The 60,948-nt window shown below is 44.9% G+C and overlaps 3 protein-coding genes across 4 annotated transcripts in view; 2 read left to right on the top strand and 1 right to left on the bottom strand.

Annotated features, from left to right (window-relative positions):
* Nucleotides 1–1,674: 1,674 nt before the first annotated feature.
* Nucleotides 1,675–17,444, top strand: LOC115457835 (gamma-secretase subunit APH-1A-like). The gene is made up of 7 exons (XM_030187482.1): nucleotides 1,675–1,831; nucleotides 11,250–11,420; nucleotides 11,800–11,873; nucleotides 12,542–12,664; nucleotides 14,451–14,578; nucleotides 15,786–15,912; nucleotides 16,575–17,444. The coding sequence occupies exons 1-7, from the start codon at nucleotides 1,719–1,721 to the stop codon at nucleotides 16,637–16,639; spliced, it is 801 nt and encodes a 266-aa protein (XP_030043342.1). The 5' UTR covers nucleotides 1,675–1,718; the 3' UTR covers nucleotides 16,640–17,444.
* A 7-nt stretch (nucleotides 17,445–17,451) lies between these two features.
* LOC115457834 (carbonic anhydrase 14-like) lies at nucleotides 17,452–46,603 on the bottom strand. Of its 2 annotated transcripts, none has more exons than XM_030187481.1 (11): nucleotides 46,415–46,603; nucleotides 43,672–43,692; nucleotides 39,163–39,342; nucleotides 35,210–35,322; nucleotides 32,355–32,450; nucleotides 31,004–31,070; nucleotides 24,681–24,838; nucleotides 22,850–22,973; nucleotides 21,198–21,221; nucleotides 20,383–20,467; nucleotides 17,452–19,973 (listed from the first exon to the last, which is right to left on the bottom strand). In XM_030187481.1, the coding sequence occupies exons 1-11, from the start codon at nucleotides 46,476–46,478 to the stop codon at nucleotides 19,883–19,885; spliced, it is 1,023 nt and encodes a 340-aa protein (XP_030043341.1). In that variant the 5' UTR covers nucleotides 46,479–46,603; the 3' UTR covers nucleotides 17,452–19,882. The 2 variants fall into 2 exon arrangements, with proteins under 2 accessions (XP_030043341.1, XP_030043339.1); XM_030187479.1 differs by having other exon boundaries at nucleotides 35,183–35,322; nucleotides 46,415–46,602.
* A 6,580-nt stretch (nucleotides 46,604–53,183) lies between these two features.
* Nucleotides 53,184–60,948, top strand: part of LOC115457465 (gamma-secretase subunit APH-1A-like) — a 40,646-nt gene continuing 32,881 nt past the window's right edge. Inside the window, exon 1 of the mRNA XM_030186880.1 lies at nucleotides 53,184–53,329. Coding sequence (XP_030042740.1) covers nucleotides 53,184–53,329 — 146 coding nt within the window. The remainder of the gene's footprint in view (nucleotides 53,330–60,948) is intronic.

Genomic DNA, 60,948 nt, shown 5'->3' with positions numbered 1-60,948 from the left:
ATTTTAAGCAGGCAACACAGGAAAGCCTCTCACATAAAGTTACACCTGCTCTGAGACATATACAAATGTTTGGTGTACTTTTTGTCTGTATTCAAGTATTTTATGAAATATCCACATCAGTGGTGTACCTAGGGTAGTTGACACCCGGGGCTGGTCATTTTTTAACACCCCCCTCCAAAATCCAGTACTAGGCATACTGAAAATACAAAACACTCAGGACCTATAGAGCAATTCTACTATACCATAAGCAGTAATTTCTACGAGTCACACAAGGAAAAGGAAAGCATCTTAAACACTACAGTGAGCACTAGAACATCAATTCACCTATTGTAAAACGAAAACAGACAGATTAGTACAGATCATCGATCCTGCACAGTCAATGCCAACTGAAAGTCATGTCTTTTTCACAAACACAGATACACCCTAATCCACTATAGAATAAGTAATCATAAACTCTCTATTTAGACAAAAATTAAACTGAACCCCCGATGCCAGACTCTGCATACAATGCAACACCACAGAAACAGAAAATGTCCCCTAGTACTGTGCAAAATATAAAGACAGCAGATTTAAATTTGAAAAAACTAACAAATACCAATCACCACTTTACAAATTAACAAATAGAAATAAAACAAATATAGAAAATAAAATAATACCATTTTATTGGACTAATACATTTAGCTTCCAGAGGCCAAAATCTCCTTCCTCAGGTCAATACAGTATAGTACAGTATCCTATCCTGACCTGAGGAAGGGGGTTTTGTTCTCTGAAAGTTAAGTCAAAATGTATTAAAATTAGTCCAATAAAAAGATTACCTTATTTACATGTTCTACTTATAAACATTTATTAACACAGCTACAGTACTACTTTATCCTAAAGCAAAAAAATAAAAATATATATTTTACTTACAGTTTGTTGTCTCTGCTTTCTTTATCTTCTTTTCGCTGTCTTCCTTCCATCCAGCATCTGTCTTAGCTCTCTCTCTCTCTCTCCCATCCACTGTCTGCCCTCTCTGCTGTTCCCTCCATCCACTGTCTGCCCTCTCTCTCTCTCATACATCCCAACTCAGCTAGCACCAGCATCCATGCACCTGCTTTTGACGTATGCAGTTTTATAAGAACCTTTTCCATTTATAAAAACATGCTGTGCACTTGGAGGACGTTTGTAAAATGACACCCCCTCCCGTGTTAATAAGTAGAATTTGTAGATGTACAAAACAGTTATCTGTATATAAGGGATGCTTATGCTTAAAAAAAATATATTCACAAGCCTTAACAGGAACACAAACAGCAAGTAAAATTCATTCGATGCAGTGAACGCTGACAACATTTCTTGAGCTACCTCGGGGACCTTACATTCTCCTTGTTCGGGTCAAAAAAAGAATCAGCTGCTGTGTTTTTTAAACAGTAATTTGTGTTTGTAAACTTGCAGTAGCCCTAAGAGACTCTGATACACTTGTTGTAAAAACTACAATTCCTCCCAGCACGCAAAGCGCGGAAGCGTCACTCCGATTGGCTGCGTCTGCGGGACTACTCCAACTCCCGGCAAGCACCGGTAAGAGCGTGCTACGGCGTCCCGCTGATCTAGGCCGGGGTGGGAATGGGAGGGGGGAGAAAGAAGCATCCCTCGGATTGGCTGCACGGGCCACCTGTGGGCGCGCGGGCTGTGGCTGCGTCGGCGACGTCGATGTAGGGTGACGGGGCGGGGCCCGGGCGGTCATGGGCGCCGCCGTCTTCTTTGGCTGCACGTTCGTCGCCTTCGGGCCCGCGCTCGCGCTCTTTCTGTTCACCGTTGCCCGAGATCCGTTGCGGGTCATCATTCTGGTGGCAGGGTGAGTGAGCGCGCGCGCGCGAGGGGCGGGGTCCCCTGTGTTATTCTTCTATAGTGCATTCATTTTCCTGTATTTACAGGTGTAATATGTTTATTATTATTTGTAGGGGGATTTTTTTATTATCCTTCTGTTAATGTTTTGCGCCATACTCTTATTATCCTGCTGTTATTGATTTAGTATTTTGTGTGTGTGCTAATATTCCAGTATTACAAGTGTAATATGTTTATTATTATTATCTATTGTTTGTGTATTATGATCCTGATGTAAGTGTTTTGTGCTTTAATCTTTTGGAATCCAGGCTTGCTCATAGTAACGTAGTAAATGACGGCAGATAAAAAGACCTGAACGGTCCATCTAGTCTGCCCAACAAGATAAACTCATTTTACATGGTATGTGATAGTTTATACCAGAGTTTGATTTGTCCTTGCCATTCTCAGGGCACAGACCGTAGAAGTCTGCCTAGCACTGTTCTTACCTAAAAGTTCTGAAGCTAACGATGAAGCCTCTTAAAATTTACACTCTAGCCCCTCCCTATCTATTCAGTCACGATCAGTGGGCAGACTGTAGAAGTCTGCCCAGCATTGGTTTTATTCTCCAATTACTGGCGTCGCCACCCAATCTCCACTAAGATTCCGTAGATCCATTTCTTCTACACAGGATTCCTTTGTGTTTATTCCATGCACATTTGAATTCCATTACTGTTTTCATCTCCACCACCTCCCACGGGAGGGCATTCCAAGTATCTACCACTCTCTCCGTGAAAAAATACTTCCTGACATTTTTCTTGAGTGTGCCCCCCTTCAATCTCATATCATGTCCTCTCGTTGTACCGCCCTCCCATCTCCGGAAACGGTTTATTTGCGGATTAATACCTTTCAAATATTTGAACGTCTGTATCATATCACCCCTGTTTTTCCTTTCCTCCAGGGTATACATGTTCAGGTCAGCAAGTCTCTCCTCATACATCTTGTAATGCAAATCCCATACCATCCTCGTAGCTTTTCTTTGTACCGCTTCCATTTTTTTTACATCCTTAGCAAGGTACGGCCTCCAGAACTGAACACAATACTCCAGGTGGGGCCTCACCAATGACTTATACAGAGGCATCAACACCTCTTTTCTTCTGCTGGTCACACCTCTCTCTATACAGCCTAGCAACCTTCTGGCTACGGCCACCGCCTTGTCACACTGTTTCGTCGCCTTCAGATCCTCAGTTACTATCACCCCACGATCCCTCTCCCAATCCGTAACTTTCAGACTTTCCCCTCCTAACACATACTTCTCCCGTGGATTTCTACTCCCTAAGTGCATCACTTTGCATTTCTTTGCATTGAATTTTAATTGCCAAACCTTAGACCATTCTTCTAGTTTCCGCAGATCCTTTTTCATGTTTTCCACTCCCTCCCCGGTGTCCACTCCGTTACAAATCTTAGTATCGTCCGCAAAAAGGCAAACTTTACCTTCTAACCCTTCGGCAATGTCACTCACAAATATATTGAACAGAATCTGTCCCAGCACCGATCCCTGAGGCACTCCACTACTCACCTTCTCCGAGAGAATTCCATTCACCACCACCCTCTGGTTTCTGTCCGTCAACGAGTTCTTAATCCAGCTCACCACTTCAGGTTCTATCTTCAGCCTGTCCAGTTTATTCAAGAGCCTCCTGTGAGGAACCGTGTCAAAAGCTTTGCTGAAATCTAAGTAGATTACGTCCATAGCACTTCCTTGATTCAATTCTCCAGTTCTGAAACTAATGTTGAAGTCCCTTAAAGTTTACACTCAAGCCTATCCATATCTATTCAGTCGTGATCAGGGCGTAGACCGTAGAAGTCTGCCCAGCACTGTTCCAGTACTAAAAGTTTTGAAGATTCTGGAATCCTAAAGAGTTACAAGATTCTGGAATCCCAGTTAGTAGCAACATTCCATGTAGAACCCCAAAGAGTAACATAGTAAATGATGGCAGATAAAGACCTGAACGGTCCATCCAGTCTGCCCAACAAGATAAACTCATTGTACAACTTTTATGTTGTTGTATGCTGATGATATCTTTGTGCTGGTTCCTATCAGTTGTGATGTAGGTCTTATCTCTTCTGTTATTAGTAATTGTATTAGGAGGATAGGCTGCATATCTTAAACTAAATGCTGACAAGACTAGAATTTTATGGATCACTCTTAATTTGTCGAACTAGTCAAACTAGTGATGGAATTCGGCTTACTACTGAAAAGGTGTCAAAAGTTTTGGGGATGCTGTTGGATTTCTCTTTGACTGTGGAGCCTCAGATTAATAGTCTAGTTAGGAGAGCTTATTTTAAGATGAAGCAGTTGCGTCTATTGTGTTCATATTTTTTGAGGGGCCATTTTAGAATTATTGTGCAATTTTCAATTTTTGCTTTGCTTGATTATTGCAACTCCTAATATTTAGGTATAACTTCTAAGCTGACTCATAAAATTTGACGAATATTCAGCTGTAAGACTGATTTTTATTTTTGCAAATCCTGTGGCAACCATGTGGCTCCTTTTGGTGAAGGAGTACTACTATTACTACTACTACTTAACATTTCTAGAGCGCTACTAGGGTTATGCAGCACTGTACAGTTTAACAAAGAAGGACAGTCCCTGCTCAAAGGAGCTTACAATCTAAAGGACGAAATGTCAAGTTGGGGCAGTCACGATTTCCTGAATAGAGGTGTAGTGGTTAGGTGCCGAAGGCGACATTGAAGAGGTGGGCTTTGAGCAAGGCTTTGAAGATGGGCAGGGAGGGGGCCTGGCGTATGGGCTCAGAGAGTTTATTCCAAGCATGGGGTGAGGCGAGGCAGAAAGGGCGGAGGTTGCAAGTAAGCCCAGATCATTTTAAGGAGCTATGCATAATATTTGAAATTTTGGAAGGCAATTGCTTGGTGGATTTGGTTAGACCAGTAGTCCATCTAGCCCAGTATCCTGTTTTCCAAACAGTGGCCAAACCAGGTCACAATTACCTGGCAGAAACCCAAATTGTAGCAACACTCCATGCTACAATCCCAGGGCAAGCAGTTGCTTCTCATGTCTGTCTCAATAGCAGACTATGGACTTTTCCTCCATGAATTAAACTCAGATACGCTAACTTCTGTTACCACCTCCTCCAGCAAAAAGTTCCAGAGCTTAACAATTCATTTAGTGAAAAAATATTTCCTCCTCTTTGTTTTAAAAGTATTTCCATGTAACTTCCTTGAACAAGTAAAAAAAATCGATTTACTTCTACTCTTGCTACACCACTCAGGATTTTGTAGACCTCAATCATATCTCCCCTCATCTGTCTCTTTTCCAAGCTGGAGAGCCCTAACCTCTTCAGCCTTTCCTCATACGAGAGGAGTTCCATCCCGTTTATCATTTTAGTACACTGTTCTTTGAACCTTTTCTAATTTTGCTATATCTTTTTTGAGATACGGTGACCAGAACTGAATGCAATACTCAAGGTGCAGATGCACCATGGAGTGATACAAAGGCATTATAGTATTTTTGGTCTTATTCACCATCCCTTTCCAAATAATTCCTAGCATCCTGTGACCTCTAGAAGCTTCAACCAACTGCTTCAGTTTTTTACCAAATGAAATCTATGAAATGTATTTTCCCATTCCTTTTTGTTGGATTTCATTTGTGGAATAATTTTCCTTCGGAATTATGTTTGACAACGTTATTACTCTTTTCGTAAAGTTCTTTAAATTTATCTGTCCTCCCTGTTTATTAAGCTGCGTGCTAATGCATTTCTGCACAGCTTAGTAAACACGGGGGTAAGATATGATGTTAGTTTATGTTTAAACAATTTTATTAATGAGCAAAGTAACAAAGGCAAGGGTAACAGCACAAAAACATTTCTAACATTTTCAAGTATAATTCTATACAACAACAAGATAACTCCCCTGACTTCTCCCCAACCCCTCCTCCATCCCAAAGTATACAACCCTTGAATCACCTAAAATTTTCTCTATGAGCCCTGCTCCCCCACCACCCCCTGAAATAAAGATCACATAGTCCCCCCTCCTCCCCAGAATGGAAAACTCCCAATCTCAATAGAGAAGGGTAGATAGTGGGGTTACCCAGGGGTGTGTACTGGGGCCACTGCTTTTTAACATATTTATAAATGATCTAAAGATGGGAATAATTAATGAGGTAATTAAATTTGCTGATGACACAAAGTTATTCAAAGTTGTTAAACCACGAGGATTGTGAAAAATTACAAGAGGACCTTATGAGACTGGGTGTCTAAATGGCAGATGACGTTTAATGTGAGCAAGTGCAAAGTGATGCATGTGGGAAAGAGGAACTCAAACTATAGTTACGTGATGCAAGGTTCCACATTAGGAGTCACCGCCCTGGAAAAGGATCTAGGTGTCATTGTTGATGATACGTTGAAACCTACTGCTGAATGTACAGCTGCAACCATGAAAGCAAATAGAATGTTAGGAATTATTAGGGAAGGAATGGAAAACAAAATTGACAATGTTATAATGCCTTTGTATAGCTCCATGGAGTGACCACACCTCAAATACTGTGTGCAGTTCTGGTCACCACATCTCAAAAAAGATATAGTGGAATTAAAAAAGGTACAGAGAAGGGCGACGAAAATGATAAAGGGGATGGGATAACTTCACTATGAGGAAAGGCTAAAGCGTCTAGGGCTCTTCATGTTGGAGAAAAGATGGCTGATGGGAGATATGAGTTTTATAAAATACTGTGTAGAGTGAAACAAGTAGATGTGAATTGCTTGTTTACTTAAGTCTTTTATAACATGGCATAACATTATCCTGCTGCTACTGATTTAGTATTTTGTGTATATTAATATTCTAATATTACAGGTGTAATATGTTATCTGTACGGGAATTGTTTGTGTATTATGATCCTGCTGTTTTTGGCCTTACTGTTATTATTTTGCTGTTATTGATTTAGTACGTTGTGTGTGTGTGTTAATATTCCAGTATTATAGGTGTAATATGTTTGTTATTATTATCTGTTTAGGGATTGTTATTATCTGTTTGGGGATTGTTTGTTATGATCCTGATGTTAGTAGTTGTGTGCCTTATTTGTAATATCCAGCTATTGATTTAGTCCTCCTTTTACAAATGCAAAGAAGCCCATGGGAATTGAATGGATTTCTTTGTATTCATTGCACACTAATCCTTCATAAAAGGAGCCCTTTGTATTTTGTGTTTATTAGTATTCCAGTATTACATGTCTAATATATTATTATCTGTTCGGGGATTGTTTGTATATTATGTCATGTCGTGTTATAACGGTTGATCCTGATGTTGGTGTTTTGTGCCTTAACTCTTATTATCCAGCTATTAATTTAGTATTTTGTGTGTTTTAATATAATTATTTTATTGTTAGTTTCTACAGCCTCATGAGATCTGCTTTTCTATGTGTTGTTTTAATTTCTGAAAGTTTGTGAAATCATATTTATTTCTTAAATGTTGCTCTTAATTTTATTGATGATTAGATTAGATTGTTGTTGTTGCTGTTATTCCACTTTGAACCTTATTAAGGGATTAGGTAAGTAATAAGTTCCCCAAGGTAAGATGTTATCTTTTTGTTGTTAGTGTATATACAGGTAAAATTTTATGTACATTTTTTGTTTTCCTACTATTATGAATGTTTTATTATCAGCACACAGTTGGAAGGGGCCAGATTCAGCGGCATGTTAAGCTAATTTGGCAGGACGTTCCCTGGCTCCAGATGAAGAGTGACCTAAAATTGAAAAACTCTTTGTTTTGTCATGCATCTGAGTATCTTCCCCAATTGCTGTTCTTACAGTTTGGTGGAAAGTAGTCTGATAGAGCAGCAGTCTCAGAACCAGTGAAGTCAATGTTTAAATCTCACTTTGGTTCTTTGTGAGCTTCGGCAAGACACTTAATCCTCCATTGTCTTGGGTACAAGGTCAGGGGCCCATGCAGAAAACTTCTCATAGAGCCAACATTCTACTGCAAAAAAACCCCCAAAAATCCCCAGGTCATGCTATAATCAATGAGCATGCAAATTAATCCACAGCTCATTGATAAATGTCATCTTGAGCATTGATTGGCTCAGGCACTGACAGGAAGGTTGACATTGTTTTTTTTTTTTTCTTCAAACACTGATGACACCTTGAACTAGCTTTCTGCAGGGCCTGTCTAATGCCCCTCCTCCCTCTCCCTGACCTGACACAACCCCACATCGATGTTACCCAACAGTAAAAAAAATAAAATACCTTTCTGGTGGTCTAGTGGTTTCCCCCGACCCCAATCTCAACAGAAATATCCTGGTAGTCTAATGGAGGCTTTCCCTCTCGACAAAACCCAAGTACCCCCCAATCCTTCCTGAAGCTCCCCGGACCTGTACATCAAAAGAGGCAGGAGCGAGTGGTCATCACATGGTGCATCTCCCTTATATGGCAAATTGACCCCACAAGGTGCCGCCATTTTGAAGACTGCAGCGCTGGAGGCAGGAGTGAGTGGGCATCGCTCCTTCCTCTTTTGAGATATGGGTCTGGGGGGCTCAAGGAAGGGTTGAGGGGTGCCATGGGCTCTGGGGGGCACTAGACCATCAGGGACTTTTGTGTAATTTTTGGGGATGGTGACAGGGCATTGGATCGAATGGGTAGGAGGCTCACTAGACTACTTTGAGAATTCATTTTTTACTGTTGGAGGATAGGGGGCTTATGGGTTGGGGAGAGGGAGGGAGCGAGGTCGTTAGGGACCCTGCAGAAAGCAGGGTTGGGAGGACCTGCAGTTTTGTTTTGTTTTGTTTTTTTCTTCAGTGCCATCATTCCTGTCAGGGCCTGAGCTAGTCACTGAGAGGAAAGGTGACATTAAACAGTGAGCTGCAGATTGCTGCTGCAATTTTAACCTGGCAATAATTTGCATAAATGAGAGCATGCTGGGGTGTTTTTTCTGCAGTAATTTTGCAGTACAGGGTCTGCTCTACTGCAAAGCTTTCTGCATGGGCCCCATAGTTTACAGAATGTGGTCTTTCTCTTGCTAATTTTCAAAGAGAAAGCCTTTTTTCTTTTGGAAATTTTTCTAGCATATTTAAAGTACCCTTGCATTTTTGCAACTATAAGTGGATTATCCACTGCTTGAAGGAGAAGACAAGGCAATGTAACATAGTAGATGATGATGGCAGAGAAAGACCTGTACGGTCCATCCAGTCTGCCCAACAAGATAAACTCATATGTGCTACTTTATGTGTATACCTGACCTTGATTTGTATCTGCCATTTTCAGGGCACAGACAGACCAGTGGTGTGCTGGTAAATATTCAAGAACAGGCTCTCTCCCCCGTCCCCCTCTGCGCCCCCCCCCCCCCAAATTGCAGAGCTGGCTGTAGCCGGGGAGAGAGCCTGGGGGGGGGGGGGGGGTAATGCATTACTCCAGGGAAAAAAAATTAAATGATCCCAGGTTCCAATCTAATTCATGTTTAATGTGCGATAAAATGCCATAAATAAGTATATAAATATAAACTTTTAATGTTGAGCACCTGATTCTCAAAGTGAACATATTCCAAACACTATAATGAAAATAAAATGATTTTTTTCTACCTTTGTTGTCTGGTGACTGTTTTTCTGATCATGCTGGCCCAGTATCCGATTCTGCTGCTTTCTGTCCTCTTAACTCCGTTTCCAGGGCTTCCTTTCCATTTATTTCTTTCCTTTCCTCCTTTCTTCTTCATTTCTGGTCCTCAGCTTCTGCCTATTTTCTTCATCCATGTGCAGTTTTTCTCCTCTCTTCCTTTTCCCTCATCTCATCTCCTTCCTCACTCTTTCCTCCCCTCCATCCATCCAGCATTTATTCTCTCTCCCCTTCTCTCCCCCTGCCCTCCATCCACCCATGTCCAGCGACCCTTCTCTCCCCCTGCCCTCCATCCACCCATGTCCAGCGACCCTTCTCTCCCCCTGCCCTGCATGCACCCATACCCAGCGACCCTCCTCTCCCCCTGCCCTGCATGCACCCATGTCCAGTGACCCTCCTTTCCCCTGCCCTCCATCCACCCATGTCCAGTGACGCTCCTTTCCCCTGCCCTCCATCCTCCCTCCCTCCGGATCCGGTCCCTCACTGACCTGACTCTGAGTCACCCTGCCTTGTCCTTCGAATTCTTCGGGGCAGGCAGTCTTACCTGCTCGCTGCCAGCGCTGACTCTCCCCCGCTGCCGGATCGCGCTTAAAAATGGCCGCCGAGACAAGGGCGGCCTGCAAGACTTCAGCAGAAGTCTTGCGAGGCCATCTCTGGAAGTCTCGGCGGCCATTTTTAAAGTGCAAACCGACAGCGGGGGAGAGTCAGCGCTGGCAGCGGGCAGGTAAGATTGCAATGGGCAGGGCTGGGCGCCGCCATTTTGCAGCGGCGTTGACTGGAAGAGGAGGGAGGCAGGCTGCGTCCCTCCTCCAACAAAAGGTAGGGGGGCCGGGAGGGGGGTTGTCACACACCACGGACCACCAGGGATTGAAAGAACGCTTGGGGGGGAGGAGTTGGGGTGGGCTGGAGGTCCACTGGACCTCCAGCACCCCCCCCCCCCCCCCACCGTCCCTGGGTGGGAGGGTGAGAGAGCATTTGGCCGGCGATGGCAACAACATTTTCTGGGGGTTTGGGGGGGGGGGGGCTGGAGACCCACTGGACCTCCAGCCCCTGTTTGCGTTTGCTTTGGGGGGGAACAGGGGCCTGCCAGCATGCAACTGCATGCTGGACAGGGCTCACCATTCCTCCCCAATGATCCGCAAAGTCTAACGCCAGCTCGGAGCTGGCGTTGATTTTGCCGTGACCAGCGACCCAGTCTTTGGCGTGCTGGACGCTGATCATTGGGAATGAATGCGTTAAGCGCTGATTAGCATGCATTTGCAAGCTAATTGCGCTAAGAGTCCTGTTTAGCATGTATTTGCATGCTACTTGCGCTAAGAGCCCTCGAGTGCGTTGTTTCAGGCGCTCGAGGGCTCTGATCATGGGTCGGCTTCAAACTCCGGCGCTAGTATGGTGTTAACAGCCTCTAGCGCCGGAGTTTGCTTTTGATCATGAGGGCCTGTGAAAATGTGTTAAACATTGTTGCAAACCATTGGTATAATCTACATAGGTATCATTAATGGAAATGTGCATGAGGCCCTTTCACACAAAGTGGTGGAAAATAGGTCTGGAAATGTCTTTACTATAATCTGTGATTACAGGTGAAAAAGGTTTTTAACCATAGGCAGTTAGCCAAGTAGTTAATGGCTTGAGTGAATGCAAATGCTGTGTCAGCCCTGAACTCAACCCACCCACACAACAGCTTCCTGCCATCATTCAGAACTGCATTTCAATGGGTGATCTGCCTTCTGTTGTGGGGGAGTTCCTTGGAAAAGTCCTCTGAGCAGAAATGATATATGTATTGTGTAGCTAAAAAGCACTTGCAGCTGATAGCACAATCCTCTTTCTCTCCTCCCACAGATCCTTTTTCTGGCTTGTGTCTGTGCTGCTGTCCTCCCTGGTCTGGTTCATTTCTGTCCATCTCAGTAACCGTGATGACGCCGCACTTCAGTATGGATTGCTGATCTTTGGGGCTGCCGTATCAGTCCTGCTGCAGGAAGCTTTTCGATTTGCTTACTATAAACTTCTTAAGTAAGTCATCAATCCCCAGAGCCTGGTCAGTAGAGTAATGGTTTGCCAACAGCTACCAGCAGGAGCATCCTTTTCTTCCCGTTTTTGCAGTGTCTGCATATTAAAATTACAGGGATATGAGTTCTGATCCTAAATGTGTGATCTCTTGTGTCACCTTGGCCAAGTCTTTTAATCTCTTTGTGCTGTAATTAGCTGCTAATTAATAGAAAAGAGGAAAAAGTACCGATGACATGGTTGCATTTTCTTTTCTGGAAGCTCAGATTTAATTGAAAAATGCTTCAGAATTCTAACAAAGCAGACGGCAGATAATTTGACTGAAGAGCAGAGAATAGTTGTCAGGTAACTTAACGTCTGCCTTTCTGTTGTTTTTGATATTCAGAAAAGCTAAAGAAGGGTTGGCAATGATTAGTGAGGATGGAAGATTTCCCATCTCTATTCAGCAGATGGCTTATGGTGAGTAGGCTGCAGTTTGATGTCCAGTGTCCACTGCATTTCAGTGACAGCACCCTCTGCTTTCTCTGATCTGAAAGGCTGTCAAATCCCATGGAAACGATGGATCTTAACGCTGAACGAGTCTGTGTTCTTGATATGTATTAAACGGAAAGGCGTGCCTCTTTCCTATCCTGAAATGTCCCCTCTCTGTCTTTTCCTGATTGCTCCTTCACTTTCACCCTTACTGTGGGCAGTGCTGAATTCAAACCCCTTGCCAAAACTACCTGATGCCTTCTTTCCCCTCCCAGTCTCCTTGATCGACAGCTACTGGAACAATACATGTTGCCAGTTCCTCCCCAGCACTTCAGATGGCACCTCACATTGTACCTGCTGATGTCTTCTAGAGTTGGACCCACCCTTTTGGGAATGTGTGAGAGACAGGAGTTGATAAGGGAAAGGGGGGGACCCCCACCATCTTCCTATGGTGTTGTATTAGAAGCACATCGCCCTGATTCCTTTCCTTGGCCTCCTGTTTACTCCAGCGCAATCTCTGAATGACTGAACTACCCAGAAGACCAGCCTCACCCTCTCCTCCCCCCCTCCCATACAGCTATCATGCCATGCTGCTCACCCTCGATTATATTTATATTGATCCTTCTGCTCTGCTGATACCTGTGTTTATATTCCAGTCTCTGGCCTCTCTTTTGGGATTATCAGCGGTGTCTTCTCTGTCATTAATATCTTGGCTGACTCGATAGGCCCCGGGATTGTGGGGATTCATGGAGATTCGCCGCATTACTTTATCACGTCAGGTGAGCATAGAGTTCACCCGCCTCCTGTGTCATATAGTGATTAACCAACCTTTTTGATTGACCAGGTCAGCTCTGTTTGGAATTTATTCTTCTGACATTTATTTTTATTTGTTGCATCTGTACCCTACATTTTCCCACTTATTTGCAGGCTCAATGTGGCTTACATAGTACCGTCAAAGGCGTTTGCCCAGTCGGTTGATAACAAATACAGGTTGTATAGTGATCGAATGAGGTATATGTGGAGGATAGGGAGGGATGAAGATTGCGTGAGATACAGTACGATCATTAGTCATGCTATGTTCCTGGGTGAAGAGATTTACGTGGGGTCGTTGGGGTAGGCCTTTTTGAAGAGGTTGGTTCTTAGTGATTTCCTAAAGTTCAGGTGGTCATGGATTGTTTTCACCGATTTTGGGAGGCCATTCCATAGTTGTGCGCTTATGTAGGAGAAGCCGGATGCGCGAGTTGTTTTGTATTTCAGTCCTTTGCAATTTGGGTAGTGTAGGTTTAGGTATGATCTTGACGATCCGACTCTGTTTCTTATTGGTAGATCTATAAGGTCTATCATGTATCCTGGGACTACGCCGTATATAATTTTATGGACTAAGCTGCAGATTTTGAAGATGATCCATTCTTTGATTGGGAGCCAATGCAACTTTTCTTGAAGGGGTTTTTCACTTTTGAATCGTGTTTTGCTGAATATCAATCTGGCTGCTGTATTTTGGGTGGTCCGGTGTTTTTTTTGTGAGTTCTTTGCATCCCACGTAGATTCCGTTGCAATAATCTGCATGATTTAGGACCATTGATTGTATTAGGTTTTGAAGGGTTTCTCTTGGGAAGAAAGGTTTTAGTCGTTTGAGCTTCCACATTGAATAGAACATTTTCTTTATTACAGAGTTTACTTGGCTCTCGAGAGTAAGCTTGTGGTCGAGTGTGACGCCGAGTATTTTCAAGCTGTCTGAGGTAGGGAGGGTGTGTCCTGGGGTATTTATGGTTGTGGGTTTGTACTTGTTGTGTTGAGAGGAGAGGATGAGGCAGTGTGTGTTTTCAGTGTTCAGTTTCAGTTGGAATGAGTTTGCCCACGAGTCCATGATGTTTAGGCCATCGTTGATTTTAATGGTTATTTCTGTCAAATCATGTCTGAAGGGGATGTAGATTGTAACATCATCTGCGTAAATGAACGGGTTAAAGCCTCGATTGGATAAGGACAGTTGCCAGTGGAATCATCGTAATGTTGAAGAGTATTGGTGATAGTGGTGATCCTTGTGGTACTCCACAAACAGCTTTCCACGGTGATGATATGTTTGAGTTTGATATTGCTTGATAATGTTCTGGTGGTTAGAAAGCCTTTGATCCAGTTAAGTACATTTCCTTCAATCCCAAAGTGGCCAAGTAGTCTTACTAGTATGTTTTGGTTTACCATGTCGAATGCACTCGACATGCCGAACTGGAGGAGTGTGCTTTTACCTGTGGCTATCTCCTGTTTGAATTTGGCCAGGAGGGTGACTAGGACAGTTTCAGTACTATGGTGGGATCGGAATCCTGATTGTGAATTATGTAGTTCATATCAGACTTGTATTGCATGTGTTTCCGTTTCATGCTGCTTTTGTGTCATGACAGACAATGGCGTGGTCTTCAAGTAGTGTCACTGGGCATGTCATCACCTGACAGTCCCTTCCACCTTGCTCCTGGGTAGAATTTGTTTGCTGTGGCCTGCCAGGGTGTTAAGCAATGGAGCGTGTCCTGCTGCTCTCTTTTACATGTGTCTTTTTTTTTCTGTTCTCTCCAGCGTTCCTAACCATGGCAATAGTTTTCCTGCACACATTCTGGGGTGTGATTTTCTTCGATGCCTGTGAAAAACGTCGACTTTGGCCCCTTGGGCTAATTGTTGGCAGCCACCTGGTCACATCGGGACTGGTGAGTGACAAACAAAAGGAAGTTTAAATGCAGATTTCAAATTTATTTCTACTTTTATATTTGAAGAATAGTTTTTTTGTTTGTTTTTGTTAGAAAGGCATTGACACTTCTGAAATATGTAGCTGATTATTAGGAATAGGACTGTCATCCTGTTCAAGAATAAGTATCTCCCTCACAGAATCACATATGAAATTCCTACTACTTATTTCTATAGCGCTACTAGATGTACACTGACCATGTAAGAGGCAGCTCGACAGAGCTTACAATCTAAGACAGACAAACAGGACAAATAAGGGAATTACTTAAGGTGGGAATGATAAAACAGACATGGGTACTGAACAAGTGAATAGGAGTTATAAGCAGCCTCAAAAAGGTGGGCTTTTAGCCTAGATTTGAAGATGGCCAGAGCTGGAGCTTGATGTACCTATTCAGGAAGTTTATTCCAGGCGTAAGGTGCAGCAAGATAAAAGCAACGGAGTCTGGAGGAGAAGGGTTCAGATAAGAAAGATTTACCTGATGAACAGAGTTCCCAGAGAGGAATGTAGGGGGTGGAGAGGTACTGAGGAGCTGCAGAGTGAATTTTATTTATTTATTTATTGTTACATTTGTACCCCGCGCTTTCCCACTCATGGCAGGCTCAATGCAGTAGGCAATGGAGGGTTAAGTGACTTGCCCAGAGTCACAAGGAGCTGCCTGTGCCGGGAATCGAACTCAGTTCCTCAGTTCCCCAGGACCAAAGTCCACCACCCTAACTACTAGGCCACTTGTAAGTCAGTAAGAGGAGTTTGAACTGTATGCAGAAACGGATAGGGAGCCAATGAAGTGACTTGAGGAAAGGGCTAATCTGAGCATAGCGACACTGGTGGAATATAAGTCATGCAGCAGAATTTTGAAAGGGAGAGAGATGGCTTAGTAGAAGACCTGTGAGAAGCAAGAGGTGATGAGCATGGATAAGGGTTTTGGAAGTGTGCTCGAAAGGGACAAATTTTGGTGATGTTATAGAGAAAGAAACAACAGGTTTTAGCAATCTTTTGGATATGTGCAGAGAAAGAGAGAGGAGTCAAAGATGACGCCAAGGTTACGAGCTGATGAGAGTATTATCCACAGAGAATGGGGGAAGAGGAGAGGTGGGTTTAGCCCTGGAGGTTTGCAGGGAGAGTGATCAGACCATGTCTTAACTGCAGTGTTGCCATTTCTTCTCTTTCAGACGTTTCTGAACCCCTGGTATGAAGGCAGCCTAGTTCCCATCTATGGCATCACTCTTTCTATGGGTGTCTGGGCCTTTGTGACAGCTGGTGGCTCTCTCCGTAACATTCAGAAGTGCCTCGCGTGTTGTAAGTCTGGACTGCTTTAGTTTAATGTCCAAATGCAGACAAAGCCTTGCTGGATTGGGAGGTTGCCTCTCTTCTTGTCAGACCATAGTTAGCTCACTTTATCTTCCAGTGCTTCGGGTTGAGGGGTACGGTCTCTACCTTAAGATCACCTGGATTGTCTGTTGTAATCTTTTATTGTTCTTTCCTTCTTCTATAGCTTATGATATTTTGCTTATTGATTTTATACCAAATTGCAATCTAGGCCTCCCGTTGTACCATCCCTTTTCTTGTCCCCTTTCATTCTTTTTGTTTATTATATTCACGTTATTGTAAACTGCCCAGATACCCAATGACTGGTGGTAGATCTGATAAAGATGAACTATGATCTGTAATTTTTTAAAAATCCCTGGTTCTCTCGCTGACCCTCTCTGCACATAATCTCAGACTGAGTCACTTATCTCTGTTATATCTGAGATTTATGGATAAATTGTTCTTCCTCTCCTGTCCCCCCCCCCCCCCCCCCCCCCCCCCGTTCAGGCATTGGGCGTGTGCTGCCAGGCTTTGTATCCCAGAAGCGGCTGCATGCATGTCTCAGGCACAGGGACCCTGTTTGGATGAAAAGTGTTTATATAAAGTGTCTGCTGGGGATTTGACCCAGGGTAACCTGTCTTTGTTTCTCCCAGGCAAGCGACAGGATAGCGACCAGGTGATGGTGTATTCCACCCTGCAGGTGCCCACAGAGGAGTGACTCGGACCCCACCTACACAGATGCCTCTAAACAGAGACTGGACCATGGGAGCCAGTGAGCGTGGGCCCTTCCCTCAGGTTTTCCTACCTCCACAGCAGGGAGAACTTTTTTTTTTGTTTGGCTTTCTTTTTATATATGTATAAATTTCAGATTGGAGCATCCCACTGCCTGCACTGAGCAACTCTGGTGGCATGTGCCAAGGATTCAAAGGAACTGTGGATTTTGTTACTCAAGGTGTGATCTATGAACCTACTTTATTTTCAGATGGTAAGGCGACCGAAAAACACTGGAAGTTGACAGGAAACCTGATGTGTAACTTCATAGTGCCAGAGCACCTTTCCGCTGTGGGCAGGACGGCTGGTATTGAGCCGGCAGAAGAACAAAAGTTCATGATACACATTACCTCGGCGCTTACATGCTAAGGAAAGCCAGGCTGTGAATTATGTCTGCATGTCTGAACACATTTTGTATTGCCTTGGTCACTGATTCTCATGAAATAATGATCAAAGTGTATGTGTTGGGTCGGGGGGGGGGGGGGTGACTGGTTTACAGTATTTATATACAATCATGTGCTCCAGCAGTGCAGCCTCATTCTCTGCTGCACTATCTGACTTGCTCCTGGCTTCGAAGCTCCCATGCTGTGCCAGTGACCAGATTAATGGATACAAGTCTCAGAGTGGGGGGAGAAGTGCTGTTCAGTGAGAAGCGCAAGGAGAACCAGGTCAAAATTTACAGCAGACGACCCAAGATGCACTCAAAATACAATAAAAGATCACTTCAATTAAAAAAAGCAACATAATTTTGATTCCACTTGTGATCAGAGTATTTTTACTTGTTTAAATGTTGACATTTTCTTAACTTTATTATTTAGATAATTGAAAAATCTGCTGTATGTTCTAGAAATCATTAAATATATCTTTCCTTACAGAGAATTAACCGTAGTAATTTATTGGTGCTTAAGTATGGAACTGATCCTTTCCTCCAGTTGCTTTCTTCCTTTAGAATATAACATCATTGTTAGCCAAAGTTTAACAACAAAAAAAAAAAAGGTGGACTAGAAACTTTGGGCTGTGTTTTTCGGTACCTAGAGGAGGAACACATCCTGCAGTTCATATGCAATTTTCATTCTGCAATGGTCTTCCAGAAATGATCTGGGTAAAATCTTTGGGCATGCATGTAGGAAGTGGCAGTGTTTGTATGTGGTACAGGGTTCTGTGTGAGAGGCCCAGGGTGAGTAGGGAGAAATCACTGCTACTGAGGAAAACATGTTTTGGGTATCTGTACTGCTAAAAGTCCCCCTGAAGAGAAGGGAGGGGTGCAGGTGCTGTCTTTGTTTCTATCCTGTCTTCCAGCTTGTTTTTGCTTGAAATCACGTCTTTTACCCTTGGCGAATCTATCTTGTGAATGCTAGGCTGTGTGCTTCCTGCTTGTAACAGCATCAGAGCTGTGACTTTGATGTACAGAGGAGGGATGTACATCTGGCTTCTGGTGGTTTAGCTGAAACAGGAGTTGATGCTGATGCTCCAGGTCTCTGTGAGGAGCCAGCCTGGATCTGAATTCTACTTCAGTCAGCCCACATTTGTTCAACAAAATAAACTCTTTGTCCTGTCCGTTTGCTTAGTGGTTACAAGACAACATACAAAAATATACGGATTCTATTTTTCAGGTTGGGTGAACGCTGAAATGTTACTTAAAGATACATTTTTTTTTTATTGCTGGAGCACAAATCATTTTACTTTCATCATGTGCTAGGGGTCGATATTCAATGCACTAGAACAAATAGTTAACCCGCCAGCTCTGTCCGGGAACTAAGTATGGCTGAATTGCTGATTCCATCTAACCTTGTGAGGCCTGTGTTTTGTGGTTTAAAATGGACTATGATGTGATGAACTCTTTTAAATAGCTATTGCTTTTACACTGGATCTCTCCTGTGGAAAAACGGCTCCTGGCCAGTTAAATATCACTTAACCTGCTAGCTGCGAATATTCAAAACACTGGCCAGCTAAGTTTTGCGGCCAAATGGAGCTGCATAAATAGTAGGCCTGTCTTTGGCCGCTATGAACTTAGCCGGCCAGCACTGAATATTGAGAGACAGCCAAAAATAAACCGGATATTCAACGCTGGTCACCAGAAACAGCCCGGCATTGAATATCCAGGCTCACCACTGACTGAGGAAGATAGCTGGGCTGCTTCCTGTGGTCTGAATGACAGCCCCTTCTGTGGGTAGGATTGGTCCTTGTAAGGGACTGCTCTGTGTGTCACAGATGCTCTTAGGGGGCCAGATTGCATTAAAAACAGATGGTCTAAACCCTCCCAGTATCGAAACCTGCAGGATTTGCCCAAAAGAGCAGAGCCAAGAACCACGTCATCAGCCTGCCAATCAGCGCGCTCTGTGCTCAGACTCCAAAAACAAAACAAATGTGCTCAGACTCCGTTCTGTGGTCCGTTGGGCTTCTAGCTTCATCTGTTAGCCTGGGAACTCTGATTTAGGAGCAGTGCTGAGGATTTACTGTTCAACAAATCTGAGTTTTCTGCCAAGAATAACGAACATGAAGCTCTATAATAGGATTTAACAAGAGTGAGCCCAAAGATGGGACACCCTACAGCGCACAGAACTGGCCAGCATGGGCTATTTTTTATTTCAAGGATCTTGAATGACAGAGAACAGTTTCCAAATAATTGGAGGAGAACCCCAAACCCCGTGCCATAAGATTGATCCAGCTCTCTGGGACTACCCGAGTGTTCTCGAGGGTGGGAGACTAGTGTGAGCAAGAGAAGCCAGGGGATGCTGTAGGAAAGATTGACAGTGGCCAGGCTAAAGGCACAGAGCTGGCAGATTTATTTAGTGGCTTTTTCAAGCTGTGAGGGAGTGGGATCTGGGTAAGGAGGTCCTGAGCAGGGTGTAGTATTCCTGCTGGCTCTCAAGCATAGTGTAGGATGGTGGGGTAACTGCACCCTGTGCTGCATTCCTCTCTAGGGCAGTTTCCCTACTCTTCTGGGGGAAAGTGTGTGGTGGTTGAGTGGGGGAAAAGGGGGCAGAGCCTTCACACTCGCACCCAAGTAAGTGCAGTGGAGATGGAATAAAAACAGGACTGGAGTAACCTGTCCCCAGAAGGTAGGACCTGCTGTTTCAGAAGTGCTCAGTCGCCCTCCTTCCTCCTCAAAGTTTCTTTGCCTGTGTCCATTTGTGTCTAGAAGGTCCTCCACCTTTTGCAGTGAAGGGTCTTCAGGGTGTGGAGGAATTCAGGGCTGCTGTGTGTCTGAGGCAAGGTTGCTCATCTCAGGGGCACCAGGAGAGGACTTGAAGACCACGACATTGTCCTTCCTCTGTGCACTAGCAAGAAGAGCAGAAGAAAGATTGGTATCTGAAGGAAGGTCTCAGGCTGCTGTAATCATTTAGAAAGAACAGGGTTTAGGCAATGTGAGAGGAACAGAAGGTAAAGACGAGAGAGGAAGGAAACGCGGCAGGAATCCCAACAGTCTTGCAGAGGAGTAATATCTGAGCTGGTCTCACTCTCTCTCTCCTTTCCACTGCCTCTCAGCATGGAACGGTCACTCTTAGCCTTTCTGCTTACTCCTTCCCACCTGGCCTTCACCTTTCCCTCTTGCTTTTGTTCCCTTCGAAGGGTGAGGCCACCTTATTTTCCAGGCTTCCTGTCTGTCTCTTAACGCTATCACCAGACTGAGCAAAAGGGAGGAATCACCTTGTTGGAAATGAACTCACTGAATCAAGAGAGACTCACCGGATCCTCTTAAGAAGGAAGTAAATGCTAAGGCTTAGTCCCAGCAGGCCCAGTGTAGTCCCAGAGGCAATAGCAACAATTTCACCTGTTTCCAGAGAGGAAAATTAGGCATTTAGGAAGCATTACGAGCTAGCTGTAGTGAAATACAAGTCAGTCCTACCCTGGTGCATGCAGGGATCTGAAGTTTCAGCTTACCATTGTCATAAGTACATAAGTATTGCCATACTGGGACAGACCAAAGGTCCATCAAGCCCAGCATCCTGTTTCCAACAGTGACCAATCCAGGTCACAAATACCTGGCAAGATTCCCAAAAAGTACTAAACATTTTATACTGCTTATCCCAGAAATAGTGGATTTTCCCCAATTTAATAATGGTCTATGGACTTTTTCTTTAGGAAGCCGTCCAAACCTTTTTAAAACTCTGCTAAGCTAACCGCCTTTACCACATTTTCCAGCAGCGAATTCCAGAGTTTAATTACACGTTGAGTGAAGAAAATTTTCCTCCGATTTGTTTTAAATGTACTACTTTAGCTTCATCGCATGCCCCCTACTCCTAGTATTTTTTGGAAAGCATAAACAGACGCTTCACATCTACCCGTTCAACTCCACTCATTATTTTATAGACCTCTATCATATCTCCCCTCAGCCGCCTTTTCTCCAGGCTGAAGAGCCCGAGCCGATTTAGCCTTTCCTCATAGGGACGTTGGCCCATCCCCTTTATCATTTTTGACGCCCTTCTCTTCACCTTTTCTAATTCCACTATATCTTTTTTGAGATGCGGCGACCAGAATTGAACATATATGTGCTCACTTACCTGCAGAGTACACACAGAGGGCACCTGGAAACAACCAAACAGAGAATTACTACTTCCTGTGCGGTACATTCATGTTACAGAGCCAGCTGGTGTATAATGTATCTAGAGTGGCCAGGAGAGGTCCAGAAGTGTTACAGAGCAATGGAGGGCCATGCTGCAAGGGGGGGGGGGGGGGGGGGTGTACACTGCCATGAGCCTATGTAACACTGTTTACATCAAACTGTACTCAGATGTTCCACAGTTTCTTAAAAAACAAAAGTAAGATCAGGTTTACATTTTCAGTGGTTTTTATTCCCAGACAAATAAAAGGCCTTCTGTTCTTTCTGACATCTTTCTACCTGTCTCTCTCCCTTCCTACAGCAGAATCTTCTACCTGGCATATCTGTCTGGTGCTGCTGAGAGAAAAAGATTTTCAAGAGCTGCAGTGACGTCCCTGTCTGTTTGATGCTGGAGTTTGTCCTGTTAGAGTATATGAGTTTAGCAATTTTAACGTGGGATGTTACTGCATGCTGAACCCATTTCTAACATGGCAGTAGACTTTTTTTTTTTTTTTTCAGGTCATTCAATACTGTTCGTGTTAGTGTATGTTACCTTAAAAAAGTTAATTCAGGAGCCCTTACTGCTTCTTTTAAGTGCAGCCATGTTAATCCTGTGTTTATCAGTTAGTATGCACTAATGCAAATATGCTAGCTGGTTAACACACCCATTCCCTGCCCATGACTTACTCCCTCCTAAAAAAATATTTTAAATGTGCAGTTAGCGGGCTCTAATTGGCAAGTTACTGCCCACGTTAAGTGCCTGTTAGTGCTTATGTAGAAAGGAGAGGCAGGAGGATATGATGTGCATTAATTTATCAGTTTGGGGTATCTGAATGCCTAAGAAGGAGATTTCTAGAATGAGGTGACATGATGAGGTCCCGCAGGGCTAGACTTGGTAGTAACATTAGAAAATGTGCCTTCCTTCCAATGGTGGTGGATGTGTGGAAGAGCTCTGAGAAAAGACGGCGGAGTCTATCACGGTAACAACCTGAAAACACTCGGGATAAGTGCAGGAGAGCCTGAGATATGAGGACCTGTATGAAGCCTGGACCAGGGTGGACCTTACAACCATTATCTGCCCTTCAGTTCTGTGCTTTCATGTTTCACCTATTCCCAAATACCAAAGGTTAATTAATAAAAGGAATATAAGGTTCATTTTTATTGGATAAATACATTTTTTACTAGCTTTTGGAGGTTAGAACATGAGTAGCCATACTGGGTCTGACCAATGGTCATTCTAGCCCAGTATCCTGTTTTCCAAACAGTGGCCAAGCCAGGTCACAAGTACCTGACAGAAACCCAAATCGTGGCAACACTCCATCCTACAAATCCCAGGGCAAGTAGTTGCTTCCCATGAGTGTCTCAATAGCAGACAATGGACTTTTCCTCCAAACGCTAGTGAAAAACCAATTAAGGTATTACCTAATATTTTCTTTTTTAATTATTATTATTATTGTTAACTTTTAAAGTGGACAACCACAGCTATCACATTACTGTATCCAAACTCGATAAGAAAACAGAAACTGTCAAGACACAGTATGACCACCAGAGGGTGTAGTGTGACCAGGACAAGCCAGTCTGGGCAGAGTCCTATTTACACTGCCCTGTGCTTACCCACGGGGAAGGAACTGTACACTAGTCTGTTGTTCAGTGACTGCAGGTTCCGGAAATTATTTTGCAGTGGAACTGGGACTGGATTGGCTCCTGTGGAATAAACAGCATGCTGCAGTTTTATCAGCTGTGGGGAAAAAATGTGAAAGAATATGAAAGCGGTTTGGCCCCCGAGTTCACTCACATGGCATAAGAATGTAAGCCAGGCTGCGTCAGACCAAGGTCCATCAAGCCCAGCATCCTGTCTCTGACAGTGGCCAAGTTGGGTAATAATAACATTTTTCTATTGCTATAGGACAAAAGCAGTAATGTACCCCAATTCTAGAAACTTGCATGTGCAAGTCATAAAAATACTGCCAGTTAGTGTGCAACTTAATGGTTAATTTAGCTAGTAATTGACGCAACCAATTATTGGCTAGAATTAGCATTAATTGGCACTAATTTCAAGTTATATATGCAACTGACATTAGTATTCTACAAATTCCATAGGGTGCAAAGCAAGAGGGCAGGGGCATGGCTGGGTTAGGGATGTGTCTAGCACTTATGTGTGCAAGTTCTAAAATATGACCAGTTACGCGCCTAATGGACAGCAGTCAGATACGAGCATTTACACCAGCCATTGAACTAGCGTAGGTGCTCACATCTAACTGCAGCCTTGCGCTACTAGAATTCATGCTTAAGAACATAAACATCGCCATACTGGGGCAGACTGATGGTCCATCAAGCCCAGTATCCTGTTTCCAACAGTGGCCAATCCAGGTCACAAGTACCTGACAAGATCCCAAAGAGTAAAACAGATTTTATACTACTTGTTAGTTTTAGTGTTGTATGCTGGGGTTTTTTTTTTTATCTGTATACTTCTGCTCTCTGCCTTGGATAAAGGTGGATTATAATTATAAATAATAATAAATCTAAATTTTTTACTGCCTGAAGACATATCATCAGAAATTGTAGGTCTTTTGTGATTGATGCAGTGATTGGAAAGAACAACTGTAGATCTGTATAAAGTCTAAACTGTACATCAAAACAGCAACAGATTTGACAAATAGGACCCGTAAATGTTGAATACCCTTGTGGGTAAACTCATCCAATCTGAAAACTAATTTCCTATCTTAACTCAATAAATTCTGTGTAGAAAAAAAAAAGACATAAGCCAAGTAAGAACTTTTTCCCTCAGTCCCCAGAGCTTTTAAACTGTCCCATGGAGAACCGTATCAAAAGCTGCAGAGATGTCCAATGTAACCATGAAATATTCAGTGCCTCTATCAAATCCCCCTTCGATGGACTCAAACACAGAGATCAGGAGAGTCTCCGATTAATATGTAGGTCTAAAGTCAAACTGAAATATATTTAACAAGTTATTTGCTTCAAGGAAGTCTTGCAGTTAAGTAGGCTCACTTTTTCAACATCTGTGAGGAGACAGGATGATAATTTGCGGAGTCATTTACATCTAAATTGTAATTTGTCAAAAGTGCACGCACAGTTACTTGTTTCAGCAGGTGCAGAACTGTTGCATCTGAGAGTTTTCTTTTCTCCAAGCTGAAGAGCCCTCACCTGTTCAGTCTGTCTTCATATGGGAGGTTTTCCATCTCTTTCTAATTTTTCTCTGAACCTTTTTTCCTTGCACTGTATCCCTTTTGAGATGGGGATGGGGCAGAGAACTACACACAATATTCAACTCTAAACTGCAGAAATGAATCCCTCCCTTCCTGTAGATATTACAGGCTGGAGTGGTTACTCAAGGCATGGGGAGAGGAGAATCAGATGTGTGCGTAATATTTTACACATTACGCTTAGCAGACACGTGGGAATTAGGACAGATACTTTTGGCTACCTGAGATTCTGCGATTTGCACCTTCTGGTTGAAGACAGTCCACAGTACACTTTCATAGCAAGGTGGTGTGGTCAGCGAGCCCCTGTAGCGATAGTACTGGTCCAGCTGATCGGGGAGCAGGTTCCTCACATTGAAGGATGGAATCGAGACCTCCTGGCCTGGGGTACAGGAAAGAACGAAGGTTGATACTTCCAAAGATGCATCTGTGAAAAGGGTTATTGGGAGGGGGGGGGGGGGTCCCTGAAACAAAACCTGCATTTCTCAATCATTCTAGGCCTTATTTTATTTTATTTATTTTATTGCATTTGTATCCCACATTTTCCCACCTATTTGCGGGCTCAGTGTGGCTTACAATACATTGTATTGATGGAAGTACAATTTGTTACAGCTCGATTGTGGTTACATTGTTAGGCATTGAGTTTAAAACAGAGTCTACGTATCGTTAAGAGAATAGTACAATGGAACAGAACAAAGGAAGAACAACGGATTCTGATAGGACTATAGAACAATAACGCGAAAACGTTCGGGTATAGCATTTTTACCTGTAGATTAAGGTTTAAGTGTGTTAAAATGAGAGTACAGATGAGAATGTATTGATGTATTACTAACAGTGTGCATGAACTTCATGTGTTTTGATCCTTTCGATAGATTTTTTTGAAGAGATGAGTCTTCAATAGTTTGCGGAAGTCAGTCAGCTCGTAGGTCGCCTTCAGGTTACGTGGAAGTTTGTTCCAGAATTGCGTGCTCATATAAGAAAAGGTTGATGCGTGCATCACTTTGTATTTGATGCCTTTGCAATTAGGGAAGTGGAGGTTAAGGAAAGTTCGGGATGATCTTTTAGTGTTTCTGGGTGGTAGGTCTATTAAGTCAGACATGTAGGCTGAGGCTTCACCGTGAATGATTTTGTGGACTAGTGTGCATACTTTAAAAGTGATGCGTTCCTTGAGTGGGAGCCAGTGTAGCTTCTCTCGTAAGGGTTTCACGCTTTCGTATTTTGGTTTCCCGAAAATGAGTCTGGCAGCTGTGTTCTGGGCTGTTTGAAGTTTCTTTAGTATTTGCTGTTTACAACCTGCGTATAGTGAGTTGCAGTAATCCAAATGGCTAAGTACGAGTGATTGCACTAGGCTGCGGAAGACGGATCTTGAGAAGAATGGTCTTATTCTTTTCAGTTTCCACATGCTGTAAAACATCTTTTTGGTTGTGTTGTTTGCGTGATTTTCGAGTGTTAGGTGGCGATCAATAGTGACTCCAAGGATTTTTAAAGTTTCTGAAATTAGAAGATTTAGTTTTGGTGTGTTTATAGCGGTGAATTCATTCGTGTTGTATTGGGAGGTAAGTATCAGGCATTGAGTTTTTTCTGCATTCAGTTTCAAACGAAATGCATCTGCCCAGGTGTTCATGATGTGTAAGCTTTGGTTAATTTAATTGTAGATTTCTTTAATGTCTTGTTTGAAAGGGATATATATTGTTACATCGTCAGCGTATATATGTGGGTTAAGGTTATGGCTTGCTAGAAGTTTTGCCAGGGGTGTCATCATTAGGTTGAAGATAGTTGGTGAGAGGGGTGATCCTTGCGGTACTCCACATTCTGGTGTCCATGCTGCAGACGTAGTTGAATTTGATGTGACCTGGTATGAGCGTAAGGTTAAGAACCCCTTGAACCAGTTTAGGACATTGCCTCCGATGCCAAAGTATTCAAGTATATGTAGTAGGATTCCATGGTCAACCATGTCACAGGCACTTGACATGTCAAATTGTAGAAGGAGTATATTGTTGCCGGTTGCAATCATTTGTTTACATTTAGTCATTAGTGTAATTAGTACTGTTTCGGTGCTGTGGTTCGATCGGAATCCTGATTGGGCATCATGCAGTATTGAGAACTTGTCTAGATAGTTTGTAAGTTGTTTTGTTACCATCCCTTCGGTTATTTTGGTTATTAGTGGTATGGATGCTACTGGTCTGTAATTAGTTATTTCACTTGCACTTTTCTTTGCGTCTTTGGGTGTTGGGGTGAGTAGAATATTTCCTTTTTCTTTTGGGAAAAGTCCGCTTTGTAGCATGGAGTTGACATGGTTCGTTAGGTCTGTTGTGAATTGTTGAGGGGCTGATTTCATGAGGTTGTTTGGGCATATGTCTAGTTTGCAGTAGGATTTGGCGAATCTTTTGAGTGTTTCAGAGATGAGGATTTCTGATAGTAACATAGTAACATAGTAGATGACGGCAGAAAAAGAACTGCACGGTCCATCTAGTCTGCCCACGATAAACTCATATGTGTATACCTTACCTTGATTTGTACCTGTCTTTTTCAGGTCACAGATCGTATAAGTCTGTCCAGCAGTATTTCCCGCCTCCCAACCACCAGTCCCGCCTCCCATCACCGGCTCTGGCACAGACCCCGTATAGGTCTGCCCTCCCCTATCCTAGCCTCTCAACCACCAACCCCTCTTCCCCCCGCCACCCAATTTCAGCTAAGCTTCTGTGGATCCATTCCTTCTGCACAGGATTCCTTTATGCCTATCCCACGCATGTTTGAATTCCGTTACCGTTTTCATCTCCACCACCTCCCGCGGGAGGGCATTCCAAGCGTTCACCACCCTCTCCGTGAAGAAATACTTCCTGACATCTTTCCTGAGTCTGCCCCCCTTCAATCCCATTTCATGTCCTCTCGTTCTAACGCCTTCCCATCTCCGGAAAAGATTCGTTTGCGGATTAATACCTTTCAAATATTTGAACGTCTGTATCATATCACCCCTGTTCCTCCTTTCCTCCAGAGTATACATGTTCAGGTCAGCAAGTCTCTCTTCATACGTCTTGGAACGCAACTCCCATACCATCCTCGTAGCTTTTCTTTGCACCGCTTCCATTTTTTTAACATCCTTCGCAAGGTACGGCCTCCAAAACTGAACACAATACTCCAGGTGGGGCCTCACCAACGTCTTATACAGGGGCATTAAAACCTCCTTTCTTCTGCTGGTCACACCTCTCTCTATACAGCCTAGCAACCTTCTCGCTACGGCCACCGCCTTGTCGCACAGTTTCATCGCCTTCAGGTCCTCAGATACTATCACCCCAAGATCCCTCTCCCCGTCCGTGTCTTTCAGGCTCTCCCCACCTAACACATACGCCTCCCTTGGATTTCTACTCCCTAAGTGCATCACTTTGCATTTCTTCGCATTGAATTTTAATTGCCAAACTTTAGACCATTCTTCCAGCTTCTTCAGATCTTTTTTCATGTTTTCCACTCCCTCCGGGGTGTCCACTCTGTTGTAAATCTTGGTGTCATCCGCAAAAAGGCAAACTTTACCTTGTAACCCTTCGGCAATGTCACTCACAAATATATTGAACAGAATGGGCCCCAGCACCGATCCCTGAGGCACTCCACTACTCACCTTTCCCTCCTCCGAGCGAACTCCATTTACCACCACCCTCTGGCGTCTGCCCGTCAACCAGTTCCTAATCCAGTTCACCACTTCGGGTCCTATCTTCAGCCCTTCTAGTTTATTCAAGAGCCTCCTGTGGGGAACTGTGTCAAACGCCTTGCTGAAATCTAAGTAGATGACGTCCATAGCACGTCCTTGATTTAATTCTCCTGTCACCCAGTCAAAGAATTCAATGAGATTCGTTTGGCACGGTTTCCCTTTGGTGAAACCATGTTGTCTCGGATCTTGCAACTTATTGGCTTCCAAGAAATTCACTATCCTTTCCTTCAGCATGGCTTCCATTACTTTTCCAATAACCGAAGTGAGGCTTACCGGCCTGTAGTTTCCAGCTTCTTCCCTATCACCACTTTTGTGAAGAGGGACCACCTCCGCCGTTCTCCAATCCCTCGGAACCTCTCCCGTCTCCAAGGATTTATTAAACAAATCTTTAAGAGGACCCGCCAGAACCTCTCTGAGCTCCCTCAGTATTCTGGGGTGGATCCCGTCCGGCCCCATGGCTTTGTCCACCTTCAGCTTTCCAAGTTGTTCATACACACTGTCTTCCGTGAATGGTGCTCTATCCACTTCATTCTCAGGTGTACTTTTGCCAGTCCCTCTCGGTCCTTCCCCAGGATTTTCTTCAGTGAAAACAGAACAAAAGTATCTATTTAGCAAATTGGCTTTTTCTTCATCATTTTCTACATAGCGTTTTGCTGCATCTTTTAGTCTCACAATCCTCTTTTTAGTCTTTCTCCTTTCACTAATATACCTGAAGAAGTTTTTGTCTCCCCTCCGTACATTTCTAGCCATTTGTTCTTCCGCTTGCGCCTTCGCCAGACGTACCTCTAACTGGTGTGGTGTCTAGCAATTTGTTCACAAGGTAGAAGAATTTGTGTGTGTCTTTGTAGTTTGGTCCAATCATTGTCTTGTAGTGTAGTCTTTCAGTCTGTTTTATGGTGTATTTGTATTTCCTCCAAAGTAGTTTCCAGGCATTTAGTGTTTGTTCATCCTTCTTTTTGTTCCATGCGCGTTCTAGTTTCCTAACTTGTGTTTTGAGTTTTTTCAGCTCTTCAGTGAACCATGGATTTGATTTTTTCCTAAGTGGATAGGGGCGATTTTGTCTAATGTTATTTTACATATATCGTCCCATTCTTGGAGGAATTGGATGGTGTCTGGATTTGTTGACCATTCATTTTGGTAGATCTGCTGCCAGAATGTTGTGGGGTCTATTTTTCCTCTCGTGGTGTATGTTGTTGTTCGCTCATGTTTGTTGATTGCGCTTCTGTGTATTTTTCGCCAGTGAAGGGAGACTGTGCTTTATTGTGGTCTGACCATAGTGTGGGTGTCCATCTTGTGTCAGTGACTAGAATAGTTGAGTCTGGGTCGAATTTGTGTGTAATAATGTCTAGTGTGTGTCCTTTTATGTGTGTTGGTTGAGGGTTAGGTGCATGTAGATCCCAAAGTTTTAGAAATTCTTTGCATTCTCGTGTTCCTGTTGAGGTGTCGTCTTCAAGGTGTAGGTTGATATCTCCTATTATGAGGATGTTTGAGGCAGATCCACATGTGTTTGAGATGAAGTCCATAAGTTGTGTTTGGGCATCTTGCCACTTTCCTGGTGGCCTGTAGAATAGAATAGCGTTGAGGTGTTCTAGTAGGTTTGGATGATTAATTCTTGTCGAGGCAATTTCAAGTTGTGGTGAGGTGGATTCACCAGTGGTTGCAATGGTGAACTCGGATTTGTAAATGATAGCTATTCCGCCACCTCTTTTTCCATATCTTGTCCAGTGGGTGATTTTGTATTCTGGTGGGCATGTCTCTAAAATGGCGGGGTCTGTAGGGCTGTGGAACCAGGTTTCTGTGATGAATAGGAGGTCTAAATTGTCTGTGGTAATCCAGTCTAGTATATCTACTGAATTGCTTACTGCTGATCTTGCATTAATGTATCCTATTTGGATTGAGCAGTATGGTTCTGTAGGGGGATTCGATGTGTTTATTTTATCAGAACAATATTTCTGCTGGTGAGCATTCTTACTTCTCAGGCAGCTTGGCTGCCAATTGCAGCTAGATTCATCAGTCCTGGATTTACCCCATTACATGGAGGGACTGGTAGTTCTGATTTCCCTACTGCATGCCATAAGAAAAGCAATAGTAGAAGTCCCAGCATGCAGTGGGGTAAACCCAGGGCTGAATCCATTTTGAATGATGAATCTGGATCTGGTTCGTAACCTTACAGCAAAGCCCACTGTTATATAGCCAGGCAATTTTACCATGCTTACCTGGATATTCCCTTCTGAGTTTATTTAACAAAGCCTTCACCCCTCACCCTCTCTAACTAAGGTTTTTTTTTTTTTTTTGCTTTGTTTTCTCTTGTGGAAAACAGGGATATAGGACTGCAGAGCTTTGAAGTGCCTAGTTCCAGGAGAGAGACATTTTGGTCAATCCTGCTTTTGAACTTACACCCCTAAAACAGTACTGGATTTGTAGTCTCTGATTCTACCTATTGAAATCCATGCTTCAGGTCCCATAATGCACAATAATAAAGTTGTTAGAAAGCCAGGACTGGCCTAACATCTCCCCCTTGGAATTGGGTAACTTGGTTCTGGATTTCCTGCAGCGGTGTGTGCCTCACAGGTACATATGCTTTTGGGAGGTGAGGGTAACTCTCTGGGTTCATAGAAACAACATGACAGCAGATAAAGACTATATTTAATGTATCCAATTTGCCCATCTACACTGACTGCACAGTTCTACACTCTGTTCCTCTCCCTCGGTGCTTGTTCCAGGTTTCCTTCCACCACGTTTGCTCTCTGTAAAACAAAAGCCTTGCTTAAATTACCCCTATCCCCCCTTCACCCTCATCTTCTGATCCCTCATTCCAGAATCTCCTGTGCATTCATACCTTACCTGGATACTTAATGTTTTCCAGGTAGCTGAGGATGCTGTCGTAGCTCAGATTCGGCCCCTCACCAACCTAAAGAAATGGGAGAGAAGAGGGATGGGATGTATCTGTTGAGCTGGATTCTCTCCACAAGAGAACTTGTTCTAATAGAATGGTTTTTAACGTGTAATGTTTTATCCTGTAATTTCCACTGGACAGACATTTTGTTCAGTGGAATATGAAAATTTGTAGAGAGACAGCATGAAGCACTCAAGTGAACAGTGAGCTACTGAAACAGATCTGGGCAAGGTTGCTAGACCACCAGTCACTCTGCCTGAAGGAAGGGGCAGATTGATTTGAGGTCTTGTGGCTGATGTTCTCCATCCAGACTGAGCATCTTCTTCAACTGTGAAAAGGCACTTTACATATTACCCCTCCCTGACTGGAATTGGTAAACATCTGGGAGCCCTGTCCAGTTCTCACTGCTAAAGTAAAACTACTTCCCCCAAGTAGTTTCAGGATCGTGGGGGTTCACAAAGCTGAGAGCAGGGACAGGTCAGGCTAGTCCTCTGGTTGACTTATGGCCTCTGTGGACATATGTTTATCCTCTCCTACCTTAGCTGAGATAATATTTAACCATCTCTCTGACTTCATGTGCAACTTTCTTTAAATCAGTCACCTTACTTTCTAATTCTTCTTACTGTCTTACCTATCTATATGTTCCATCTTTGCTTTACCCATCCCTATCAATTAAAATGTTCTATTACGTATTATGTTGACATTGTAAGTAGCAACTATGCCATACTTTGTATTATTTGAATATTTTTACTGGTGTAATTGCCTATTGCTCATGTTTGATCCATTCTTACCGTACACTGCCTTGAGTAAGTTCCTTCAAAAAGACGGTAAATGAATCCAAACAAATAAATAAATAAATAAATAAATAAATATAGTGCACTTTATCTCCTCTGTAGCCTTACTTTCAGGAGGTGGGGAGGGTTAGCCCATCCCAGCTTTAACACTGAGGATTAAAGGATGTGCCATTTAGATGTCTGAACTGCCTCATCTGGCTCCTTTCTGGCAGGTATGAAGCTTCTTCAGATCTACCCCTCACCCAACGTAAAGCTTGTCACTTTATCTGGAAGGTTGTACCTGTATTATCCTTACTTCAGCCCTGTATTGGCTCCTTCTGGGCTTTGGATGACTACCCCATCCTCCTCCAAACATTTTAAACCCATCAGTGATCCCATTCCATCAACTGACAGCTTTGGGGAGGGGGGAAGAGAATGTTTCCAAAACCTCTTTCTGGACCAGTTGAGAGAGAAGAACCCAGGGAAATGTGGAGAGGGCAAGGCAGGGCCACAATCTCTCATGTACCTCTATCAGAACTCCAAGGACTGCAAGGCCTTCCGGTTGATCTTTGGCTTCCTCTGCGCTGCCATAATCATCAGAGTTGTAATGCACAACATGTAACTGAAAAAAATAATAAAAGGGAGGGGGGAAGCAGGAGAAGAATGTAAAGAGTTCTAGGACCAGGGTCCTCCCTGTATCTCCCCCTCCCAACACTCTACCTGTAGTCCACCATCTGCCCGTCCCTACTCCCCCTCACAGTCCAGCATTTCCCCTTCTCTATCTACCTGTTGGCTAGCATTTCCCCTACCCCTCCATGGTCCAGTACCTCCTTTTCCCTTGCCTATAGCTCCCCACCCATGTTCAGCATCTCCCCTCTTCTTCCCCTCCAGGGAAGATGTCCAGCATCTGTCCTTCCATTCCCTACCCCCCACCCCATACACACAGTCCAGCATTTCTCTACTGACCCCTTGTAACCTAGCATCTCCTTTCCCTACACTTTATAATATAGCATCTCCATTTCCCTTCCCTTTGTCCTTCCCCCCATATTCAGCATCTCCTCTTCCTTCCCCCTCCAGGTGTCCAGCATTCTCCTACTCCTCTCTCCCCATTGTGTCTGACATCTCTCACTCTTCACTTTCCCCTGCCACCACAACTCTACCTCTAGGAAACAGAGCAGTGATGGGGCTTTCAGAACTCATGCATGTGTCACTCACAGTATGCCACATCCTACTCCCTCCAAAGTGAATTTCCAGGTGAAGGGGGTTAAGAGCAGCAGGTTTTGAGTGCATGCAGGTACTCAAGGACCTGCCGGCACACTGACAGTGGCTTTGCTGGTGCCATCCCCCTAAATCCTGCTGCCCCAAGTAGATAACCAAGTGCACCAGTGGTAGAGCTGACCCTGCCTAGAGTAAGAGAAGACCGGAGAGAAAGATCACATGCTCCCATCCTGCCTATTGCACTAATGTTTACTCAGGAATGCGGTTGTATAAGTGTTTTCAAATAAATTAGTATACAAGAGCAACCAGTGGGAAAGCAGATTAGTGGCTGCCCAGAATACAGCTGTGCTCTGATGGCTTTGAACTGGGACTGAAAGGGGAATATGTTTTTTAATTGTTTAATTAACTTTTTTTTTGTTATTCAAAATCAAAGGACCAGGGCTGACATTACAGACCCTGCCTGTAGAAGGGACCTGTGAGTTTTTGAAAGGCCAGCTACCTCTGTATCTTAGTAAAAAGTTTCATAATCTACCAAAACACCATTACTGACTTTATAAACGTTTATGATATCCTCATTCACAGCACAAATATTTGGTTTAGAGTTGTCACGTGACGTGACCCAGGTCAACCCTAAATGCTTGTGCTGGTCCTGGTTTCACTGCAGTGCATACAGGGACTTATAGTTTGTTTTAGAGAGGTCAGAGCGACAAGTCTGAAGATTGGGGGGGGGGGGGGGACACCCCAGGATTAGATCAGATAGTTAGGACTGGCCTGGCCTGGCCTGGGCCAGGTGGTGACCGTAACTTCATGTTCATTTCATACTGTAGCCAGATTCTCTGGGTCTTGGCAAAAAGCATTCTGTTCCCCTCTCCCCCACCCCCTTCTTGGATAGTGGAGTCTCTAAATCCATGGATATAACAAAGAGGAATAACACCAGGGCTGGTTCTGCCTGACCTTTGGGATCCAGTGCTTACTGGCAGCCCTGGCTGAAGGAATGGGAAGGAGGAACCCAGATAGGCCTTGTTTTCTTGTTTTTTTTCTGCCTGCTATAAGCTGAGCCATCGGCCCACACATTCCTTGATGCGAGTGCACTGAACAGAGACTCTCTTGCTTTAACCTCCCTGATTCTGCTAATCTTCTTGCTGAATAAGTGAGCAACTCTACCCTGTCAAGGTGGGCGGATGCTGAGTGATAGGTCCAGGAAGCCAGTAAACCACAATCACCCAACGGCAGCATTCTACCCCAGCTAACTTGATTTTAATAGTATTTATTGACTAAGGCAAAAATAATGACGCTGCATTTCTGCCTGGCCTAAGAGATTAGACATTACATGCCATCTTTCAGTTTAAAGGAAGCTCTGGAATGAGGTGAAGGTAAAAAGGGACAGACTCAGGAGTAACCTGAAGAAATACTTCTTTATGGAAAGGGTAGTGAATTTGTGGAATGGCCTTTCATAGGAGCCAATTTGTCAAAATTATTGGGGGTGCTGGACACAATGTTGGGGGTGCAAGCACACACAGCACTCACAGAGCCGGCTCCTATGCTTCCAGTAGAGGTAGTGGAGATGAAGACTATCTGAATTAAAAAAAAAAAATCTTGGGACAAGTATATAGGATCTCTATAATGGAGAGGAAGGTATAGTAGATGGCATGGATGGGTAGACTGGATAGGCCACATGGTCTTTATCTGCCTTCATTTTCCTCTGTTTCTATCTCTGGTAGAGTGAGTGTTCTTTTGAGGCTACCATCCAATCTAAAGGGTAAATTCCTATGGAAATATGCACTCAACCCATAATGTTCATATCTGTTGGTGTTGCTTATATATCGGTCTATTACTAGTTGCCACTGAAAAAAATGTGGGCAAATCTAACACCTAAAAAATTATATTGCCTCTCCCTTGGAATGTATCATCCCAACTGTATTAAATAGATGAGGATAGTTTAAATGGGGAAGGAAATTTGACATCTGGGTGGCTCCCCCCACCCCCAAGGAGTTCAGGAGTGGAGCTACCTCTGTGTGACTTCACTCTAAATCTTTCTTTGCCTCTGTGAAGTTTAGCCATCCTAATTCTGGTCATGCTACAGTGTGGAAGGCCAGCAAAGCACTACCTTGGCTATGTTGAGAAATGACCCCCTACCTCAGCTGAGAACGCCTTCCCGTTCACCTGGTGTTCAGCTCCCCCCTTGATATCGCTGTTGCCCCAGTGCAGGTGAAGTTGTGTTGTTGTGTAGTTGTTTGGGAGTCTGAGACCCATGCTGGGAGGCAGATACACCTTCACTGGTCAAGGGAGATGACAAGGACAAAGATATTAATTAGCAGAAGACTCAGGAACAACACTGACATTTCACGTGTATCTGATATACCACCAATCTCAGTAAATCTAAGCAGTTTACAATAGAGAATGTTCAGGGGAAGACGCAAACAAACTATATTACATTAGGGAGCCTAGGTTATAGGAAAATTCCTTTCTGGAAAGGATGGTGTGTGCATGGAACAGTTTTCTAGAGAAGATGGTGGAGATCAAAACAATAACAGAATTCAAACAAGCCCAAGTGATTTACAGCTGTGAAGAACTGAGAGAAAACAAACAGAGATCATTGTTCCAGAAATTAAATTGGACAGTTTGTGTGTCACACTTGAGATCCTTACATGGGTGCCTGCTCAGGCTCATTCAACAAGTGAGGCAGCACCTTTGCAGAAGAACAGGATAACCTGGTGTTAGATTTTATGTGGTGCAGCATCAGATGAAGGAAAATGGTACAAAGTGAGATGAACTGGATGCCCTGTGAGAAGGCCTCAGCTCTGTGAAGTGGCTCTTTAATGATCCTTCCACAATCTGTTCAGCGGGACTCTCGGTGTAGGAATTCTATAAGGATGCTGCATGTAAATTTTCCAGGCCACCTGAAGTCCCTTTATTCAGACCTGATTTCCAAAGCTCAGGCACTGCCACGTCTCTGGATAATTCTGAGGTTGGTCACATCAGGGTCAACAGAATCCCTAATGTTGAGCACAACACATCAGTCATTGACTGTCTTGAGAAAGGCCTTCCTGGCTGGAAAGGAATCAGACACAGAAGTCCAGAGCCTGAGACACAAACACAGCTGTGAAGTTTTTCTCTGGTACAGTTTATCCTAAGACTAATGGTCCCCATATTCTTGGTCTTTCTGTGGAGAATAGCAGTAAGAAGGGTGGCCATGACAATATCGATGCTCTTCAATGACCTTCAGGAGAAATGATATTAAAAGACTAGTAAAAAAGGCCCGTTTCTGGAAGAGATTAAACGGGCACTAGCAAGGTTTTCCTTGGAGTGTGTATGTTTGACAGAGTGTGTGTGAGAGAGAGAGTGAATGTGCGTGTGTGTGACAGAGAGAGTGAGACTGGGTGCGAGTGTGTCTGTGAGAGAGAGTGTGTGTGTGTGAGATTGAGAGTGTGTGCCGGGGCGCCCCCCTCCCTCCCAGTTCCAGGGTCGTTCTCCCTCCCAGTTCCAGGGTCATCCTCCCTCCGAGTTCCAGGTTCATCATCCCCCTCCCTCCCTCCCTCCCTCCCTCCCTCTGAGTTCCAGGGTCCCTCCCTCCCTCCCTCCGAGTTTCAGGGTCCACCCCCTCCCTCCCTCCGAGTTTCAGAGTACCCCCTCCCTCCCTCCGAGTTTCAGGGTCCCCCCCTCCGTCCCTCCCTCCCAGTTCCAGGTTCCCCCCTCCCAGTTCCAGGTTCGTCGTCCCTCCCTTCCTCCCTCCCTCCCAGGCAGCACGAACCCTACAACCCTTCACTGCCACGGAGTCAGCTTCAGAACGTTGGAGGTGCTTTTTATTGTAGTAGATACTAGCAAAGTGGTAGCAGTTAGCTGCCTGTAGTGTTTGCAAGGCTACACCATTTTAGCCCGGATCCCAGAATTACACGACAAAAACTCAGATTGTTAATCAGCAGAGTGTAACAGAGATAAAGGATTCACTGGATTTAGCCATGTTCTAGGGCTGCATTCACTGGATTTTTCTGTCACTGCCGTAGTAAAACACTGAATGTGGTGGAAACTGCACTGGTTCACCATGGTCATGGGTTTGGATGGTTGTCCGCAGCATGATGGGCAGAGGTTTCTGGTAAATTCTGCGGTATGACCTAGAGTATTGCTGTACCTCTCTGTACAGTGGAGGTTTCTCAGTCTCAAAGGTGTCTGTATGTTTTACATACATTGGTTTAGATTAGACTCCTTCACTTCAAACTTTGATACATGGGTTTTCTTGCAAAATGACTGCTTTGGGAAACACTTTTAGACCAATTCTTGCATCATGGACTCATTCAGCCTTTCACTGCTCCCCTTGTCTCTTCCCCTTTCCTCAGTGCACACACACAAAAGGCCAGTTGGAAAAGATCTCCATTGGTTTCTTGAATAATGAAGGAGATGGGTTTGATCCAGCTGGAAAGACCCTCCTAAAGGGACAAAGACTTGGAAGGCAGTGACTGAATGCAGGGGAGGCCATGCATGGGATAGTAGGGTGGGTTGTCCATGAAGAACAAAGGAGGGCAGCTTGTCATGAATTTAATAGGGTTGATTTCCCCATAGTAAGGGACAAATTATAGTAGAGAGTTTTATAGGATACCACGTGAAGTGCATGGATATATATAGACAGTAATGTAATGCAGGAGTAGCCTACCACAGTGCTTCTCAACCCTGTCCGGGAGGCACACTTAGCTACTATGGTTTTCGGCATTTCCACAATGAACATGCCTGAGATAAATTAGTGTATAGCAGAGACCCATCATATGCAAATCTATCTCATGCATACTTATTGGGGTATTCCTGAAAATGGGACTGGCAAGGTGTGTCTCCAGCACAGGGTTGAAAAGCAGGGGCGTAGTGTGCCAGGAAGCCCAGTTCAAATCCCAGAGTGGCTCCTTGCTATCTTAGACAAGTCACTCCACCCTCCATTGCCTCAGGTACAATCTTAGCTTGCGAGTCTTCTGGAGGCAAGGAAATCCCTAGTGGACCTGAACGTAACTCAATTTTGTGAGCTGAATCCAAAATAAACTACATATCAGGAGGGCAAATTTGAGAAAAATCTAGCTTGAGGAGCTACTCACAGGTGATGCTCAAAATGTAACACCAGCACTAGAGTTGATTAGCACCAGACTAGCACCGCGTTAGTGAACGCAGAATGCTCAGAGAACTCTAGCACGGAAAACTATGTGCATGCCAAAGATTATCACAAACAGCACTCTAATATAGTCAAACATGTTAATGAGGCCATTTCCTACTCCTTCCCAATGCTCAGAGAACAAACCACAAAACAAAGCTGCCCCTACTTCTGGAGATATGAGTACGGTCCTAGATTTCTGACCACCCCATCCTGGTACATTTTGGGACATGCGGTACTCATTTCAATAGGCAGGATCAGGTACTACAAATCCCACACTGCCTTGGGATTAATGTCAAAATTAGGACTGTCCCGGAATCTCCAGCCTGGAACTGGGTAACTTGGCATTTCTGCTATTACGAACTGCAACATTACAAGAAGCCTATCATCTTAAAATTACCACAAGGTAAGTGCAGCAAGTTACCATGCATGCAAAGTCCTCATCCACTGCACTGGACATGCCACTCCCTGGGTTGTTTGGGACTGGCAATGTTATAGAGGCTGTATTCCCAGTTCTTGGGAAGGGAGTCTTGGCCCTCACTTGACAGCGACATCTGGTGGTCAGAAACAAGGCCTATGTTTCTAATTTTTCTAGAAGGTGCCCAGGACAGTGTGTGACGATGACCCCTAATCCAGGGCCATCGCTGCAATGACCAGATGAGGCATGGAGCAAATATGAAATAAAAGGATATCCCTGGGTATTTGTGAATGAATATTCATGGTGTCGGATCCCAGTCCTGGTTCTGATTGAGTTGGAGACTCAATGGAAACTCCTGGGTGAAGAGAAAAATCCATAAACCTAAATCCAGTGGGTTCATTGTGTCAGAATTATTTCTGGGCAGCAAAAGAATGGGGGTGGATTGGGTATGAAGGCTGAGCCTCCCCTTCAGGTAGAGATGTGACTATCCAAAGGCTGGTCTGAAGCACGCACATGAGATGGAGCCATGAGATACCTGTTCTAATAAAACCCACAGAGCTGCAGTCCTACCTGTGTGCCCATCATTACGGAGGAGGAAAGTAGAATCCTCTGGCTCTCTGTATCCATGCGACTTAAGGGGTTGAAGGGATGCATCATAGATCACACAGCTGGTTTCAATATTGATTGGCGATTGTGCCTTCCCACTACATACTGGGTAACTGTCTGACCAGTGGTTCTGTCCACGAGGGCCTGATGAGAAAAAAAGTTCCAGTTAATCAATTCATTCACCGATTAACCTATTGATCTACTATCTGTAAATCAGTATTCACTGCTGCTTCCCAGGAGTAAGGTAGTAAATGATGGCAGATAAAGACCAGCATGGCTCATCCAGTTTGCCCAGAAAGGTGGCCAGGGTTGTAGCTGTGACTCCCACTCACTTTGTTTCACTCAACCCCTGTTCCTTTTTTTTTTTAATATGAAAGTCATTTAAGTTTTACTGTGAGTGGAAATGCTCTCTAGTGTACTTTTATTCCATCTTCACGCTAGAGATAATAAATACAGATTACAGTGGCAGAGAACCGCTCGCTGCCAGTTTCCCAGGAGTGGAGCCAGACATAATATCCAAAGGTTACAATGGCCAAGAGCTGTACTCACCAATGCTTGCTGCTGCTAAGGATTTGTAGAAGTCTTTTAAAAGTAGGAGTAAGTTCTTAGATAAATAAACGTAAATGAGACTCATCCCTAGTGATGATATCCAGCACTGCCACCAGCCACAGTTCTGCACTGCCAGAGGGGGTCCCAGTACATTCAAATAAAGATCATTTATGCACATCACAAAGCAGTAGAAGAGGTCAAGGGAGTTGGTAAAATGCCTATCTGCTTTCAGATTAAGAGACATATTTCCTCTGTCTTTCTGGATTCACAGCTAGGGGAGAGGACAAAAAAGAGGTGGCATTCTGATCACATAAAGCAGAAAGCTGGGTTTTCATACAAATATTTAAATGTAGTTAGGTCCTCTCTATTCCAGTCACTGACTTTAGTTCTCTCTTTCAGGATTGACACTGTAGGGCCAGTGCTAGGGGAGGAACTGCATTGCTGAAGGCATTAGCTACCCGGTGTGGATACTGCAGGGCCACTGCTAGGAGAGCTGCATCACTGGAGGCACTGTCCTTCCAGTGCAGATACTGAAGTCAGTGCTAGCAGAGGAGCTGCAGCACTGGAGACACTGTCCTTCCAGTGTGGATACTGAAAGTGCTAGCGGAGGCACTGGCATTCTTCCAGTGCGGATACTGAAGTCAGTGCTAGCGGAGGAGCTGCATCACTGGAGACACTGTCCTTCCAGTGAGGATACTGCAGAGCCACTGATAGTGGAAGAAATGCATCGCTGGAAACACTGTCCTTCCAGTGCAGATACTGCAGAGTCAGTGATAGTGGAAGAGCTGCATAACTGGAGACCCTGTTCTTCCAGTATGGATACTGCAGAGCCAGTGTTAGGGAAGAAGCTGTATCACTGGATACACTGTTCTTCCAGTGCAGATACTGCAGAGCCAGTGATAATGGAAGAGCTGCATAACTGGAGACACTGTCTCCAGTTTATCTTGTTTATCTTGTTGGGCAGACTGGATGGACCATGCAGGTCTTTTTCTGCCGTCATCTACTATGTATGTTACTATGTTACTGTCCTTCCAGTACAGATACTGCAGAGCGCCAGAGCCAGTGTTAGGGAAGGAGCTGCATCGCTGGAGACACTCTCCTTCCAGTGCGGATACTGCAGAGCATGCTGTTCAGGTGGAGTTAGTGTAATGTAATGGATTTTAGAGATTGCTTTTCAACTCTATCTGGATGACTGGTGGTGTACTCGCTCATTACAATTATTGTTTATTCTGTATTGTGTAAAAATGATTTGGAATGTAGAAGAAGATAAGACACAGCTCTAATCAATTTGGTATGTAAAGAGGGAGGTGGAGCATGTTTCGAGTTCAGACTGGCCACCTGGACTAAGAAACATGTGACCACATTCCCACATGCTCAAACATATTTTGTATGGCTTGTTTACCAAAACAGAGAAATTCTCAAGCATTCTGTAATTTTCCTTAGCTTTGAACATGAGTTCTAAGCCTAATAAAAAAGGGACTTTCTGTCAGTGAAATTGGGAGCTCATCTGTGAGTAACGTACATACTGCGCAGAGAACTATGTTTCCTGGTCAAAAAGACTCCTGCCTTTCACTGTGAACAGGGCCCTCCCAGCTGATAAGAGCCTAGATGTAGAGATTAAGTAATGTATGATGTACGTATAATGTATTATTGCTTCTTCTCCTGGTCAAGAGACTCATAGCATAGCTTGGATGTAGGGACCAGTGATGAAATGATTGTTTCTTTTGAACTATAGACAGGTATTGTTTCTTTTCAGTTATATAGCTTAGTCTTTGTGTATCTTAGACAATAATGAACCTCTAATAAAAGTCTCATTTACCTAATACGAATCCAAAAGAATCCACAGTAATTATTGAGTAGTCTGTGTCAGTGAGGCAGACTGTAAACCCAGGTCAGAACAGCCTTCCAATCATGGAAGGCTGTTCTGACCTGGGTAGCAGGACGTGTTAGACGAATCTGACAGTCTTCCTCAACTGGGTGACCAAACAGTTGGATGTGGGAAGGGCGCTTGATGTGGTATACTTGGATTTCAGCAAAGCCTTTGATACGGTTCTGCACAGGCGACTGATAAATAAATTGAGTTCCCTCAGTGTGGGACCTAGAGTAACTGATTGGGTAAAAAAATTGGTTGAATGGTAGGAGACAGAGGGTAGTGGTAAATGGAGCTTGCTCTGAAGAAAAGGATGTCGTCAGTGGAGTACCACAGGGATCAGTCCTAGGGCTGGCTCTTTTTAACGTCTTTGTGAGCGATATTGCAGAAGGGCTGTCTGGTAAGGTTTGCCTCTTTGCAGATGATACTAAACTCTGCAACAGGGTGGACACCCTGGAGGGTGTGAATGACATGAGGAAGGACCTAGCGAAGCTAGAGGAATGGACCGATATTTGGCAACTAAGGTTTAATCCCAAAAAATGCAGGGTCATGCACTTGGGTTGCAAAATCTTGAGGGAACGGTGGTGAAGTGCTTCAGTGTATGAAGGAAGAGCGGGACTTGGGGGTAATTGTGTCTGATGACCTTAAAGCTTTCAAACAGGTAGAAAAAGCAACGGACAAAGCCAGAAGGATGCTTGGGTGCATAAAGAGAGGCATGACCATCATGAAAAAGGAGGTGATAGTGTCGTTGTATAAGTCTCTGGTGAGGCCCCATTTGGAATACTGCGTGTAGTTCTGGAGACAGCACCTACGGAAAGATATAAACAGGATGGAGTCGGTTCAGAGGGCGGCTACGAAATTAGTAAACGGTCTTGAATGCAAAAATTATAGGGACAGGCTTATGAACCTCAACATGTATACGATGGAAGAGAGGAGATATGATAGAAACGTTTAAATATCTCAAGAGCATTTATGTACAGGAAGAGAGCCTTTTTCAAATGAAGGAGAGCTCTGGAATGCGGGGGCATATGACAAAGTTAAGAGGGAATAGGCTTAGGAGTAATCTAAGGAAGTATTATTTCACAGAAAGGGTGGTGGAGGCGTGGAATGGCCTCCAGGTGGAGGTGGTGGAGTCGAGGACTGTTCCAGAATTTAAAAAGGCATGGGATAAGCATGTGGGATCGCTTAGGAACAGGAAGAATTAGGGGTTACAGAGGATGGGCAGACTGGATGGGTCATATGGCCTTTATCTGCCGTCATGTTTCTATGTTTCTAGGATCTTAAAAAACTTTAAGTACAGTTGGAGAAACATTTTGTGCACTGCAGGCATAGTCCTTGGTACAGTACTGCAGACTCCTGACTTCCAGCAGTTCTGACACCTCTTGGCATTAAGGCTAGAAGGAGAGCTTGTGGTGTCTTTTCACCAGGAAGGGGCAAACACCCTGTCATAAACATGCCCGAAGCACAGGGGCACAGAGGCTTCTTCTGAATCTCTGCTTCCCAGCCTGGGCATATAAAGGGAGGGGGAGAGGCTTTCCCTCTGCCTTTGCTGATTAAGAAAAATGTTTCCAGCAAAATAATTACCATGGCAAAGGGCCCCATTCAGATGCAAAGGAGGCCAGCCTGAATGGTGCCACTTCCTCCTCCAATCAGGGCTGAGACCCTTTGTCCATTTAATTTGTTTGTTGTACAAAGCTGCAGATTTAAAAGAAAACCATCCATAGTACTTCTCTCCAGGACAGGAAATCCACAATATACTCTCTGTTTGATAAACAAAAGATGAAATATTCACCTGGGGAGTTAGATTCTTAGCCCAGGACAGGAGAGATTAAAAATCTGTCTGTAATGTCTCTCTCAGACTCAACATTAAATTTCCATTTGTACTGTGTTTTGATCTGCTTCATAGTAAATCCTCAGTAATGCTTTTGATATATTGCCTTTACCTGGTACAAGCAAAGCAGTTTACAGGCACTGGCCTCAGCAAATCTATTGTCTCCTCATTTAGCAGAGACATCTCTGCCCAGATTTGCTCCATAAATTGGCTCTGTCCTTACCTGTGTATGTCCACTGAGCACCTACAAGAAGAAGAACGAAAGGGTGTTAGGAAGCAGGCAGAGGCGATTGTAAGGTCAGTCAGAATATGAGGCTCTGTCTCTGGAAACAGTAGCAAATTATATATCTGGGACAATATTCAGCAATCACAGTCGACACAGCAGTCAAAACATATCTGGATAATCAGTGCCAATATCCGGATAGTGCTGAGATGGTCCAGAAGGACATTCAGAGGTAATATCTGGATAGTACAGAGGAGATCTGTAAGGGATATTCAGAGGCACTGTCCAACAGGGGCGGACTGACCATTCAGGCAACTGGGCACTGCCCGAGGGCCCAGAGGCTCTGCCTGGATGCCTGGCGTGCCACTGGTGATCTAGTTGGTCAGCGGGGGGGGGGGGGGGAACATATTCTTTCCTGCCTGACCCACGGGGCTGCCACTATTCCCTCCCACCCAGCACCACCGTATTTTAAAAATGGCAGCCGAGACTCCCTGCGGAAGTCTTGCGAGATTGTCAAGACCCGTTAGACTACTGCGGGAAATCTTGGCCATTTTGAAAACATGGCGGTGTCGGCAGGTGGGGGAATACTGGCAGCGCAGTGGTCAAGACATAACATGCCTCCCACCCCCCGCCAAGGAGACCACCAGGACCCCTCAGGTAGGACCGGGGCAGCGTCTGAGGTGGCGGGTGGGGGGGGGGCCCAGACCACCCTCAGTCTGCCCCTGCTGTCCAGTTAGTACTTACCCAGATAGCAGGTGCTGTTTTATGGATAAATGCTTTTGAATATTGAGCCTTACCAGTTCTATAGCACAGGAAATATTTTCAGAGGTAAGCTTAAAACTTGCTTCTGTGGACTTTGGACTTCATGCCTGTGCTTCTCAGATCCAGGTGAAAAATAAGTTTATTTACTATAAATTAAGAAAACCCTCCATTCCCATTAAAACAGTAATTCCTCTTAAACACTTCCATTTAGCCTTGAGCACATATGACTGGCAGTCGCAGAGGTGCCAAGTCACCCAGTTCCAGGCTGGAGATTTTGGAACAGACCTAGATTTCTGCCCCCCCCCCCCCCCCCCATCCTGGCTGGTGCATTTTGGGACTCACAGCACTGATTTCAATGGCCAGGATCCCACACACTTTTGGATGTAAGATCAAAACCTAGTCTGGCCAAAAATTCTCCAGTGTAAAAATGGATAACTTGGCATCTCTGCAGGTTCTTTGGACATGATAAAATGGTACCAGGTAGCAGCTCTTCTGAGGGCTTTTGGGTTTTAAGAACAATCCTGAGGGTTTTGCCTGAGGCACAAGGCAAGGAGCAGGTGAAACATCTGAGATCCACTGAGCCCTCTCCCTCCTCACCTCCTGGATTATACTCAGGCCACAGCAGGGCCTACCCTATGCTACGTGACCTGCCCTGGGTTCAATAGACATGGGGCAAATGTGGCAGATTTCTCTAGAGAAAAGCTCTTCTAAATCTGTCCTTTGTGTTTCTCTCAGTTCTGTTTGGCCTTCAGTTAGGGCTAAGGGACCCACCGGTCCCTGCTCTGCCACCGCAGCTCACAGGCATAGTGGATTTTCAGAATGGTTTGGAGGCACCGGGCCAGACTTTGAGTTATGCAGCAGAAAACATGAAAACCTGAGTCCTAATATCTTAAATCCCTACAAAGACAAATGCATGATTAAGATCAAATACGATAGACTCCAGAGGTTAGAGGAAAGGAAATGTTTTCTCTCCAACTCAGACTGTACCCAAGAGGTAGAGAATAGATCAGGTCCCAACGAGGTCCCCTCAACCCCTCAAGTGTGTCATGTTTACTTTGCATGAGAGAATGTGTTGCATAGCTTGAGATTAAAACTGCACAGTAGAACATTCTTAGTCCTAAACTGGGACAGACAATAAGTATCCCATTACTCTCCCCTCTCCAATGTTTTAAGGAGTCTGGCAGCCTCCAAACGCTCTCCCACCCTCATAACAACATCTGGATATACTATACACAGTACTGAGGTCATCACAGAAACGCTACCCCTTCTAGCTAGAGTTCGAAAACTGATTTTTAAGAGACAGGTTGCTCTCCCGCCCATCCCCTGCTAGTTGAATCCCTTCACAGACACAGTGTGATACTCGTTATGGTTGCAGAAACTGGATTAAGGAGTTACAAATACCAAAGTACAACAGGACAAAGGGTAACCGAGATCTCAGGGTAGGTTTCAGAGTGGGCTGCTGACTCCTCAGTATATGTTTAGGAGATAAATATGAGGAGGGGCTGACAATGTGTCCAGCAAAATCAAGTCTGTACGAAATATGTGCAAATAGATCCTCAAGGGCACAGGAATGCCACCCTGACCGGTCTCTGCTTTCAAAGGATCACCCCTTATTTTCTGTTGATTAGTTTCTAGATGGCAGCTGTGTAGCAGGCTCAGTGCCCGGGCATTTGTGACAGGTTTTGAGCACCATTTCTCCTAATTTTGAAAGCATTGGTCCAAGTTGGACTGAACCCCTTTCCCCAGAAGCTTTGGTGCAAAAAATCCACTGCATTGGTCTGACAGTTCGGGACAACCAAAGCAGGTGAACCATTTTGCAAAAGTCTTAAATCACAGACAGAGCATAAATGGAAAATTTGCCACCTCCAAAGCAGGTGAACCATTTTTCAAAAGTCTTAAATCACAACCAGGGCTTAAATGGAGTTTGCCACCTCCCCAAATCCTAACTTGTGCCTCTGCAAACAGAAAGCCACCCACTCACCATCTCCCTCAGCCAGTACCAGGTGTAACATCTGTAAGATGCCAAAGATTAGCAGCAGCAGCATCGTCCTCCCAGATATGCAGGGGTAAAGTCCACTGCCATATGGAGACTCGGAGACAGAAAGGACAAATTTCCCTGACAGCCTGGAAGAAAGGATTGCCTTTCTGCACTCCAGAGTCAGACCTCAGTCCACTTTACAATCTCCATTCAGGCAGCCCAAGTGCTCTCTCAACACTTTTAAGGTGGCTCTGGAGGCCGCTGGTCCCTGATGGGCAAGTTTCTATGCAGCCCTGTCCCGGGAGTCCTTAAATCCAGGGACTCAGCCCTTTGCTGATTCCAGGGAAATTCTTTGAGATTTGAAATAAAGCTTTTCTTGCCCTTTCTAAGCCACTTTTTGATGTCTTATAGACTGAAATCAACAGTACCAGCTGGATTTGTCATAATATCCTTTGCACTTGCTTTTAAGTTTGATCTTATTCCATGGTCTCCTTTCTTTTTCTACCAGCTAGAATTTTCTTGGACTTGTTTTACATTTCTGTTTATTTATTTATTTAGCACGTTTATATACCACATTTTCCCCACATGTTAGCAGGCTCAAAGTGGCTTACAATATACTGATTAGGCTCAGGGCCAGTCTTAGGCAGAGGCGACCAAGGCAGCCGCATAGGGCCCCGCGCCTAAGGGGGCCTCGTGCAGTGCGCCTCAACTCTGCCTCTCCCTCCGACCCCCGCTCGCTTGGACTGCATCATCATCATGATCCCGCTCGCTCCAGACCACATCATGATCGCTCCCGCCACCAGTGCCCCCCCCCCCCCCGCTGAGCCCGCTGTCAGCTCCCGGCGCCTCCCAGTCCCAGGACAACGACAGTTGCAGTGATGGCCCGGCCCCGACAGACAGTTGCAGGCACGACAGCTCACCCCAGCTTTTCCCTTCCGCCTTCCCGCTCAATGTCCCGCCTCCTTCTGATGAGGTATTTCCTGTTTCCGCGAGGGTGGGCGGGAGTCATTGAGCAGGAAGGGAAAAGGAGCTGGAGCGTGGTCGGAGGTGAGCCATCGATGTGCCACTGCCAGTGCCATTCAAAGGCAAGGTATGAATGATGATAGCTTTTCTTATAAAGGAACCAAAGTGCTCTTGTTGATTTGCAAATGGAACTCAACCATTAAAGTGATGATCTGGTGGTTCATTTGTGCCATCACTGGTGCAAGTGCTGTGCGACTTAAAATAAAGTCAAGTGGAGGAGCTGGAGCAAGTTTGTGCCCAGGGCCGGTCTTAGATGCTGCAGGCTATCATTCTTCCTAAAACCAGTCTGGTAGGGGTGTAAAACAAAGGTCTTGTCCAAGAAGTCACAAAGTTGGTAGTGAACAATTTTAGCAATGAATGGAAGGTTTGAGATGGGTCAGAAGTTTGCAGGGTCAGAGGAGTCAAGGGTGGGTTTCAAGACTAGAGCATGCTTCCAGGCACTTGGAACACTGCTGTTGGTTAAAGAGATTTGAAGGATGGGTAAAAATAAGGGGAACACATGAGATGCTAGATGCTTGAATAAGTGAGTGTGCCAGGGATCAAGAGGAGAGTCAAAGGGTTTCATGTTCTGGAGTAGAGTTTTGAGGGAGAAGAGGACGATAGCACTGAATGAACACCAGGAAGACTGAAGTTGGGTAGCGCTCTCTGGAGGGCGAGAGAGGGGGATGAATGAAGGAGTTGAGTGGGGGGATGAGAAAGGGGAGAAGAGCTAATTAAGGAGGACTGAAGTGTATTCACCTCGTTCTGCTAAAAAGTGGCAAAAGTACCAACAGGTAGCATAGAGGGGTCAAAAGTAGGGGGCTCTGAGGTCAGGGGGGCTAGGGACCTAATGATATGAATATACAGTTATATAGCCCGCTGCTTTCAGTTTAATAATCCAAAATATGGGCAACCAACTTAGAAGTGAGAGAAAAAGTGCATAAAAGAGGTTTGCGGAGGAAACACTAATATTCTCAGTCCAGGATCAATAGCACTAGACTATTGCAACCTGCTGTTCACAGCTCTCTTACTGAACCATCTCTCTCTACTTCCATCTATTCAAAATTCAGTTGTGCAACTCATCTTCCACTAGTCTCCCTATATTAACATAATTCTCCTTCTCAAGTCACTTCAGTGGCTTGTTCACATTTCTGGATACACTTCAAACTTTTCTTACTCACCTACAACATCTTTAAGTCTGTGACTCATTACCTCTCCTCTCCTCTCTTCTCTCCCTATATCCCTCTTTGGGACAAGGCTGGTGTTAGACATTCTGGGACCCAGGGCACCTACCTTGCTAATTCAGGCAAATTTGGGGTCCCCTGTGGCATGAGGAGTCCATCAGTTTTTTTTTTTTTTACAAGTTTAGCTTCATTTGTCTTTATTTGAAGTTTCATAAATAAAAAAATTTCTAAAAATGGAATAATATTTTCAATGGGGTGGAGCTAGAGTGGGGGCGGAGCTAGGGTAGGTGGGGCTAGGATGGGGCCCCACCAAATTGGTCTGCATAGGGCCCCGCACTTGCTAAGACCGGCCCTGATTAGGCTAACTACAGTTTTTGCATCTATGTAAAAATATAGCATCCCCTCTGGAGCAGGGGTTCTCAACCCAGTCCTTGACAACCCAGCCAGTTAGCTTTTCAGGATATCCACAAGGAATATGCTTGAGATAAATTCCCATGCACTACCTGTACTGTATGCAAATCTATGTCATGCCAATTCATTGTGGGTGTCCTGAAAACCTGACTGGCTAGGTATGTCCTGAGGACCTGATATATATATGTGTGAAGACATTTGTGACTTTTTATTAATCCAGGCTTGTCCAAGTTCAATCCTTGAAGGCTGCAATTATTATTATTATTTCTTTAATTTATGCATTCTTGTATCCCACTCTTATCCAAAACAAGTTTCAGTTCAAAGTGGCTTACAATTTACATGTTGGTGGAGTAACAATTGTGTTGTGCAATGTGGAGAGGGCATCTATAGTTCGTGTGGTTATTCATAGAGTTTTTGAAGAGATAGATTTAAAGTGGAGAAAGTAGGGGATCACGTGATGGATTGAGAGAGGAAGCTGTGCTTTTCCATCTCTCCAGGGCTCTCTCGCCGCCTTCGCGATCCAAATGTGACGTTAAGACAGCTGAATAGCAATAAACCCCGCACAGCAACGTAGAGTGGCTTATGGACCACTTTGTGACCCGCGAAACACGAGCGACGCCCAGCAGGGCAGTGAAAAAAGGTGTCGACCATCCACGCGGGCCCGTAAAACCCAAGATGGCGACGGACGCACTCCAGGAGCCACCTCCGCAGTTTCACCCGCTCCAACTGCAGCAAATAAGTGATGCGGTTAACTCTGCGCTTGAACCGCAACTCCTAAAATTGTCGGAGCAACTGGCAGCGGTGGAAATGCAGTTGGGAGAAACCACGCGCCGAACGGGGGAGTTGGAGGTGCGTGTTTCCGAATTGGAGGACTCGGCAATGGGCAGAGAAATCTCTATGCAGGACTTACAAAAAGAGCTGAAATTACAAAGGGAACACCTACCTGGAAAATCGATCCAGGAGATCTAACCTGCGCATAATTGGCATCCCTGAGTCGCTGTCGGATCGCTCCTTGTCAACGCAGCTGGAAAACTGGCTAAAGCTGGAATTTGCTCTATCAGACAGCGTGGGGCCTTTATGCTTGGAAAGAGCACATAGACTGGGACGTAAGATCAATGCCAACAATAGACCGAGAGCGGTAATAATCAAGGTCCACAATTTCCTCCATAAAGAGGAAATATTGAGAGGAGCATGGGCAAAATGGGATACCTTAACCTTTGATGGCGCAGGAGTAAAAATCTTTCAGGATTACTCTGTTGCGTTGCAGGCGCGCAGGAAGGCGTTTTCCCCGTTATGCCAACATTTGGCCCAGAAAAAACAGAGGTTCATGCTGCTTTACCCAGCGCAACTAAAGGTCCTCATGGAGGGTGGTTGAAAAACGTTCCACTCCCCAGAAGAAGCCCGGGACCAGCTACAAGGTGCGCAATTGTCAAATTCAAGTCAGAATGGCTGATGGAGTCCGGACTTGCACAAAAGAACTCTGAAACAGCTGGAGGAGGCACCAGTATAGGCCTGCTGTGAGAACTGCTCCAACATTATGTGGCGGGGTAATGTTACAGTTAAGAAACAGTTAATGTAGGGTAAATGTTAACTAGAGAACTTTAATGTGGTTTGAATGGTTGTGCATGCATGGGGTTGATGTGAAGGGAGCGGGGGGGGCAGTGAGGGGGGGGATCCCATTCCACTACGTGACTAGCACTCTCTCTGCGCAGCAGATGCTGTGGGTAGAGACTGTGTGGCCTAGGGGGGGGGGGAACGAGGAAGGGAGGGAGATGGGGGGTAGGGAGGGGGAGAAGGGGGAATGGCGGGTGGGACAAGCATGGGTACAGATAAGCATAATGAGGGAGCACATGGGAGCACAGAGAATATGGTGGGGGAGTACTAGAGAACAGTGAAAAAACGAAGACACGAGTGGGGAGGGAGGAAGTGACGTCACCAGATAGAATGGACGTTTGAGAGCGGAGCTCCCGCTACCCCGCAAGAAATCTGCTAATAAACTCGAGCGAACAGCGGCAAACGAAGCCCAGCGGGTCTGAATACCCCCTCCTTCAGCCAGCAATCGGGTAAATATGAATCAGAAGGCAACGGGGTTGGACCTAGCGCGATTTGCTTACCCGAACGGAGACGGTGCGCCAAGCTTCAAGATGGCGGCGGCCCGCGAAGAGCAAGAAAAACGAGAGGAGAGGAATCAGCGCCGAGGCGAAGGATCGCCTGAGCGCCCCGCTTTGGAAGAGGCAGATGGAGAGATCGCTCCAGCGCTAAAAAACTGGCTGCAAGAAATCAGCTCAAACCTGAAAGCGCTACGTACAGAAGTGGCCACGCTGGAAGCTGACCTCAGAGGTGAAATTCGGGAGCTTGGGATGCGCTTGGAGGAAACAGAAAACCAGGTGGAAGGCCACAGTGAAGCTTTGGGTCAGATGGAACAACATATTACAGGTCTGCATAAAGAGCAACAACAATTATGGGCCAAGGTTGAAGACCTAGAAAATAGAGGCCGACGGAACAACCTGCGCTTTCGTGGGCTACCGGAGACGCCCACATATCAAGATAGCATAACGGTGATCCAAAAGATGGTGGCCGAATTGATGGCAGCGAACAATACGGCTATTGAGGCAGAGGCAGTCCAGATTGAAAGGGCCCATAGAGTGCTGGGCCCGAGCCGCAATAACATATCAAAAGATATAATAGCCTGCTTTACGAGTTTTAAGCTTAAAGAACAAATCTTAAAAGCAGCACGTCAAGTCTCAGAATTTAAATGGGACTCATATAGAATTGAAATCTACCAAGACGTGGCAGCAGCGACGTTAAAAAGGAGAAATGAACTGAAACCTTTTACAAGAAGACTGCGTGACCTAAACATACAGTACAGATGGCGGTATCCTTTTGCCTTGGCATTTTATAAAGACGGCAAGCTGCACCAAATAAGATCACTAGAGGAGGCCAGAACAATTTGCCCAGAACTAGAAGTGGAAGCGGACTTGGTTGCTCCCAACGGGGATAAGAGAAATACCACGCAGTCTGCACCAACAAAATGGAAAAGAGCGGGAAAAGGTCCATGGAGACTTCAGCGACAACAATCTGCTGCTAAAATTACATGAAGCCGTGGGACGAGAAGACCCAGAACCAATAGAAGGTGAAAAGCTGCTAGACACCAAAGGAGCGGTTCGGGACCAACACGAAAGACATGTTTAAGTAATGTTAGTTTGCTTATGTTACGTTAACTGATATTCAAAGGGTATGCGGTAAATGTTTGGTGGATCACTTTCTCTTTGCTTGGGTGCCTGTCGATATTGAGAGACACCCAACTTACAAAGGTGGGGGGAAGGGTGGGAAGGGGAAGGGGGAGGGGGAGGGGAGAAGGGAGGGGAACAAAGATGACACAATACATGAGACATATCATGCTTATCAGGGTAGAGATACACTACAGAGGCGAAGAATGACATCTCGAGATAATTATGGCTGATATAATATGGATATCATTAAATGTAAAGGGGCTAAACATACCCAGAAAGCGACAATTATTATTTAGGGAACTTTGCCGCCTACAAGTGGATGTGGCTTTGATCCAGGAAACCCACCTTAAACCCAGATACGAGAGACTCTGTACGCATAGACAATACCCTCATATATATTTCACCTCTTCCCATGCGAACACAAAAAGTAAGGGGGTTTTGATAGCACTAAGCAATTCCAAGCCCTGGGTGGTACGGAAGATAATACGGGACAAAGATGGGCGATATTTGATTATGAACCTGCAGTTAGCTGGAAAAGCTTATACGATATTAAACATCTATGGTCCCAATGCCAATCAGGAGCAATTTTTCCTAGAACTAGACCGACAGATCACACAACACATTGAGGGATCCCTACTAGTAGGAGGAGACTTTAACATTACATTGCATCCCCATTTAGACAACTCCACAATAGGAGTCACATATGGCCAACAGGGTAGACGCCAACTTAAAGAATTACTCACAAGGTGGCAGTTAATAGACTTGTGGCGTAGGGATAATCCCTCAACACGTAGCTATACATTTTACTCTTCAATGCATCATAGCTTTTCCCGGATAGACATGTGGCTGGGAGATGTAATGATATCGAGTATGGGGGCTACATCCCAAATACTACCACGTACATGGTCAGATCACTCCCCAGTGCTGCTACGACTCGTAAACATGGGGATGCCAATTGGACCGGGTCAATTAGACGGGGCATACCTAGAATGGGAAGAGCGAGGCTTGTGCGAACTGGGACAAATGTGGGAACAAGGGGTAGTGACCTCATACACAGAATTATGCCGAGAACATGGACTTTCCCCCCTGTAAGCTTTCCAATTTTACCAAGTTCGTGACTTTATAAAGAGGAGGGTGGTAGAAGAGCTTAGTCTGACAGAGACAATACTGGAGAAAAGTCTGACAAAAGGGGGTAGTAAAGGGGGGATAACTAGAATTTATGGGGCCCTCTTATCTAGGGAGAACCCAATAGAACACTACACTACAAAGTGGGAAATAGTAATGGGTTCCACCTATGACCCATCTCAATGGGCACAAGCCTTTCGGTCACTACTAAGGGTATCAGTCTCTAGTACCCTGATAGAAAACGGGCACAAGATGCTATATTGGTGGTACTACACTCCCCATCGATTAGCCACAATGTATAAAAAGGGCACTGGCAACTGTTGGAGGCAATGTGAGATAAAAGGGGATATGTTTCACGTGTGGTGGGCCTGTAGCCACGCTCAAAAGTTTTGGATGGAGGTGATAGGCTTCCTATGTGAAGTGACGAGCCAGACATATCCCATGAAGGTGGAGAGCTGTCTGCTTCACTTTAAACCCACAGGGATTGAAAAAATCACACACAGCTTCGCCACTCAGCTATTTGTGGCAGGCAAACTCATCATTGCCTCAGCCTGGAAGAAACCTATGATTCCGGGGATACACATAGTCCGGGAAAAATTGGATAGAATACAACTGATGTCAAAACTTACTGCTATGAGGAACGGTCGGATTACACATTACCACAAAATCTGGGACCCGTATATTAAATGGAAAGCAACCTCTGCATTATAACCTGTTGCACACACAATTATATAGGGGGGGGGGGGAAAGCTTAAGAGGAGGGGAATATAGTTAACCTAAATAGAGGTGTATAACTGTTTAGCTGAAGTTGTTAGATAATGTTTGAAATTCTTATGCTACTATGTGAAGACATGTATCTACAGAATCAATATATAGATATGTACTGTGTTTCAAAATGTTAAAATTATAAATAAATGCTTAAAAAAAAACAAAAAAACGAAGACACACCTGGGGAGGGCTGGGCCAGTCCAATAGGAACCTTAGTCACAATGCATGAAAGGTAAAACTGAATTAAAAATTCTGTCTTGGAATGTAGCGGGAATTACGTCCCCCATTAAATGGTATAAGATATTATCCCAATTGAGGGCGCATGGTGCGGACATCGCGTGTCTCCAAGAAACTAAACTTTCGGATAAAGAGCACGCAAAACTCTGCCAACAATGGGTGGGTGAAAGCTATTACTCCTCCTCAGGGAATCGGAGTGGTGGAGTGGCCGTCCTCTTAAAAAAGGGCCTGCCCTGTCAAGCCAAGCTAGTGTATGGAGACTCCAATGGGCGCATAGTTTTGCTTCAATTAAATTACCAGGGAACAAAATTCTATTTATGCACCGTGTATGGGCCCAACTCATTTTCCCCCTCTTTCTTCCAGCGCCTGACGGCGCTGGGCCTACAATACACAGATGCGCCGTGGGTATGGGCGGGGGACTTCAACCAAGTTATGGAGCCGGCCCTGGACAGATCTTCCCCTCGTGCAGTGGTGGCGGTGGGTGGTGGGAGAGGCCTGCCAGCCTTATGCAAATCTTTAACCTTAGTTGATCTGTGGCGACTATTGCACCCTGAGAGCAAGGATTACACCCATCAATCTAGGGTCCACCAAACGTGGTCACAAATCGATTACATACTACTAACCCAATCTTGGTTTTTCAGAGTGCATAGAGCCTTTATAGGCCCTACCGAGATCTCTGATCACTCCCTGATAGGGATAGAATTAAATCTAGGGACCAGGAGGGATGCTTCTAGATTACGACGATTTCCTTCGCACCTATATCAGGATAGGAAATTTGTAGATCATGTGAAGGCCCGCTGGCAGTTCTGTGTTGACACGAAGGCGCACTCTTGCACCTCACCAGCTTTATTTTGGGAAGCCTCCAAGGCTGTTCTCCGCGGAGAGATAATTACATTTATAAGTGCGCGAGCAAAGAAACTGGCAGCGGGCATTCTGCAGCTGGAGTCAGCTTACAGGGCGGCAAAAAGATTGCATATACAGTGGGGGAAATAAGTATTTGATCCCTTGCTGATTTTGTAAGTTTGCCCACTGACAAAGACATGAGCAGCCCATAATTGAAGGGTAGGTTATTGGTAACAGTGCGAGATAGCACATCACAAATTAAATCCGGAAAATCACATTGTGGAAAGTATATGAATTTATTTGCATTCTGCAGAGGGAAATAAGTATTTGATCCCCCACCAACCAGTAAGAGATCTGGCCCCTACAGACCAGGTAGATGCTCCAAATCAACTCGTTACTTGCATGACAGACAGCTGTTGGCAATGGTCACCTGTATGAAAGACACCTGTCCACAGACTCAGTGAATCAGTCAGACTCTAACCTCTACAAAATGGCCAAGAGCAAGGAGCTGTCTAAGGATGTCAGGGACAAGATCATACACCTGCACAAGGCTGGAATGGGCTACAAAACCATCAGTAAGACGCTGGGCGAGAAGGAGACAACTGTTGGTGCCATAGTAAGAAAATGGAAGAAGTACAAAATGACTGTCAATCGACAAAGATCTGGGGCTCCACGCAAAATCTCACCTCGTGGGGTATCCTTGATCATGAGGAAGGTTAGAAATCAGCCTACAACTACAAGGGGGGAACTTGTCAATGATCTCAAGGCAGCTGGGACCACTGTCACCACGAAAACCATTGGTAACACATTACGACATAACGGATTGCAATCCTGCAGTGCCCGCAAGGTCCCCCTGCTCCGGAAGGCACATGTGACGGCCCGTCTGAAGTTTGCCAGTGAACACCTGGATGATGCCGAGAGTGATTGGGAGAAGGTGCTGTGGTCAGATGAGACAAAAATTGAGCTCTTTGGCATGAACTCAACTCGCCGTGTTTGGAGGAAGAGAAATGCTGCCTATGACCCAAAGAACACCGTCCCCACTGTCAAGCATGGAGGTGGAAATGTTATGTTTTGGGGGTGTTTCTCTGCTAAGGGCACAGGACTACTTCACCGCATCAATGGGAGAATGGATGGGGCCATGTACCGTACAATTCTGAGTGACAACCTCCTTCCCTCCGCCAGGGCCTTAAAAATGGGTCGTGGCTGGGTCTTCCAGCACGACAATGACCCAAAACATACAGCCAAGGCAACAAAGGAGTGGCTCAGGAAGAAGCACATTAGGGTCATGGAGTGGCCTAGCCAGTCACCAGACCTTAATCCCATTGAAAACTTATGGAGGGAGCTGAAGCTGCGAGTTGCCAAGCGACAGCCCAGAACTCTTAATGATTTAGAGATGATCTGCAAAGAGGAGTGGACCAAAATTCCTCCTGACATGTGTGCAAACCTCATCATCAACTACAGAAGACGTCTGACCGCTGTGCTTGCCAACAAGGGTTTTGCCACCAAGTATTACAGTGGGGGAAATAAGTATTTGATCCCTTGCTGATTTTGTAAGTTTGCCCACTGACAAAGACATGAGCAGCCCATAATTGAAGGGTAGGTTATTGGTAACAGTGAGAGATAGCACATCACAAATTAAATCCGGAAAATCACATTGTGGAAAGTATATGAATTTATTTGCATTCTGCAGAGGGAAATAAGTATTTAATCCCTCTGGCAAACAAGACCTAATACTTGGTGGCAAACCCTTGTTGGCAAGCACAGCGGTCAGACGTCTTCTGTAGTTGATGATGAGGTTTGCACACATGTCAGGAGGAATTTTGGTCCACTCCTCTTTGCAGATCATCTCTAAATCATTAAGAGTTCTGGGCTGTCGCTTGGCAACTCGCAGCTTCAGCTCCCTCCATAAGTTTTCAATGGGATTAAGGTCTGGTGACTGGCTAGGCCACTCCATGACCCTAATGTGCTTCTTCCTGAGCCACTCCTTTGTTGCCTTGGCTGTATGTTTTGGGTCATTGTCGTGCTGGAAGACCCAGCCACGACCCATTTTTAAGGCCCTGGCGGAGGGAAGGAGGTTGTCACTCAGAATTGTACGGTACATGGCCCCATCCATTCTCCCATTGATGCGGTGAAGTAGTCCTGTGCCCTTAGCAGAGAAACACCCCCAAAACATAACATTTCCACCTCCATGCTTGACAGTGGGGACGGTGTTCTTTGGGTCATAGGCAGCATTTCTCTTCCTCCAAACACGGCGAGTTGAGTTCATGCCAAAGAGCTCAATTTTTGTCTCATCTGACCACAGCACCTTCTCCCAATCACTCTCGGCATCATCCAGGTGTTCACTGGCAAACTTCAGACGGGCCGTCACATGTGCCTGCCGGAGCAGGGGGACCTTGCGGGCACTGCAGGATTGCAATCCGTTATGTCGTAATGTGTTACCAATGGTTTTCGTGGTGACAGTGGTCCCAGCTGCCTTGAGATCATTGACAAGTTCCCCCCTTGTAGTTGTAGGCTGATTTCTAACCTTCCTCATGATCAAGGATACCCCACGAGGTGAGATTTTGCGTGGAGCCCCAGATCTTTGTCGATTGACAGTCATTTTGTACTTCTTCCATTTTCTTACTATGGCACCAACAGTTGTCTCCTTCTCGCCCAGCGTCTTACTGATGGTTTTGTAGCCCATTCCAGCCTTGTGCAGGTATATGATCTTGTCCCTGACATCCTTAGACAGCTCCTTGCTCTTGGCCATTTTGTAGAGGTTAGAGTCTGACTGATTCACTGAGTCTGTGGACAGGTGTCTTTCATACAGGTGACCATTGCCGACAGCTGTCTGTCATGCAGGTAACGAGTTGATTTGGAGCATCTACCTGGTCTGTAGGGGCCAGATCTCTTACTGGTTGGTGGGGGATCAAATACTTATTTCCCTCTGCAGAATGCAAATAAATTCATATACTTTCCACAATGTGATTTTCCGGATTTAATTTGTGATGTGCTATCTCTCACTGTTACCAATAACCTACCCTTCAATTATGGGCTGCTCATGTCTTTGTCAGTGGGCAAACTTACAAAATCAGCAAGGGATCAAATACTTATTTCCCCCACTGTAGGTCTTGTTTGCCAGAGGGATTAAATACTTATTTCCCTCTGCAGAATGCAAATAAATTCATATACTTTCCACAATGTGATTTTCCGGATTTAATTTGTGATGTGCTATCTCTCACTGTTACCAATAACCTACCCTTCAATTATGGGCTGCTCATGTCTTTGTCAGTGGGCAAACTTACAAAATCAGCAAGGGATCAAATACTTATTTCCCCCACTGTAGCTAACCCCAATAGAGAAAACCAAGAGAAAGTGACGTCAACGTTGGTGGCGTTAAACTCGATGATTCACGAGAAATAGAAGGGGCTACTATTTGCTAAGCACCTAAATTTTCAACGTTTTAGAAACAAAACAGGGAGACTCCTGGCACAGGTAGCTAGAGCAAAAACAGCAAGGAAATTTATCTCCCACATCAAATTAGGTACTGGGCCACGGCTTTCCCGACCTGAGGAAATAGCAAAGGCATTCAAAGATTATTTTCAGGAAGTGTATTCCAATAAGGGAGAAACTCAGGGCCCTTTGATAGAAGATTATTTAGAAGACGCGGCCATGCCGCGCCTGGAGCAGAAAGTGATAGAACAAATGTCTCTCCCCATTAGAGCGCAGGAACTACAAAAGGTAATAAAATCCCTACCACTCCGATCGGCCCCTGGACCGGACGGGTTTTCCAGCGAATACTATAAAATATTGGGTCAGGATTTGGTGGGGCCCCTAATCTCATACTATGAAGAGGTGGTGGGGCGTGGTAGCTTTTCCCCGAGAGAAAATGAAGCGCTAATTGCTCTCATTCCGAAGCCTGGAAAGCCGCAAGACCAATTGGAATCCTACAGACCTATATCGTTTCTCAATATTGATGTTAAGATTTTGGCAAGGATATTGGCGGACAGGCTAGCGCAACATTTACCATCTTTAATTGGCGACCATCAGGTCAGCTTCGTCAGAGGCCGCCAAACTACGGTAAATGTGCGAAAAGTCCTCCTGTCCATAGCGCATAGTCAGAACACAACCCACTTTTATTAGTGAGTCTCGATGCTGAAAAAGCATTCGATAAGGTGCAGTGGAGTTACCTTTTCCGGGTGTTGCGCTGGGTGGGACTGGAGGGCTGGTTTATGGAGGTTATAGCGGCTCTGTACTCTAATCCCACGGCCAGCATTATGACGAATGGGACCCAATCAGCAGCATTTACATTACAACTAGACAAGGCTGCCCACTATCCCCTCTCTTGTTCCTATTATATTTAGAACCTCTCCTACGGACCATCACGAGGGATCCAGATATAGTGGGCCTTTCTATGCCCGCGCAGGAGGTCAAAATATTAGCATTTGCGGATAACATATTTCTGACTTTGACTCGCCCTGAAACATCGGTGCAGCACCTGCTGGGGGCCCTGGACGAATTTGGGTTTCTCACAGGAGTTTCCCTAAACTTTCAAAAGTCGGTAGCCCTTCCAACACAGGTGGAGATCAGGACAAAGTGGACAGGCAAATTCCCTTTTCAATGGGAGACAACCAGGCTTAAATATTTGGTTTTTTTTAATCCCTATAGACTTATCAGAGCTCTATGCACTCAATGTGGTACCCCTAAAGCAACAGACCACAAAAATGTTGCAAAGGTGGCAGGCACTCCCGATCTCATTATTAGGTCGCATTGCGCTTTACAACATGGTCCTCTTTCCCAAGTGGACTTATGTGTTGCAAATGCTCCCACTACTGCTACGTCCCGGAGAGGGAAAGTGGCTGCGGAAAAAATTAAATTATTTCTTGTGGCAGGGGAAGAGGGCCCGCATACCACTCCCTAAAGTAATGTTACCCCAATTTGGGGGGGGGGGGGTTGGGACTACTGGACCTTAAATTGTTCGCCCTCGCTAGTAATATACGGCACATATCAGATTGGTTTCGCAACTCCCATTATTTTACTTGCACAGACACAGAGATTGCTCTCCTGGGAAACACCCATTTTGCATGGTGGTTACACGCCCCATCGGTGGACCTGACCCAGTTGGGACCGCTGCGATATGTTCTGTCCTCGCTGTGCACCACCTGGAGGAGACTCTGTCGGCTTCGGTCGTTGAGTCCTTCAGTCTCAGGATTGTTGCCACTTAGTGGAAATTCAGCATTCCCGGCAGGGACTTCTTCTCCCGTCTTTCGGGGGTGGGGCGCGGTGGGGATAAAATATCTGTTTCAGGTGGTAACTGATCAAGTGGGAATAAAATCACTTGAGGAGCTGAGGGAAGAGTATGGGGCGAATGTGAATGATTGGTTTGCGTATGCACAATTGAAACATTATGTAGCCTCGTTACCGGCAGACTCTTTGAATGTGGACTCTTGGGACAAGATTAACGAAATGTTTGGACTGGACGCACAGCTGAAAGTACCACTCAGTTACTTCCACCGCAACCTGAGAGACGCACTGGAGACCCTGGATTACAAGGAGGTGGCCGTGGCTTGGAATACTGAGCTGCATTTAAATATTCAACCAGAGCAAATGGAGAATGCCTAAAAGCAATGTACAAAACGACCGCAAAACGCAGCTTGGTGGGAAATGCAGTACAAATTACTACTCCGATTGCATATTTCTCCTTACAGAGCATATAGAGCAACACTGCGAGAAACAGACTCTTGCCCTAAATGTA

Source organism: Microcaecilia unicolor, chromosome 14 (assembly GCF_901765095.1).
Source record: "Microcaecilia unicolor chromosome 14, aMicUni1.1, whole genome shotgun sequence".
NCBI lineage: Eukaryota > Metazoa > Chordata > Amphibia > Gymnophiona > Siphonopidae > Microcaecilia > Microcaecilia unicolor.
Note: the sequence above shows the minus strand (reverse complement) of the source record. Positions and strands in the feature narration are given on the sequence as shown.

Bases quoted from the DNA above. Each gene is read 5' to 3' on its own strand.
- LOC115457835 (XM_030187482.1), top strand. From the start codon at position 1,719: ATGGGCGCCGCCGTCTTCTTTGGCTGCACGTTCGTCGCCTTCGGGCCC. The intron at 11,421-11,799 runs GTAAGTCATCAA...TTTGATATTCAG, and splicing joins GCTTACTATAAACTTCTTAA to AAAAGCTAAAGAAGGGTTGG. The intron at 14,579-15,785 runs GTGAGTGACAAA...CTTCTCTTTCAG, and splicing joins ACCTGGTCACATCGGGACTG to ACGTTTCTGAACCCCTGGTA.
- LOC115457834 (XM_030187479.1), bottom strand. From the start codon at position 46,478: ATGCTGCTGCTGCTAATCTTTGGCATCTTACAGATGTTACACCTGGTA. The intron at 24,839-31,003 runs GTAAGGTATGAA...CCTGTACCCCAG, and splicing joins GGAAAACATTAAGTATCCAG to GCCAGGAGGTCTCGATTCCA. The intron at 22,974-24,680 runs GTAGCCAAAAGT...TTTTCCCCACAG, and splicing joins TGCAAATCGCAGAATCTCAG to CTGATAAAACTGCAGCATGC.